A 72,089-nucleotide genomic window follows, 5' to 3' on the forward strand; every position below is an offset into this window, starting at 1 on the left:
TTAATGCTTTGATGTATTGCCATTTTGGCAAGCCCCACCTTGCCTTGCAAGAAGGCATCTTACCTCATGGATGTCTTGTTGTGAGTTGAAGGGGCGGAGTGAGCCCCGCTAATTGTCTCACATCGGCTATATTAGTAGGCTATTTTAAATAAAGGTCATAGTTTTAGTCACCTCTTTACTCGAGACGAGCAAAGGTTCGGTTTGGGGATGTTTGATGTGACTCATATTTGTGCACATTTAGTCCCCAAATTAGCCTCGTTCCCGTTCTTTCTAGCAACTATTAGGGTCATTTCTTATCTTTAGTCCTCTGTTTTGCATATTCTTTGAGGTTTTGTGTCCTTCTTAGGAGAGGATTGCTAGCCTTGCATTTATGGAGCAAAATGGAGAAAAATGGATCGCATCTAATGACCAAGCATCGATAAGGAGACCGATACTAAAGGCCTAAGCAAATAAATCAAGTGAATGAGGCAATGATGAAGATCCCCATGACCCTAAATCAATCCCCACGGATGGTTAGGAAGTCAAGAATAAGAGGAGGAACCCTGTCCCAGGATCCGGGCGTCCCGAGCTCCGGACGAGCGTCCCAAGCCCAGGATCCGGGCGTCCCAAGGCTCAGCTCGCACGGATCTCCTTACAGTCCTGAGCATACTCAAGGCCAGAACGCGCGTGTCCCTGGGGACTAGCTACTCAGGACGCGCGTGTCCCTACATGATTTGCAAATCGTCAAACTTCTCGTAGGGTCTTAATCGTCATTTAAGCCTTTAGTAACCCCAATCCTTGTACTTAATTTTAGTATAAATACCTATTGTACTACCTAGATGAGGAGCATCTTAGAATCAAGTCCTAATCTCCTTCTAAATCTCTTAATTTAGTCTTAATCCAAGTTGTAATACACATTTCAATATTAATCACATCTTAAACTTTCCTTAATCTCTGAATTGTTCTTAGTTTTAGTTGGGTAATTAAAATATTATCTGGGGTTAATTGGAGGATTGAAAACTCTCCATCAATCATCAAGTTTCCTTCTATTATTCTTTGCTTTATTATTTGGATCATCTCAAGTTGGTATAATCCCTGTTACCTTTGCTTAATTATTGTTAATTACATTACTTATTCATCATGTTTTGCTTTGTTAATATGATTGACATCCTTATTAGCATGTTAAACTTGATCATGAGTGCTAGGGTTAATGGGGAATTAGGGAAATCAATCATGGGATTAGATCTTTTCTTAAATTAATATGCTTTCATAATTAAATGCTTGCTTGATGTGATTTAAACTTATGCACATGTTATGTTTGATGAAATGCTAGACTATGAAACCTTGCATTTATACATCTCTTTTCTATTCAATGAGGCTTGTAAGATATAAGCCAACTCAAGCCTTATTAGACCATGCATAGAGTTGAATGGGAAGAGACTAAGTCGACTTGTAGGTGTTGTAAAGTTTTGATCGACTAGGCTCCGGGACCTAAATCTTCCTAGGAATTGTAAGATATACACTAACTTGGTTCCTCTACAACAATAATTGCTTGCATCTATTTGAGAACATGTTTGTATGATCTATTTCCATGATTCCCTTATGAATCCATGACACCCTAGTGCCCTTAATCAATTGTTTACAAACCCCTTTAATTGCTTTACTTTGTTTTCATTCATCTTGTTGATTAGTTTAGACTACATCTCATCTCAACCCAAATTTGTGACACCTTAAGACATAACTACTTGCAATTGAAATCTTAAATCGATACCCGTCCCTTGGGATCCGACCTTTGCTTATCGCTCTACTAAGAGTAGTTTGTAAAGATATAAATTTTGTTTTGGTTGAAAGCTTTAACGAGCAAAAACGACAACACCACTCACGCGCATCATTAAAACACGACTCCCTGTAATATATAAAGACCAACATGGGAGTAAGACCGACACAATTTCTTTCTTCTTTTTTTTTCTTTCTTTCCACCGTTTTTCTTTCTTCTTCTTTTTTCACTTTTTCTTTTCATTTTCATTCAACTTCTTTTTTTTTTCTATTCCCTTCTTCTATTCAAACCCAGCCATAACAAAATAGAATGCCAAGATTGACAAACACACACGTACCCAAAATTATTAGCCGTACTAGCTTGACTAGTGTAGGCTATATAGGAATGTAGTTAACAATTGGGTCAAAAGAAGTCAATTTGGCTAATGTGAGGCTCGAGGGTAAAATAGAAGGAAAAGTGACGCCTCTCCACATGTGACACCGCCACTAACCGAATGCATACAGGTACTAATAGATAAATGTCATGCTTATGCAATTTTGATGTTACATGTCTTATAAGAAGTACTACTCTCATCCTAGAATGAAACTAATCATGAATGTCATCAGTTTATTAAGCTCTATACCTCAGAAATTTTGAGTAGGTTGCCGATATTAAGCCAAGTCTATTCGTTCACTAAATTTAATTAAAAACTCGTAGATTATGCAAAAGATTGTACAAGAAAGGCATTGACAATGCAAGGCTTGGGCGAAAAAATAAAATCACAGACGCGGTTTCATCATTGTTATCTAACCGTTCCGACTCGACCTAATATGCAAAAGAAGACATGTCTTTGTAATTTTTTTGAAATTTTCAATTTTTTTGTGTTTTTTTTTATGTTGAAAAGAAAAGAACAATGTATACGGAAATGTAAGAAACATGCAAACTGAAATGCAATAAAATGCAGATGGATGCAAACAAAGACAGATGCATATATGCATACCCTCCCTAAACCAAATCACACAATGCCCTCATTGTGTTCAGCAAACAATCATCAGCAGCATAAAATATGGGAAAAGGGATATGCGAAACAAGCTGAATACAAATAAAGTACAGCTAGTCTTGCTTGTGACAGGTTAATCCCGCCACAAGCTTGTGACCTCTCACAAAAAGGGAGAGGGGACAAGGTGGGGCACCCCCCATGTGCTTCCCACTCACCTCTCAATGGGCATTTTGTGAGAGAAAACGGTATCCGTCACAAGCTTGTGACGGATATCGCCATCACAAATGATATTTTCTGAATAAAGTAAAGCATAAGAAAGGAAACTTACAAAATTATACAAAGCGGACCTCCCCAAACAAGCAGAAACTAAGGGGAAACGTGGACAGCATGCCACTAATCATAAATCTAAGTTTGAGTAAAAGTACGTAAGCGCTGAAGGCCCTTAAAAGCTTATCATAAATCTGCGCATGTGCTACACAAAAGCATAAGTAGCACCAACGTATATTGTGAGCATATAAAATTGAGGTTAGAGACCGTCTCAGCTTGTTGTAATTTCTTTGACAGCTCTCATAGCAATCCACCAAATTATTCCACCCATCAGCTAAGCATGGAACAACAAAGCCTAAACCATAAGGCACAACTTAAGCATATAACATTAAAACACATAAGTAGAAACAACATGCTTAGACGGGTATTCTATGTGAGGTGGAGGAGTCAAGTGTGCAATAGGAGAAGGTGGGTAGTCATCCCAAATACAAGGGGTGGTAAAGTCAAATGTGTCAATGGGATCTCCCATAATAAGCTCATCTATTATATCGTCATATATATCCCATTTGACCTCAAGAGCTTCCAATGGCACATCCGCACTCTCCTTATCGCAAAACTCGTCACAAAAGGGGTTCTCTAGAGGGTCCATCAAGTATTCCTCATGTGGCTCATATTCTATAAAATTGTCATAGAGGGGTTCTAGATTTCCTCAGAGAAAGGGTTATCAACTGAGCATATGGTCTCATCCTCTATGTTTCGGTCAATATCTTTTTCATTCTTTAAAACGGGTTCTATGGTCTCACCCAATCCCTTATCCATGTCTGACTAAAATGAAAAAGTGGGTTTAATGCATTCAAGAGCAAGTCATTCAAAGAAACAAAGGACATCTTCAATATTCTTACCATCATAATCTCCCTTACCTATGGAGTCAATATAGGCCTGGGTTTGTTTGTTCATACCTCTTATGATGGTAAGACACACATTAAGCAGTGAGAGTTTGCTTTCGTAGTTATGAGAACGAATCCAATCAATCCATCTATGCATGTAATCATGGAAGTTCTCATCTTCACCCTGTGGAAACGGGATAGAAATCATTAGAACGGTCTCAAGGAACTGAAGTTCCCTGAGACAAAAGACAAACTAAATAAAAACAAATAGAAAATAATTGTGTCTCCCGCAACGGCGCCAAAATTTGACAGGCTAAATTTCACACCTATTAAAGATAAACCAACTGGCCTAAACTAATGCAGTAGAGGAAGTCGGGATCGTATCCACAGGGAGATAATTGTGTTTTATTTGCTAAATCTAAGTATGTCTAAGTAACGAATCTGGGGGGTTTGTTTGTTTTTACTAACTAAGTATCACGGAAAGAGAAATAAAGCGTAGAAAACGGAGTTCAATTAATAAGAGAAAAGGCTAGGACATCGGGTCACTACGGTCAACAACGGTCAGAGGTAGGGTCAACGGTCAGCATAAGTATGGTCTGAAGGGTAATGAACAGGTCATCTCGGTCCACTATTCGCCTTGGAATACTAATATAGCTCTCGCTCTAAGTAGGATATTCTATTGTTTATAGCAGGTCTAACTCTCTTCAATCTCTCGATCTAGGTTGGAGTTTACCAAATTAATTAACTAGTTACGTGCACTTAACCAATTAACGTCAATTTTATGCTATAATTAACAACACAGGCCAGGCCTAATAAACTAATTAAGACCGTCTTATAAACATGACTCCCCTAAATCCTAGCAATGGAACTTATTTGCATAATTGAATTAATGAAATCAACAATAAAAGCGATAACTAGATTAAACATAATGAAAATACAAGAATAGCAAATAAACATAAGATAAAAGAAATAAAGAGAACAAGAGAAAAGAGAAATAAAGAGAAAGAATTAAAATTAAGAACAAGGGTTGATTGAATTACCGAATAAAGGAAAGAATTAAGAGTTTTAGATCCAAAAATCCTAAAGCAAAGCAACGTAGAAAAGTTCCTACAGTGTAAGATAACCTAATAATGTTTACTAAGTCCTTCTTAAATCATAATAAGAGTAATGGGCCTAAATTATAAAGAAGATTTCGACCATACTGTAGATAAGTCGATCGACTAAGAAGAACAGTCGATCGACTTTTCTGCGTCGCGCATTTCCTGCAACGCGCACTGAATTTCAAACGGCCGCCATTTCTTCATTACTTAGGAAAATCGAGCATTTTTGGTGGCGTTGGAAAGCTAACAGGACAAGCTTTCATCTCCAATTTGAATCACTTGATTATAATGCGCAGAACTCGAGTTATGGCTCTTCAAATTAGGCACTAGCGGCGTGAAGCTCTTCTTTTGCTCAATAAGCTTCCTTACTTCACTAAGGACTCCAAAGAATGGTTTTCGAGCTTGTTTCTCACCAACATCGAGATTGCAACTCCAAAGACGGGTTTTGTCTTGTTTACGCATACTTTGATCAATAACATTCATGAAATACAATACACGCCCAAAGTAGCCAATACAAGGGAGACAGTAGCTTATGCTACTCAATAATGCATAAAAATGGGTGCAAATAGATGAAATAAGTGTGCACAAAAGGCACGGATCAATAAACAAGCAAGACCTTTACTACTAATTATATATAATTCCCCTGGTAGGACGACAATGATAATCACAAAGGCTCAGTCCTAGTCTAAATTTGACCAGACTCTCGGACAATACAGTTCCCGATTTGATATGCGGCAGGACAGTTTGCATCCAAGACTCGAACGACAGATCGGAAGTGGAGAAACCACAATCGGCAGGACAGTCCAAAAGAGGCGGAAGATATGAGCTAAACCCATACTTGGCAGATCGGCACAAGGAGGGGGTAAAGATAAGTCAAGCAGTAAGGTATAGCATAATGGCATTATCATAAGAATACAACTCCTCACAAGTAATTATTTATAATTAATCTTTCATTCTTGTATTAGGTCAATAAGCATTTCCTTTCATATGAATAAACATGCCAGTTAAATAAAATATAACAAGCGGTAATGAATAATTTATGTTATGTAAAATTACGGGATAAAATGTAACCAATAACAAGTGAGTCATTCATAAGTCCACACTAACATACTGGGTTGGCCCATAAATATGGAGCAGGGTACAAGCCCAACTAATAAAACATAACAAGCCCAACTGACAAAACATAATAAGCCCAATTGAGAAAACATAACAAGCCCAATTGAATAAACATATCAAGTCCAATAATAAACCTAATAAGCCCAATTAAACTAATGCATATCAACACAAAAAGATAACAAAGGGAGATGGGAACATCGTGTATCCATGCCCTCCCCCACCCGAGACCACCTCAAAGGCAGCCAGGCCGTGGCCACACCACCAGCCCACGACCAGCCACAGCCCACGGGCAACCCCACCGTGCCCAACCATTATAAACCGGTCCAACAAATCACAACAAACACTTGCCCAAAATAACAATACATGTAAACCACAAGACAAGTTCATGAGCAGGCTTGAGACGGGAATACACATTGGTTTTACCATTTATATCAACCACCATTTACCCACTAAAATAGCCCGCCTGACCACCCCTCCACGGCTGCCCCAAAAGACCATACACAGCCACAAAAACTGCTCTAAAACAGCCATTACAGCCGCATAAAAGCGAGCCAAAATCAATCCAATTCGAGACAACTTTAAACAGAAGTCTAGAAGTAAAAACAAGACGGAAGTTAATAGCTTACATATACAACAACACCCAACATAACCAAAATTGGCTTCCAAATAGCGTCCAACAACAGCTCACACACAACCGCCATTTCGACTGTCCAAAACAGTCCCGTGGCCATCATGACAAACGTCCCCAAAACAGTCCACAACTAAGACAATTTACCGCCCAAAACAGAGTTCAAACACCCCTTCCACGACTCCCAAAAACTGAGTCATACCCTTCATACCCGAACTTCATAGAGAAACCGAGCTATAAAAACTACTTCAAACAAGTATGTGAAAGACTAAGAAATTTACATATTCAACCACACATATGAGAGGGACATAAAGAACCAAACTTTACGACAAATAAGAGTATAAAACCGAGTAATATGGGCGAAATATCGACGCTTTGTCGAGTAACCTATAGCCGTTACCACGAAAGCTCTCTAATCTTGAAGTAAATGGTGCACAAAGCACGAGTCTTCCTCCGGGTCTTCAAATCCTTTATCAAGGAGCAAGAAAACGGAATATTAAGGCTTAAAACCGAAACTTTCATAAGGTGGGCCATTTCGAAACCACCACAAAAACGGGATTTTCTTACGTAGAAAGTTGAAGGACGGAAAGGGGAAGCTAATGGCACAAAAATCAAAGGAAATAGTTTAGAAATGGAGGAGAAATCTAGGTTTGAAGGTTGGCAAAAAATGGTGTTCATGGCTTTGTTGTATACTGAGTGTTGTGCTGTTGATTTTTGGAAAAGAACGAAAGGAAGACGAAGGTAGGGACGAGAGTGTGTGAGAGAGTGAGTAGACAACAAAAAAAAGATTAATTAAGTGTAAAACATAAAGTGGGTGTGTGTTGTAAAAAACGGGTTGGTCCGAATTAATCTAGGTTCAAAAGTGAATTGTGACGGTCTTTTGATAGACGGGAATACGTCTCAAGTCCACTCTAACTTAAGACGAAAATTATTATTATTATTATTATTATTATTATATTTTTTTTTAATTTTTTTTTTTGCAAGAAAGTTATACCCATCTATTCATCCATGAAGGGGAAAATAAATGAGAAAAATCTTACAAAAGCTAAACACCGTCAAGTAACCAACTAAGGGACCCAAACCAAACTAAGTTACTTGTTTACAAGCCAACTTCTAATATGAAAATTGCTACTAGCAGATAGACGAATTTTTAAGACCCACTGTAGCTCTGTGGCAAGAAGCTCAGGTTTCTTTGTGGTCCCCAGGAATATGCGATTGTTTCTTTCCTCCCAAAGAGTGAGAACAAGACCAGCTAAACAACTAGAGACCAAAGCACTCTTCCAGCTAAGCATCCCATGTTGAGGTAGCAGACGGTATAACCAGTTCTTCAAGGCCAGAGCCGACCATGATCCAGTCAAGCCAAGCCATTATATCATCAGCCTACGAACAGCCTGAGAAAAGGTACACCTAAATAACAGATGTCTATGTGATTCTAAGGCACCCTCACATAGACATCATCTGTTAACCAAATGATAGCCACGAGTACTAATCTTGTCAACAGTGGATAAAACCTGTTGAGCAGCTTGAATGAGGCAAATCTTATGCTTTGGAAGGATCTCAGAATAGGATAGAACTCTAGTCCAACCAAGCTTACTACGTTTAGGCCTAAAAATGTCATACACCTTCCTGATTACAAAACGACCTCTCAATACATAGGAGTCAAGAGCAGCCTGGGCAGCATCCTGATCCCCAGTAATACCCAGCAGGCTGTCCCTAACTTTAATGATTGCACGCCAACTTTCAGCATGATGAGGTTTGCTCTGAACAGTCCAAATTGAAGCACCAAGCATATTATAATCCTTTATCCACTTATCCCAAATTCCATCTCTATTTTGGGAAAGCAACCAGAGCTACTTACAGATAAGGGCTTTGTTCCAACTCAAGAGCTCCTTTATGTTGAAACCACCCTCCTGCCAAGGGGAACAAATGGACTGCCAGCTTTGAAAAATCATCCTATGCTTTCCAGGTTGAATACCCCAGAAATAGTCCTTGCACACCTTGTTGACCAGGTTAGCAACTACCCTAGGCAAAAGCAGAGCAGAACACCAGTAGTTTTCCAGGCCAAACAAGACAAAGTTAATGAGTTGAAGCTTCCCTACATATGAAAGAAGATTACCAGTACAGTGGTGGATAGAGGACTGAATCTTATCAATCATTGCTTTGAACATCCCAAGAGCCAACCTGCCTGGATTTAAAGTGACACCTAAATATCTAAAAGGGAACTTCTCCTCAGAATAGTCAGTAAGATCCCCAATCTGCTTCCTGACATCCTCTACAACTCCTCCATAGTATATGCTAGTTTTAGCTGGGTTAGCATGTAGACCAGACACTGTAGCTAATTCATCAAGGCATTTTGCTACAGCAACAACTGACGGTACATCCCCCCTCATGAATATCATGAGATCATCAGCAAAAACGATGAGAAGATACCTGAGGGAGAAGTTAGAGTCTTCTAAGTTGTCGAGAGAGAATTTTCATACTGAGAACAAAGATATAAGGGGATAGAGGGTCACCCTATCTAACCCCAGATTTCCCAGGGAAGAACCCATAGAGAGTGCCATTAATCTTCAAAGAAAACCAAGGGGAAGTAATGCAGCCCATAGTCCACTTGAAAAACTGAGAAGGAGAGCCTAATCCATGTAGCATTTGTCTAATGAACTCCCACTGAAGAGAATTAAAAGCCTTCCTAATGTCTACTTTAATTAGACATCTAGTTGATATGAGGCTTTGATTATAGCCCTTAATAAGATTCTGAGACATCATAATATTTTCAAAAATACTGCGACCCTTAATAAAAGCAGCTTGCTCATTACCCACCAACTCAGGGAGGACTTTCTGAAGCCTATTAGCAATGATCTTACTAATAGTCTTGTAAACAACAGAACAACAAGTAATGGGCCTGAAGTCCTGAACAGTAAGTGGCACCTCCTTCTTAGGGACAAGAGCTAGAAGAGTAGTATTAACCTTCCTCATCATTCTCCCCTTTCTAAAATACTCCTCAACTGCAAGGCAAAAAGTGTCCCCAACAATATCCCAAGCACTTTTGAAAAATCCTGAGGAAAACCCATCTTGGCCAGGACTTTTGTTAGATGAAATACTAAACAATGCTTTTTTTTATCTCCCCCCTAGTGATAGGAATTATTAGCTGAGCACCAGCCTCAACTGAAACTTTGGGACCAGCTGATAAAACAATGTCACTGAGAGGCTCCACCTTAACTTCCCCTCCAAGTAGCCCAGTATAATACTCAACAAATGCAGAATTGACATGATCAAGCCCATATCTCACTATACCATCCTTATCAGTAATCATACCAATAGTACTATGGTGCTTGCTCAAAGCAATTTTTGAGAAAAAGAAACTGGATGAGCAATCTCCTTTCCTTATTATGCACCTTGGCTCTTTGAAACAACATATCCATTTCCTGTTTGTTTAACTCTGCATATTGAGTAAGCAAATTCTTTTCCTGTTCTATTAACTGAGGAGAAAACAGGTCAGCCTGAAGAGCAGTTTGGCAAGCATCCAGCTGTTTTTTGATGGCCTGAACTTTCCCAGAAATATCAGAAAAGGATTCCTTATGCAGGATCTGTAGGGAGGACCTCACACTTTTCAGCTTATGAAACAGCTGATACATTGGGGAGCCATAGCAGGGAATTTGCCAAGCAGTAGCAATGAGCCTCTTATAATCAGAGTGGTCATGCCAGATATTAAGGAAGCTGAACCTCCGTTTGATGGAGCCAGCAGGAGCCACAGTGACTAGAAGAGGAGAATGGTCAGGAACACCAGGAGGCAGACTGAGAGCAAAAGAAGAAGGAAACCTAAGGAGCCAGTCAGGATTAACAAGGACCCTATCCAGTCGAGCCCAAGTTCTAGTGCCAGTACATTGCTTATTTGACCATGTAAAATCATACCCCATGCTATGCATGTCATCCAAATAACAGTGAGCCAAACAAGCATTAAAATCCAAAATGTCTTGAGTAGAAGGAGGATTAGGCCCAGCTCTTTCACTCAGCTTCCTAACAACATTGAAATCTCCCAACACAACCCAAGCTTGAGTGATAGTGGCAGAGATAGAAGTCAGCTCATCCCATAGACCCACCCTAGCTCTGGGATCATTAAACCCATAAACAAAAGTAACAGCAATAGACTGATTACTGGCCTTGAACTAGACATCACAATGTATCAATTGTTCATGGAAAGAAACCTTATTAATAGTCACAGTGGAAGGATTAAAGAACAGCCAGATCCTACCCTGTGCTTTATTGCTAAAAATACCATAAGTAGGAAAATGAGACATTATTTCATTCTCTTTATGATGCTTGACATGGGTCTCAACCAAGCCAAGAATATCTAGATTATTTTTAGCTAATAACCTACTAACCTGCAACTGTTTAAGGCTATCATTAAGCCCTCTAATGTTCCATACTGCTATCTTCATTCTTATCAGGGGGCATAGGCTCAATGTTATCCACCAATAACTGAGAACTGGTATCCTGCAACTCCACATCATTCCCCTCAATAGGAAGGACAGTATAGGAATTGTGAAGAGTGGCCTCAGATGAGGAGGCAGCAGCATCACAACTATCCTTAGTTGAAGATTCAGTATGCTTTTCCACCACAATGGGCCTTTTACCCCTAGCCTTAGAAGAACCATTCTTGGTAGGACCCACTGGACTAGGCCCACTAGCAGGAACAAGAGGGGGTACAGTAGGAACCTGTACAAGAGCTCTTCTTCCAAACAGTCTGAACTGTTACCCTATCCTTGTTGAGCTTACAAAATTTTTCAGTATGCCCCAGCTTTCCACAACACTTATAATAAAAAGGCTTCCACTCATAGACAATTTCTTGTACTATCTGTCCATGATAGAGAGTGTTAAGTATGACTTGCTCAGGGAGGTCAGTAGCCAAGTCAGCCTCCACCAACACTCTTGCAAAAGACAAACGAGCCTTACAAGTAGTTGTCATGTCAGCATACAATGGCTTTCCAACTTTGCTAGCAATCTTGCTCAACACAACGTCAGACCACGGAACAGGATCAAGTTCAGGAAACAGAATCCAAATTGGTACAACAGAGAGCTTATCCATCTCCATTGAGAAATTAGGAGACCATTTCTTAAGCACTAAGGAATTGCTTCCTAATGACCAAGGACCTCCTTTCAGCACCTCATCCATGTCCTCAGCACTAGTAAAACGAAAGGAAAACCACCCCCGTCTAAAATACTGAACTGCATGCAAGGAGACATGATTCCAGGACTTAGTAACGTAAGCTTGCATTTGGGCAACTGTGGGACGAGCACCCAACACATTACCCATTAAAGTATACTGCCAAAACCTCAGCTTACCCTCCACATCATCTTCTGAAACATCAATCTCCTTAGAGTCTGCACTGTGCTCACAAGTGAAGACTCATCCCAACCTTAGGCTTAACAACCTGATTCCAGGCAGGACCCTCAACAGTAGGGGTAGGAACTGCTGCTGAAGGGACAGGACCTGACTTAGAGCCATTACCCAGGCCGAGTTCTAATGTTGTATCCACAGGAGGAGGATCAATGGTTGGCTCAATTTCCTCCATCAAAGCATCACCAGAAGCACGAAGCGAACTTATAACCGAATTATAAGTTTTAGGACGACTATGACTACGAGAACCAGATTCAACCAAACCACTAACAATAAACGGAGTTCGAATAACATCACCTGAATCAACAATAGTATCCAAATTTGAAACGCCCACCGCCACCTGATGCAACACAGGACGTCCACGAGCTCTTCCACGAGGTCTAGCCATGATCGAAACAAAGAAAGAAAAGAAAAGAAGAAGATTTAGATCAGAAAAGGAGAAGAATCGAAGAAATTAGGGTTTATCGCAAGAATCGAAGAAATTATTATTATTATTATTATTATTATTATTATTATTATTATTATTATTATTATTATTATTATTATTATTATTATTATTATTATTATTATTATTATTATTATTATTATTATTATTATTATTATTATTATTGTTGTTATTGTTGTTATTATTGTTGTTATTGTTGTTATTGTTATTGTTGTTATTGTTATTGTTGTTATTGTTATTGTTGTTATTGTTGTTATTGTTGTTATTGTTATTATTATTATTATTATTATTATTATTATTATTATTATTATTATTATTATTATTATTATTATTATTATTATTATTATTATTATTATTATTATTATTATTATTATTATTATTATTATTATTATTATTATTATTATTATTATTATTATTATTATTATTATTATTATTATTATTATTATTATTATTATTATTATTATTATTATTATTATTATTATTATTATTATTATTATTATTATTATTATTATTATTATTATTATTATTATTATTATTATTATTATTATTATTATTATTATTATTATTATTATTATTATTATTATTATTATTATTATTATTATTATTATTATTATTATTATTATTATTATTATTATTATTATTATTATTATTATTATTATTATTATTATTATGCTAGAGTTCCGGTGAGAACGAGGCTTACCGTGAGAACCGTGAGAACAGCTCTCAACCGTCCATCAAATTATCTGACGGCTGAGATTAGACGCGCGCTTCATTGAAAAGTAGAGTTTCGGGGGAAACAAAAAATAAGACTGTACATGTGAGCAATATCAAACCTACGTAACAAAATCAAACCACACGAAACAAAATCAATCGATTTCATCATTAATCCTTCCTTAATTTGTAAATTTTTGTTTTTCGACATCAAATCTAGTGATCTAAAATCGGTTATTCATCATCAATTGCTGTGTTCGAAGCGCAAATCAGATTCAATTTGTTCAAACTTTTTCATTCATCAGCTATTCAGTTATTTCAAGATCAAAACTTTGTAAGGAAAATCAGAATTGATTTCGTCATTCATCTGGAATTATTGTTTTCTACAGTCAATATTGAGGTATGTTCATTCAATGTTATTTAATTCTTTTCTGAATCGTTGTTGAATTGATTTTATGATGATGTTAAAGTTGAATTTAATCAAATTCAACTTAATTTCGGATTTGATTAAATTTAGTTAACTAGATTTAATGTCCAGAACGACAAAAACATTAATTTTATAATAAAAAGTGTTAAATTAGGGTTTATAGTTTGTTTGTTTGATTTTAGGAGGATGATAAATGCAAATGTACTTTGTGGTGAGAAAAAATGTAAAAATAATGAGAAAGGAAAAGTGTGCAATTTGAAGTAACTGAAAAGTAATTTTGCATGTAATAATAATGTGTTGTGTTGTGCTGTACACGTTTCATAAGGAAATGTCCAATCAGTCTTATTGAAATGTGCATTATATATAATAAGGATGTGCAAGTAATTATTACCTTTTGCAAGTGGTCATGCAACTGTTCACAATAAGTCACAATAAGTCAAATGACGGTTTGTAACTTGCTTATGTGGTGAAAAGACACAACTATTCACATTAATTTGAATATTACTTCTAAATGTAGATTATATTAATTATAAAAAAACGTGTTCCATCAAATAAATTGTCCACTATCTATATTCATAATTTGAATTTTCTGATAATTAGGTGCAACTAAAATATCATTAAGCACTGTTTGGAAAATGTACATTATATTATATTTAAAGGTACATTAAATTATTTAAAAAAGAACATGAAACATTATTTGGAAAATAAATGTGCTTTCAGTTTGATTCAAATGTCCATTACGTATTTTCATAATGTGCATATACTGTTTTATGCAAGAGATTTAAAAGCAGACCTTAAATGTACATTATATTATTTTTTAAGGTACATTTTATTATTTAGACAGGAATTTTTTAAGTAACATAGATAACTTCAACCAATTTATTAATTACCATGATTATGTTTGTGACAGTTGAAAAGACACAACTGTTCACAAAATTTAATCTCTTATACTCACTTAATCCACTATATAAACCCAAGAGTACACCATCACTTTTCCATCCTATCTTCATTTCTAAAACCTTTTCCAATAACCAAAACCTTTAATCTCTCCAAAAAACTACTTAATTTTCTTTAAAAAAAAAACAATGTCTTACTCTAAATGCAAAATAACCCAATACAAGAATGATGCTCACAAACAAAATTTCGTGGAAAATTATAGGCAATGGAAAGTAAGCCAGTTTTCTACAAACTGGATTGATGGAAGAGATATTCCTGTGGAGATGGATGTACCATCACACAGTCGTCCTTTACATCATTTCCTTACTACTCATGCATTGCTCCGGATTTTTTTTGACCGACTTGGGAGGCAAGAAAAGAAAAACATGGCCGAGGTGTGCAAGGCCTGGTCAAGTTGGTTCATTATAGGGAACGACCCAAAGGTAATTGATAGGGATTATTACCGAAACCCGGTTCGGGGAAATGAAAATGGAATCATCACTGTCACAAAGAATAATCGGGTCCTTGAAAGATACTGCCTTTGCAAGTATATATCTAGTCGTGAAGAAATAATTAGACATCATAAACGACAAGCACGACAATATAAAAAACACAGACAAGAATATGAAATTGAGGAGCAGTCTGGTGATGAGGGTTATTATGACTCCGACTGTTAGATTAGTTTAGAAATATATTAAGTTAGTTTTCTAGTTTATTGTTATTTTGTATTATCTTGTGTTTTTTTTTTCCAGTATAAGCCTTAGTAGGCTTTATGCTTTTGAAAGCCTTAAATGGCTTTTGTAAATATTTTTCTAATATATTAATGAAATAGTATTTTGTCTATTTGTTTGTTTACTGTCATTAGCATTCAATACATTTTATATATGCTATATCAAAATGGACAACAATATTTCCTATGAACATTAGCAGTAAAATAAATGTTCCTTTAAAGGCATGATAATGGACATTGGCAGGAATACATTATATATGAACCTTTATTTGTACGAAATAAATTACCAATCTTTGTAGAGCATATTAGAATTGGATTACTGCATTATTGATGCAATAATATTCAATATACTTACTTACTTAACTACTGTTGAAGCAGACAATGAGTATAAGTGATTCAACTACGTCTTCTTCTACAAATAACAGCTTTAAAACACCAAGAACAATAATTGAAACATTAAATGCACTCCAGTACATTCCATTCTGTTCAGAGGAAAAGAAACTTAAAGTAGGACAAGTATTCGAAACACTAGAGTCAGCAGAGTTATTCCACAAAGAATACTGTACAATCTGTGGGTTTACGCCAAGACTTGAAACAACAAAAAGGATTAAAGGCAATGAGTTACCAAACAGTTTTGCATTAAGGAATGTTGTCTACAATAGGCAAGGTGTAAAGGAAAGTAGGAAAAGGAAGAGGACTGATATCGACGATCATCGATCTGCGACAATGATGCACAATCGATGTGATGATGATATAAGCCGTGTGAGGCCGATTACAAGAATTGACTGTCGTGCATTAGTGCAGTACAAATACCAAGAAAATGGAACTTATATTGTTACCAGATTTGATGAAGCCCATAACCATCCACTTGCTTCGCCTGAATCTACAATATTCATGAAAGGAAACCGAAAAATGACAGAGGTACAGAAACAATTTGTCACAAAGGTAAAGGTGCTAAAACTAGGTGGTGTGAAAGCCTATAGAGGTTGGAAGGAGCCGTGTGGAGGTACGACAACATTGGTGCTACTGAGGTTGATTTCAAAAATTTTGTCAGGGACATAAAAACCTACATTGGTAATTTTGATGCACAAATGTTTGTTGAGAATCTTATTGGGAAAAAAGACACATGCAGTTCATTTTACTTTGATTTTATAGTAGATGAAAACAAGTGCTTGGCTGGAGTGTTTTGGGCAGATCCGATCTGCATAAAGAACTACATGCTGTTCGGTGAGGTGTTATCAGTAGATGCTACATATGGAACAAATAAGTACGATATGGTGTTTGTGCCTTTCACAGGAGTTGATCACCACAAAAGGTGCATAACCTTTGGAGCTGGGTTGATAGGTGATGAAAGTATTGAGTGTTACATATGGCTGTTCAAGACATTTTTGGAAGCAATGGGCGGGTGCCATCCAAGAATTATAATTACTGATCAGGACAAATCAATGAAGTCGGTAGTCCCAGAAGTGTTTAAGGAGTCAACACACAGACTGTGGATGTGGCACATAATGAAGAAACTAAGAGAAAAAGTCAGTTATCAACTGTTTCAAGATGAGGATTTTAAGACCAGGCTCAATAGGTGTGTTTGGAACAACCAACTTGAGCCTGATGAATTCGAAGAACAATGGGGGAAGATAATTACCGATTATCAACTTGTAGAACACGCGTGATTTTCATATTTGTACGATATCAGGGAACAGTAGATCCCTGCCTATTTTAAAGATGTTTCCATGTCTGGCTTGATGAGGGTTACTTCTAGGTCTGAGAGTGAAAACAGTTTCTTTGACAGGTTCCTCACACCTCATTTGACCCTTGTTGAGTTTTGGGTGTGCTATGAGAGTACCTTGGAAGCACAAAGACACAAGCAGTCCAAGTTGAACAGTGACAACAAACACTCTAAAATCCCACGGAAAACAAACTCAAACCTTGAAGTCCATGCTTCTGAAATATACTCGCACAACATTTTTAAAGACTTCCAAACAGAATTGGTTGCAGCTTTGTCTGATTGCCGTTTTAAAGATGTGGAGAAGATTGATGAGACAAAAATATATATTCTAACAGACTTGCAGATGCCAAATAAGTCATGGAACGTAGCATATTCACCAGATAACATGGAGATTACTTGTTCTGTTCTATGTTTGAGAGAATGGGCTTGTTGTGCAAAAATCGCTTTTGGATTCTACACAACCAAGATTTTGAGAAAATACGAGAATAGTACATAATGCAAAGATGGACAAAAGCTGCAATGAGTAAGCCTGTCTTTGATAAAGATGGCAAAGCGATAGATGTCTCTCAAAAGTTTTCGACCGGAAAAGTTTGAGTCGAGCTGTGGCAAGAGGTTTATTCTTGTGTCGGCGTAGTGAGTGTGATGATAACGACATGAAGCTTTTGATTGAAAAACTGAGAGATATTAGATTGGGTATGATTAGTAACAGAAGTGTTCCAGCAAAGAAGAAAGACAAGATGAAAGAAATAGAAAAGTACGTGGGCTGCAAAATACCTCAGAAGTTGGTGATTCATGTTCCTAAAAAATCTAAAAACAAGTGTAGGACCAAGGGCAAGAGAATTGAATCACAAATGTTAAAAGCCCTAAAGAAGAGAGGAAAAGAGAAGAGGTACTGCAAAACATGTGGCCGCCAAGGACACAACTCTAGGACTTGCAAAGAAACAAACCATCTGACAGGTATGTATAATTTGGTTTCTTGTTAAAGCATATTACATTAATGTTAAATAATTATTAATTATACAAGTATAGCGCATAGTGTTTACCTTCCAAAATCATCACTCTTATATGAAGGCACATAAGCTCTTTGTGCAATGAACATTATGGTTGTTCTGAAGGCACAGATGAGAATTTCAGCAATGTATATTTGGTTAACATTAAATGTATATCAATTTAGTTGTTCATTTTGGCCATTTTCTCGTTATAAAATCTAATATTTAATTTATATTTTGTTACATATTCACCAAATACCACCATGAAGATGACGACGATGAAGGAGATGAATCTGATAATGTGGAGGACGACGATGAAGAAGATGAATCTGATAACGAAGTGGAAGGTGCAAATTTTTGATTCAAGGATAGACATCCATAATATACACTACGAGAACATTCTTAAAGGCTTGTATGTACAATTCGATTTTACTGCCAAAGTACATTACTCTTATAGACAAAGTATATTACATTTGTATTAAAGGATCATTATTGTTGTTCTGCAAGGAACATTCTTAAAGGCTTGTATGTACAATTCGGTTTTACTGCCAAAGTACATTACTCTTATAGCCAAAGTATATTGCATTTGTATTAAAGGATCATTATTGTTGTTCTGCAAGGAACATTCTTAAAGGCTTGTATATACAATTCGATTTCACTGCCAAAGTACATTACTCTTATAGCCAAAGTATATTACATTTGTATTAAAGGATCATTATTGTTGTTCTGCAGGGACATCATCAACTTGATTGGAATTGTTTTCCCAGAGTACAATAATTTTAAGGCGTTTTGCACAATAAACATTATTGTTGTTCTGCAAGAACATAATAAACTTTATTAAAATTTGTTTCCGGAATATAACACTCTCTTGAATTAAATTTTTTTCAAACTTCAGGTTGTTCGAGTCGTAGCTTCCTCAATATATGTTACATTACTCACACACATGTCACAAACGAAACTAAAAAAGTTTTTACGGCTTAAATTCAGCATCTTCCTCATCTTCATCGTCGTATTCTTCCCATGGCAGTGGGTTTGAACGGAAATCCATTGCCTTCTTTAGTACAACATCAAAACATACATTGCCTTCAGTTGAAATCATATATGAAATGTATTTCTTCCGCAAAATCAGTAGGGGAGCATCCTAGGAAAGTAAAGAAAACAAGGGGTTAGAACATGTACAAATGTGTACTAAATTATGCATTAATAATAATTGTATTACTTCTGAAACTCACATCGCCTTTTTTAAGCCCACAGGTCCAATTTAGATTACCCGTAAATGTCTCCATATGTCTCATAACGTAAACACCACAATCAGTCTTGTTAGTGTTGTTCCTCCACTTCATCTTTGCAAGAATAGGCTGCAGTTTTTTTATGCGATCAACTTTTACCTTTGAAACACCGATGTCTTTCAAGTATTCTGCTAGAACATTATCTTTGGCGGAGGGGGGGGAACATTAGGACACTAATAATTATGAGCTACAATATCACAAAAATAAGAAAATTAAGACATACCATATTTTTGGGGAAGGTACACTCTATGTAAAGTCATTATACATTCATAATAATGAATAGGAACAGCATGTAGTGCTGTTAAGCAAAAGAGAGCATAAAATCTTACAAAAGATAGTGGTCTATCGTGGAAAAATTCTTCTGGTTTTCCGTCACGGTGCACATTATCAATGATGATGAACTTATACTTGTTGCTGTCAATGACTAGTAAATGGTAATGCCTTTTATATATAACTAGGAAGAAGAACTGTAGATTTTAAAAGATTTATTAGGCAACAAGCAAATTAAATATAACATGCAGAAAGAGTTTATATTGTCGATGCTAACCAAATCAATTCTATCTGGGTTAACCGAAAATTTGGTAAACTCTTCTTTCATTATATCCTTAATCACCATAAAATTTTCAACAGTGTCTAGTTCTCCTTGAAGCATCATCTGTATGCAAGACAAGTAAAGTTTTTGATGTTAATCAAGGGAAACAACATTACAAAATTTACTTGTTGAAATAAGTTTATATAAATATTTGACTTACACACACAGCTGTGGTGAAAAAAAATCGATATGGCTCTGAAGAGTTTCTTCTAGATTCCTTGGCATTCAAAATTTTTGCCCAACAATCGATCACATTACTCGTTAAATACTTAGACTGTCGTAGCGTTGCCATTTCAATACGCCGAAGAGAAATGTCACCCACATGCACAAGAGGTTCCCTGGTTCAGGACTACCAGTGTTAACTCAAAACAGGATACAGAACATTTTAAATTTAAATATTGTACATTACTAGAGATATATATATACCTGGCTAAATCGGTATGTTTTCCTCTACTATACGACACATAATGAGCAATACAATTCTGAAAGTCAATAAGAGGAGTAATAATGCATGTATCTGTGCTTAGTAAATTACGATTTGCAAGGATGCTTAGAGACTCTGGTTGACTTGTTTCATGTTCATGAACATTTTGATTGTTGATGATTTTGCCTTTGGTAGTGTCAGCACTGTCAAGCACATTATGCTCATTTGTACTCTTGTCTTTTATCCTAGCTATGTCGTTTGTATTACTCACATCTGTCGTGCTGTCATTGTTCTCACAAACATCATTACCATCTGGTATATTCCCTTCTGTACAACCTACCTCCATTGTTCTCTTCTTAACCCTAACAGTCTCATTGTTGTCAGGGACACCAATATCATCGATACTCTTCTCTTTCTTTCCAACTACCTCCTCTCCTATCTTCTCATCCCCAATAGTCTCATCACCCTCGTAGAATTCTTCATCAGACGAATCCAGTTTCTTTGGGAAGGCTTCTCTTGATACTGCTTCACCTTTGTTAAAACGTCATCACAAACAATGTTGCACTTGGATGAAACCAAAGTGCAAAGATATTTGATTCTCAATATTCGAAGTCCATCCATCTACAAAAGTTAGAATATCTTGAGGATAGGTAACTTATAAACAAGAATGTGCTTTTAATACTTTAAGAAAGATCATTTAATTAAACCAAAAGTACATTTACAATTATGGGATATAAATTGTTTAGAAACTTACGTTGTTTTTTGTCAACCCACAAGTCCAATACTGACCCCCCTTGTACGTTTCCATGTGTTTCATTGTGTAAATACCACAGTCAACAACATTTTGATGGTTTCTCCAAGGCCTTTTTAATACAGCAGGCTCCATTGCTCTTACTCTTTCCTTCAAATCACCAATGTCATTGAAATATTCTGCCAAAGCATTACGCTGCATGGAAAAATTCAGATCAAACTGTCTAGAGAGACCGTGCAAAAAATATGACATTGTAAAAGAAAAAATAACCAATGAAAGGCAACTGAACAATTACCATATTCCAAGGTTTGTTACCGTAACGAGTTTTTGGGGTTTCATCATGCTGTTGATTATCAAGAATGATAAACTTGTTCTTCTCCATATTGAATACGAATAGGTAAAAATGCTTGTCGGATATTATTGGGAAAAAAAACTGTTTTATATAAGAAAAGATTAGAAGATACAACAGACATAAAATTTGTTACGAGAGTAAATTAGCAGCAGATAACACTGTGTATTGACTATATATATTATTTGAGCTAACCATATCAACTTTTGTCACATCAATAATCCCAGCATGATTTAACTCATTTCTAAGATGCTTCTTGAATACTTCCAATTGTCTTTCAAATTTGAATTCTTTCCTTTGCCCTTGAAATGCTTGCTGCACACACAGAACATAATATTCTTCTATTAATATACACTTGTATAACATAAAATTATTGTAATATAGAATGAAATAAAATTTTACTTACAAATACGAGGGTTGAAGCAAAGAATCGACGTGGTGCTGAAGATTTTCTTTCAAGTTCATTGAAATTCAAGTAAGCTGACCAACAATCAACCACAGCATCTGTTCTATACCGAGGTGGTTTTAGAGATGCAAAAAGATATCGGGTACCCACGACATTCTTAAACTCAAAGAGCTTTTCACTGGTTCAGACGTTACACAAAACAAGTCAGTTAATTACACATATGTACATTATCTTTATTAATAATGCACATAATACCCAACCGAAATGTACAGAATTATTAAATAAAAGAAACATAATGAGTAGAATAAAATATACCTAGCAAGAACAGCGCCTTTTCCCTTAGTGTCGTAGACGTAGTCAGCAATACAGTGCTGAAACTCAGATGGCTCTGTACATGGGTCAGTGTCTCCTCTTAGTAAATCAAGTTCTTTACTAATATCTAAGCTTGAGTTGGGATTGGTTACCTTGGGTTCTTCACTATAATCTTCAGATAACATGCTACATACAAGGGTATTTATAAGATTATCCGTATTGGCTTCTTGCTCATTCTCCCCGTCACTATCAACATAAAGATGGTTCGAATCATTTTGTACATCCTTGTCATCATCAGACATTTTGTTTTTGTCACACTCCCCTTCTGACACCTCTTCCTTGTTGTCTTCATTCCCATTTTCAACTGTTTAAACTTTGTTTTCATCAAACTCCCCTTCCGACACGTCTTCCTTGTTATCTTCATTCCCATTTTCAACTGATTCAACTTTGTTTTCCTCTGACTCCCCTTTTGACATATCTTCCTTCTTGTGTTCATTTCCATTTTCAACTGTTTCAACTTTGTTTTCCTCTGACTCTCCTTTTGACACCTCTTTTTTGTTATCTTCATTCACATTGTCAACTAATTCACCTTCTTTTCTCAATGCACAAGGCTTCTGGAATAGTTGAATGTATCAAATTAAAGAACAATACACTTAAGCACCAAGTTAACATAATATAACAAAAAATATGATCAACATATTTACCTTTTTGTATGTATAAAAAATCGGCCTCTTCAATGACATGCTTTCAACCTGAATACTATTTTTTAAAGTTATGTTTACATTATTCAAAGCTTCAAGAACCAAAGGATGATTACTAACATCATTCTCAGCAGCAGGAACAACATCTGGAATATCAGCAACATTAGTACCAAAAGAACTTTCACTATCAGCGGAGCTGTGCCCATTTGACAAATTGAGTAAACTAAATGCATGATCACAGAACTTCTTAGCAGTCTTGTTCTCCTTAATTATTGTTGCTCCTTTTTATAACTTAGCCTTAACAGATGATATGTTCTGAGCTAAACTAGTTATACATTTAGCAAGATCAAGAATATACTCCTCGGTGTAGTCCTTTGTTTCATAGACAGATTCGACACCTGTATTGTCAACCACCTCCTTCATTGGTGCTTCAAACTTACCATTTCCAAACATACCACTTTTCATCTCATCCTTCTCTCTGGATGATAACAAACTACTAGTCTAACCTACCAACGTATAATAATCTCTTTCAACTTTTCGTTCCACATGAACAACGCGATCAACATAGATGAGCTGCAAAAAAAAAAAAAAAAAAAAAAAAAAAAAAAAAAAACTTAATTAGAAGAGAATGAAAACGTACCTTGCAATGTTAAATTAATTTATGAACTTCAAATATATTTTTTAAGACTTCTTACCTCCAAAAACAACAGTGTCCCGCCGAAGTAAGTCTCCTTTTCCACCCACTCAATCTTGCTTTCTTGGAGACTTTTTAACAAAAAGGAACACCAATTGTAATCTTTGATTTCATCAACATTCATCAACGATTTCAAAACATGATGATTAACCAAAGGCTTTTGGGTGTTTCTCATTAGCAAAAGAAACAGCAAACACAACAAAGTTAACCATGAATTCATCACCACCGTGATCATGATTTATCAACCAATTCTCAAGCGTTATGAGTGGAACTTGTCCATCTTTTATACCAAATTGTTGTTTCCATTTGCCATAAAACTCTTGAAACTCTTCTGATTCAGTATGAGTTTTGGATAATTCAACTGTTTTAGGGCCTATTGGAAATCCAAATGTTGATCTTACATCATAAATCTTCAAGAACAACTTCTCACCATCAAGAAGATCAATAAAGTTTTGGTATGGGTTATACTGCTTAATTAACCAGTACCCAAGCTTTAAAGGAATGGAACGAACTCTTAACCAAAACAGCCCACTAAATCCAATCTCTTCTAGCGCGCACCACTGTCCGTATGACAAACGTTCAACTACCTCAACTACTCCTGTAGGAGACATTCTCGTATATGCACTTTTAAACGAAGAGAAATCAAACTTCTGCTTACACTTTGAACCTAATACCATCTTATTACTTACTTTACCCTTTTGAGGACTTTGTTTCTTTGCAGTAACAATTTGTTTATTAACAGAAACAATTTGTTTCTTAACTGCAAGATCATCGTCACTTTCTTCATTTATCTTCTTTGCGAAAGATTGTATACACTTAGATTTACTGTTAATAGTAGCTGATTTACGCTTTCTTGTAAATGGAGCACACTCATTTTTACCATCAGTGCAACTTTCAGCTGGTGGAAAAATAAAAGTAACTTTTCTTCGCTTTTGAGATTTTTTATCTTCCTGCTCCATAGTCTGTAATTATAAAATGAAATTACAAAACAAGTAGAGATAATCAGCAGTTACCTAATTTTAGGAAATGTACATTAATCACAAATATAATATTATTTTAGATGATTCAGAACAGTTTCTATATTAAAAACAAACGGCACATTAATTAAGCTGAATGTACATTATATTATTACCTTCAATTAAAAATCCAAAAATTAACAAGTAGAGATAATCAGCAGTTACCTAATTTTAGGAAATGTACATTAATCACAAATATAATGTTCTTTTAGATGATTCAGAACAGTTTCTATATTAAAAACAAACGGCACATTAATTTAAGCTGAATGTATTATATTATTACGTTCAATTGAAAATACAAAATTGACAAGTAGAGATAATCACCAGTTACCTAATTTTAGGAAATGTACATTAGTCACAAAGATAATGTACTTTTAGATGATTCAGAACAATTTCTATACGGATAATTCACGCGGTACCCCTGAAATTGGCCACTTTGCACAAAATACCCAAATTTTTTATTCGAAAAATTTAAAGAGGTCATAACTCGTGTTTACGAACTCAGAAAGTGAAGAATTTTTTTTCGAATCGATCATCTGTACGAGTAATTAATACGATTTGAAAAAAAAGTTTGAAGAGTTTGGAACTCGTGACTATGAGATATGCTCACTCAAAGTTTGTTCGGTCGAAAAAACTTTGACGCACAATAACTCCTAGTAGCGGAATCCAAATGCGACAATTTTTTTTTTTTTCAAATTTTAGTTCTCGGAAAGATGAGCGATTTGGAAAAAAAATTCGTCACTTTTGGAACTCGTAAACACGAGTTATGACCTCTTTAAGATTTCCGGGTCAAAAATTTGGGTATTTTGTGCAAAGTGGCAAACCTTAGGGATACCGCGTAAATTATCTGATTTCTATATTTAAATCAAACGGCACATTAATTTAAGCTGAATGTATTATATTATTACGTTCAATTGAAAATACAAAATTGACAAGTAGAGATAATCACCAGTTACCTAGTTTTAGGAAATGTACATTAGTCACAAAGATAATGTACTTTTAGATGATTTAGAACAATTTCTATATTAAAAACAATAGGCACATTAATTTAAAGCTGTATGAATAATATATTATTAGCTTCAATTAAAAATCCAAAATTAACAAAAACTAGAAAGTAAATGTTGAAAGAATACTTCAGAGATCTAAAATTGGGGAAGAACAATGCGAATGTATTTCTAAATGTAGAAAAAATAATTCATGCACATTAATCAGAATGAATTTTTAACAGTAAAGTAGTATTAATATCTGAAATCAAAACATCAAAATTATACTGATGTTGAACAATTAAGTGATCCAAATTAAACATTATATTAGAATTATGATAAAGAAGAAACGAAATTGAAAAGAAAATACCTTAGTATAACGGACGAAATTGGGCGTAACTTCAAAATTATACTGCTGTTGAACAATTCTCCTATGAAAACGTCTATATTGGTAATGTAAAACGACTGAGCTAAAAACTGGTTACTACTTTTATTTTTTTACTCCATTTCTTTTTTCTTGAAGGTAGTTAGTAGTAGTTACTAGTGTACTGTACCTGTTAAAAAATAAGAGAAATGATAAATATATTTAATACCCTTCCATATTTGGCATTAGTTTAGAAATTAGAGAATAAATTACACATAAATCAATACAATTAATGCATATATTAACTATTTATTTCCTCTTTTAGTTGTTACTTGCTTTTTAATGTTTGTTTTCGTTTTTTTTTTAAGTCTTAAATGGCTTTGTAAATATTTGTAATATTGATTAAATGAAGTATGTTGCTAAATCAGGGTTAAAACTACGAGGTCGGGTATCCTAAAATGGGATGGGATTAAAACTACGAGGTCGACAAGACAAAAAGACAACCTAGACAGGCCGAGTATTTTTTTTTTTTTTTTTTTTTTTTTTTTTTGGGGGGGGGGGGGGGTATCCTAAAACGGGACGGGAAAGGGTTTAGGGTTTTATTAGGCAGACCGCTACCGCGGATCCGCCTAATCCAACCCTAAACCTTTTCCCTTGCTTCTCATTTGAAGGCGGCAAGACAAAAAGACACCCTAGAGGGGCCGAGTGAACCCTTTTTGGGGGGGCCGGGTATCCTAAAACGGGACGGGAAAGGGTTTAGGGTTTGATTAGGGGGACCGCTACAGCGGATCCGCCTAATCCAACCCTAAACCCTTTTCCTTGCTTCTCATTTGAAGGTGGCAAGACAAAAAGACACCCTAGAGGGGCCGAGTGAACCCTTTTGTGGGGGTGGGGGGGGGGGGGGGGGTATCCTAAAACGGGACTGAAAAGGGTTTAGGGTTTGATTAGGCGGACCGCTACCGCGGATCCGCCTAATCCAACCCTAAACCCCTTCCCTTGCTTCTCATTTGAAGGCGGCAAGACAAAAAGACACCCTAGAGGGGCCGAGTGAACCCTTTTTGGGAGGGCCCGGTTATCCTAAAACGGGGACGGAAAGGGTTTAGGGTTTGATTAGACGGACCGCTACCGCGGATCCGCCTAATCCAACCCTAAACCCTTTCCCTTGCTTCTCATTTGAAGGCGGCAAGACAAAAAGACACCCTAGAGGGGCCGAGTGAACCCTTTGGGGGGGGGGGTATCCTAAAACGGGACGGGAAAGGGTTTAGGGTTTGATTAAACGGACCGTTACCGCGGATCCGCCTAATCCAACCCTAAACCGTTTCCCTTGCTTCTCATTTAAAGGCGGCAAGACAAAAAGACACCCTAGAGGGGCCGAGTGAACCCTTTTGGGGGGGGGGAGGGTATCCTAAAACGGGACGGGAAAGGGTTTAGGGTTTGATTAGGCGGACCGCTACCGCGGATCCGCCTAATCCAACCCTAAACCCTTTCCCTTGCTTCTCATTTGAAGGCGGCAAGACAAAAAGACACCCTAGATGGGCCGAGTGAACCCTTTTTGGGGGGCCGGGTATCCTAAAACGGGACGGGAAAGGGTTTAGGGTTTGATTAGGCGGACCGCTACCGCGGATCCGACTAATCCAACCCTAAACCCTTTCCTTTTCTTCTCATTTTAAGGCGGCAAGACAAAAAAACACCCTAGAGGGGCCGTGTGAACCCTTTTTTTTGGGGGGGGGGGGGGGGCGGGTATCCTAAAACGGGACGGGAAAGGGTTTAGGGTTTGATTAGGCAGACCGCTACCGCGGATCTGCCTAATCGAACCCTAAACCCTTTCCGTTGCTTCTCATTCGAAGGTGGCAAGATAAAAAGACACCCTAGAGGGGCCGAGTGAACCCTTTTTGGGGACGGGATTAAAACTAGGGGGCTGAATTTTCTAAAACGGGACGGGAAAGGATTTATGGTTGGATTAGGCTGACCGCGGTCTGCCTAATCCATCCTTAAACCAATTCCCTTATTTTAAGAGGATAATCTTTGAAACAAATGCGGGTTTAATGTTTTGGTACATCGTTACATAATAATATGGACATTTGTAAATTGTTGAAGGTACATTATAGTTGATCACTCTTGTAACTTGCTTTAAATTAGAAAGGGTCAATTCTAAACAGTTAAAGCTTAGGTACATGATAATAATTTAGATTCAAATAAACATTCATAATAAACTGCAAATATGTTCTGACAATAATAGTTAATGAAAACGCATATGTTTCTAAACTTAACTGCAGATTATAATTATACATAAATTAACATCAAAGTTCTTAACCCTTTCCGGGTTTACTGCAAACAGAAGCATGAACACTGCTCTCACCCTCCAGCAAGTCCTCCCTTAGATGTTTCTTATAACCGTCCATTAATTCCATAGCCTTCACGACTGCTGGCCAAGGTATAGTATTTTCACGATCAAGAAGAGCATGTGATTCTCGTACAGCTGTGACACCGGTGAGAAACTGACGGTCCATGGCAGCCTCTGTGTACTGTTTTGTCTATTAGCTTCAAGTTGTCGGGCTATGCTGTCTCTTTCAGCCGTGATAAACTTCATCTGCGCTTCAGCAATGTCCAGCCTCTGTTGTAGTGACTTTGCATTCACTTCAGCTATGTCCAGTTTCTCGTATAGCCCTTTCTGATGTTCTTCTAATACTTCATTTTTACCAAGCACCTCAATAAGATATTGATCCAGTGAATCTCTTTCGCGTTTCATTTCAGCGAGATCATACTCAACGCCAGCGAGTTTTTGCTCGATATCCAAATTGGTAACGGAACTCATATTCTGGTTCAGGCAAAAAATAAACGTATTTTAAAACGAGTGACAATAAACTTAAGGCATTATGGGAAGTACCAACTTCAACCATATTTAAGGCCATACTATATGGTAAAACAAATTAACGTGGGCTTTGACATTGTCTAATCATGCAAAGAGCAAACAATGTTATTGTGAAAATAGATTACAGCAAAAGGTAAAATAATCTTCTCCTGCAAATATTAAGCACGTTGCCATATTGAAATATCTACTATACTTAATTTTGGCAAAACGTTCCAGCCACAAATGCAGTTTGATTTTCAGACCTGAAGCAACTTTTAATTCGTCTGGGGACTAAAGTATATATTTCTTTTCGCAAGATAAAAAAACATACTGATTAATCAAATAATACTTATAAATGAAATAATCTGAATGTTATATAGGCTACTATTTACATAAAGATATGCATTTCTTTTGCAGGGAAAAAATAATAAGAACAAAAAAAAACCAGAAACCAGAGCACCTTTTCAAGGGAGTGAAGACGTTTTCTATATGATTATTCCATAGATTTTGTAATTAGCACACTAGTTTAGACAAGTATTTATAGTGAGTTTTATATTTAAACTGATTATGAAACAGTCTTGAATGGCTTTTGTAAGTATTTCTAATATTAATTAAATAGTATTATGTCGTTTACTGTCATTAACATTCAATACATTTTATATATGCTATATCAAAATGGACAACAATATTTCCTATGAACATTATCAATAAAATAAATGTTCCTTTAAGGGCATGACAATGGACATTGGCAGGAATACATTATATATGAACCTTTATTTGTATGAAATAAATTACCAGAGCATATTAGAATTCCATTACTGCATTATTCTTGCAATAATATTCAATATACTTATTTACATAAAGATATGCATTTCTTTTTGCGAGAGAAAAATAATAAGAACAAAAAAAACAGAAATTAGAGTACCTTTTTAAGGGAGTGAAGACGGTTTGTATGATTATTCCTTAGATTTTGTAATTAGCACACTAGTTTAGATAAGTATTTATAGTGAGTTTTATATATAAACTGTTTTGAATAAGAATAGGAGAAGTTACAATTTATGAGTGTAGTATTATTTGTCTTTTCACATGCATTAGTTTACAACTGTCATTTGACACATGTCTCATTTAATCAAATAATCATGAATAGTTGTGTCTTTTCACCTGAATTATTTTACAACTTGCATGTGAGAGTGTAATTATTAGATGCATTAATTTATATTATTTAATTTAAATGGTACATTGTTAATGCACGTAATGGACATTGTAAATACAGTGATGGGACAATTCTTTTCATGATGTATCGAAAATCCAAAAATTAGAAGAGGTACTACATCAATATAGTGAAATATCATTAACAAATAAGAGAATGTAGTTATATTCTTATATTCTGAATGTACATTGAAAATCAACAGTAGGTACAAGGGGTATGAGGTAAATATAAAACTTATACTCAAATGTAACTCAGCTGTTTATATATATTACTCGATTTGATTTATGAGAATAAAAGCAAGTTCAACCGCTGGTCGGGAAATTGATGTCGGGATAGAGTCAAAATCTTCTTCTTCACTGTCTACAACAACAAGGTTTCCTAACTCATGTGCCAAATGATATTGAAACAGGTGCAATGTTCTCCTTGTTAAGAGATTGTCTGTCAAGTAACAAAGACACCTTCGGAAAACCACTACATTATCCCTGGTAATCGTTCTAACCCCAAATGAAATGCTTGTCTGTAATCTCCTTTCATATTCCTCTCTTAAACGGGCTTCCTTATTATGTAAGATAAACATCTTATCCCAACACTTGCATACTGCTTCCATGTTATGTTTGTCAGCTTGATTAACTTTTTGAAAGATTTGTAGCATGTAAGTTTCATCTTGTAGTACTGTGTTTTTTGCATAGTTGTCCTCCACCCTTGCAATTATGGCGTCCTTCCCATTAAATAGCCATCCTAGCATTGTCTTCTTTGCGTCAAGATGATGTTCAATGAATTGTTTTCTGTCTTCCTCCTCAGAATTTGTTACCAATCCCAAGCAAAATAATGACATGATTTCCTCTGTAGACAGATTAAGAATGGTTATTCCAAAATGTTCATTGAACGATAGCATTTAGAACATCATACTGTAAACTTTAAAAACACTAATAATTGAATGATGAACACTATGAGCAATATTCGAAATTGAGTAAATTTGTACAATTAGTATTTTAATATACCTATTACTCCTATTTCATATGTTGTACACAATTTTCCTACTTGCCCTAATTACCCCAACACACGTAAATCTCACACAATTGTAAGCAATTAATAACAAATATAAACGACATCCCATTAAACTTGACATGAAAATCCCATTAAACTGAAAATGACGAAAATGTAACCAACAAAAGAGACAGGATTTTCAGGTGATTTTGTCAATGATTTAAATCAACCAAGTATAATTACCTAAGAAATACACCAAAACAATGGACGAAATTCAGAACAAGTTAGTAAATGAACGTGATTACCTGGCAATGAAGAAGTATTGAAAACGAAGGTGGAGTATAATCAAAATTTATGGAGAAGTTACCTAATACTCCGTAGTTGAAAGAAGTATTTTCTTTGCAAAGATGGTTTGAAAGAAGTATTCCTTTTATCTATTTTAGATTTACACCTAATTGTGTGTTTTGTAATTGAACATAAATTGGCTATACTTCCATAATAGGTATTATTAGGTCCACCCTAGATTTACGTGTGTTGGGGTTATTTGGGCAAGTAGGAAAATTGTGTGCAACATATGATATAGAAGTAATAGTTAAATTAAAATACTAATTGTACATATTTACTCAATTTCGAATATTGCTATTTCCCTTCTCTTTTCTGCCCTCTTCTCATATGATTTGTTTAAATATTAGTGTATACGGAGTATATTTTTTTTGTTTTCCTTAAAATGAACATTCTCGTATTAAAATGACCACGCACGATATAAATTAATTGTATCAATTGTGAGATCCTAAAGCAAGAAAGTTACACAGGATGTAAATTTGTTTTCCTTAAAATGAACATTCTCGTATTAAAGCAAGAACATCATTGATTTCGGTGAACATTTGTTTTCCTTAAAATGGACAATTGATCATTATAGAATGTACATTATAACAAGTAGCTTGGGATGAATGCACATCCAGTACAACTTTGGTGTACATACGCCAAAGATAAAAAGTACATTATCAATACATCAACCCAATAGACATCAACTAACGCCAGATATGTCGACAGCACAAAAGAAAACTAATAAATCATATTCAGGAACTATTTGTGAGTGTCGTGACACGCTAATGCATGTCTAATAATGCTGTTACGATGTTTGGTGTGCTCAAATGTTAGTAGCGTGCATAGGTACTTGAATCTCAGCATTATCAACGATCTCATCTGCAAAAAAAAAAACATGAAATTAGAATTTAATAACCAACAAGATAACATTGATTTGGTCTAAATAAGTTACAATTTAAATGTAAAACTCACATCAATTTTGGACAGTCCACAGTCCCAAGTGGCTATTCCCTTAAATGTTTCCATGTGCCTCATGGTGTAAATACCACAATCAAAAATATTTCTGTTATTTCTCCATGGAAGCATTGCTATTGTAGGATCCATGCCCAATACTATATTACTTTTCTCCATAGTTGATTGATTTTCACCCAAAAACCGTGCAAAAGCATCACCCTGTAACACAATAATAAAAATTAGACGAGATGAACCATAATGTACATGAATTTACCAATGCAAGTGAACGATAACAATTCATATTTGAGGAGAATGTAAATTTACCAGCTCAAGTACACTATCACCATACTCTTCTAAGACACTCCCCCTTCTAATGCGATTGTCAAGAATCATGAGACATTTCCTTGGCAGGTTGAAAACGTACAACACAAAATGATTCTCAAGTGCAATAGGAAAGAAGAACTAGCATCAAGGAAAGAAACAATTGTAAGGTCACTGACAGGTAAAGGTTAATTTCATGTTAAGTAATAGCACATTTTAAAAACTTTGAGAGTACATTCACTGACTTCTATTCAAATAGACTACTACAGTAATACTGAATTTAAATTCAATTACCAAATGAAGTGAGGGACTGACTAGTTCAATGGATGGTAGATCAATCCACTCAAACTCATTTAATTCTACTTCAATGCGACGCTTGAAAGGTTTGTAACGATGATCATCAATAGAAGCACATGTGTTCTTCACTAATAACAACTGCACAATGAAGATAAAATTTTAGTAATGTGAAAATGTTGGAAATAGTAAACTGAAATACATGAAAACAATGACCAAACTTACATATGTAAGTGTACTAAAAAAGAATCGTGTGGGATTGGTTGGATTCCCATCCTTTTCTTTGTAGTTTAGATATGCCGACCAAGAATCTATGACAAAGCTTGAGATATAGTGATACGGTTTTAATGACAACAGTTGATCCCAACCAAGGACATTATTTTTGAACTCAAATAACGTATTCGCACACAAACAAAGATAATAGCATTATGATTAGCGCGCAGATATGTAAAGATGAACTATGTAAATGAATATAAAATATTAAATCTTCTGTATGTAATTACCAAGTGTTATCCGCAGAGCCCTGGCCAGTGAACACATAATTTGAAATCTGATATTGCATTGATGTCAAAGGTATGAAGGGATTCGTGTCGTCAATAGCATCAAGGAGAGGTTTACATGAAGGACTCCTATTAAAATGATATTGATTCCCTGTTTTCGGATATAAAGGTGGACGATCAGCAGACAGTTTCTTTCTTTTTTTACCCCGCTCTGGTGCTGCATAAACAGAAGAGTCCTCATCTTCCGAGAAGACACCTAAACTGAATGACACAACAGCGTTTGTAGGCGCATCCTTATTCCTCTCAGCAATCAATTTTCTCATTTTATGAAGAGTCGCTTTGTGTTTGCTAGCAGAAGTGGGTTGTTTGTTGAAAACCTGGTCTGTGTGATATGATGTTTGAATAGGTGTTTCAGTTAAATGAGCAAGAATTTCTATCGGTGGCACTTCTGTACAGCTTGTTACTAAGGTGGCCCTAACAATGTCATGTTTGTCCCTCACAATCTGTTTAATGCGTGGCCAATTACAAGGTGGGTCAACAATCCCATCTTCAATAGGGCTGTCAGGAACATCAATCAACAAAGGATAAGAGGAGTTTTTTAAGATGCTACACGAAGTGCGGCGAACTCTAGGACAATTAACAATCTCTTCTATTGTAGGGCTGTCGGGAACATCAATTATCGCAACAGAAGAAGAGTTTTTGTCAACTGTATGTAAAGTATGACAAATGCTAGGATGATGTACTACTCCTATTGTAGGATTGTCAGAAACTTCAATTATCACAGCAGAAGAAGAGTCTTTGGTGAATCTCGATGGAGGTTGACAAACAATAGGTGAATCAGGACTGTTTTGCACAACCATAGTGACATCTGTGTCTTCAGTTTTAAGCGCTTTAAAAAAAAACATATAAGACAGAAACATAAAGCCATTAAAAATACAGATATACAGAAAGTACATGCTAAACATTAAGAAAGTAAATGAAGAAAATACATCCTAAATATTAAGCCATAGCAAAGAACATCAAAATTATTAGGAAACAATGCGTACAAATTTATGTATATTCCTAAACATTAACAAACTACATCAAAATCATTAGCAAACAATGCATATAAATTTCAACATATTGATATGAAGGACACGTATCCAGAAAGTAAATGCTAAACATTAAAAAAGTACGTGAAGAAAATACATCCTAAACATTAAAAAATATTAAGCCATAGCAAAGTACATCAAAATCATTAGGAAACAATGCGTATAAATTCCGACATATTGATGCACCTGAGAAATAATATTAGGACTGATTTATAATGAACATCTTCGAACATTAATAGCTAAGGAAACTATGTAAAATTCGAAGCAGATGAAAAGTAAACACAGTTGTTTTTAGCAAATAATTAAAGGCAAAGAGTATAACCTTTATTCCGATAGAGAGCGATAAAGAGTAAGTGAACGATCTGAGAATGAGAAAACGTGCAGCTACAATTTAATTGACAGGTTTATCAAAAAGTAGTAAGATGTTAAAGAGAAGAAGTTTAAAGTGGCGGTATTTTTTTAAAAAATTGGGTCATACTATCATGCCATAAGTCCATTCTTTTTTTTTTTTTTGGTTATTCAAACTGCTTGAACCGTTTGAACCTCTACTTTTATATACCCATTTTATACTTAAAAACTTCAGATTAGGTCAAATTAGGATATATGGCCATTTAACACAATGTTAATGTTTAATTTGTCAATGTATTTTCTAAAAGTTCTAAATGTACTTTTTCGACATTCATAATGTACAAATTAGCTCAAGTTGTTGGATTATGAACGGCCACAAGATCGAAAGACACTCTAGAGGGGGTGAGTGAACCCTTTTTGCGGACGTGATTAAAACTAGGGGGCAAGTATCGTAAAACGGCACGGGAAAGGGTTTAGGGTTGGATAATGAACGGCCGCAAGACCAAAAGACACCCTAGAGGGGGCGATTGAACCCTTTTTGGGGACGTGATTAAAACTAGGGGTCGGGTATCCTAAAACGGGACGGGAAAGGGTTTAGGGTTGGATTAGGCAGACCGCTACCGCGAATCCGCCTAATCCAACCCTAAACTCTTTCCCTTATGTGTGGTTTGTACGGCCGCAAGACCAAAAGACACCCAACAAGGGGCGAGTGAACCCTTTTTTTGGGAAGGGATTAAAAATAGATCTTTGACAGTTTATTAAACAGGTTTTCCTATTTACACTGAAGTATATATTATGTAATGTATGTAAACAGTTTAATTAAAATGTTCATTATCTATATTCATAATGTGCATGTTCTGATAATTAGGTGCAACTAAAATATCATTAAGCACTGTTTGGAAAATGTACATTATATTATATTTAAAGGTACATTAAACTATTTTAAAAAGAACATGAAACGTTAATTAAATTGTAATGCATGTGATCGTTTAATAACATAGAAACTTCAAAAGTTCATTCATATACTTAGATTATGATGTCGCTATAGATAGATCTTTGACGTGATTTTAGACCTATTTTCCTGTTTTCAATGTATAATAGAAATAAATGTGCTTTCAATTTAATTCAAATGTCCATTATGTATGTTCATAATGTGCATGTACTGTTTTACAAAAGAGATTTAAAAGCAAACCTGAAATGTACATTATATTATTTTGCTATTCAGTATATCATAAGTCGCTATTCAAGGAGATAATAACGTTCAAGTAAATAACACGCTAAAAATAGACAAAGAAGTACTTTAATTAGGTGCAACTAAACATTGGTTCACAAATTGAACATTTTGCTTATGCAATTGCAAATTATTACACATACTAACGTACACTAAAATTTAAAACATCATACTACATGAACAAGGGTGTCATCAGACAAATTCTAACGTACTGCGTAGATAATATTTGAACATTAAATGTAATCACTAGCTTTAGAGAAATGACCCTTCTTCGCATGATCAGCGACAGTTTCACGACAATCGTTGTGGTCGAACATTAGTAATGTGCATAGATATTTGTATCGTAACACTTTAAGCACGCTCCGCTGCAAAACAGAAGCCAACAATTAACGAGATAGGCAAAACACAATGAACATGAATTTCTTTAAAATAAGAACCAACACTCACATCATTTTTCATCAGGCCATATTTCCAAGAGATTAATCCCATAAATGTTTCCATGTGTCTCATTGTGTATATACCACAGTCATCAACATTGTAGTTATTTCTCCAACTAAGCTTTGCAGCAATAGGATCCATAGCCAACACAACGTTGCTAGAGTCAGAAGTTTTTGGGTTCTCACCCAAAAACCTTCCAAAAGCATCAATCTATGACAAAACATTTTAAACTAGTGTTAAGCGCGACTAATAGTCCCAATTAAATAGAACAACAAGAATGTGTCAAATTCAAACATACTGTTAACAGTGGAGATACACCATATTTCTTGATGGCGTCTTCATCTGAGAGTGAGTTGTCAAGAATGACGAAACGCTTCCTCACCAGGTCAACCACGTATAAGAACAAGTGTTTCTCGTGTACAATTGGGAAAAAAACTGAAATTACAAAACAAATGACGTACAACCATAAGTACTGATACCGTCGTCAGGTACCAAAAATAAAATACCTAGTTACGTTAACAGAAGCTAGCAGTAAGTAGGGTCGATCTCCACAGGGAGGCGGTCACTATCTACTTGTCAAATTCGGTCTGTCTATGGTCACAGTGGGGGTTTTGAATTATTTTGACTAAACTAACAAGATTAAGGCAAGAGAAAAAGAGATAAGAGAAATTAAGTAGAGGGAAAGAAAACTAGGATGTCGGTTCATCAATGAACGTCAATTAATTGCAGTTAAGGTCACAGATTAGTCGATGTGTCGGTCTAAGGGGCAATGAATATCTCCTTCCGGTCTCAATTCGCCCAAAAATACTATTAGCTTAGTTTCCGCCCTCACTAAAGCATTCTATCGTTAACTGCGGGTCTCACCCCTTCCAACCTTCCGGTCTAGGTCAAGGCTTACCAAAATTAAAAAGGCTAATTGCATCGATTCAATCAGTAAGATACAATTAAAGCAGTGATTAACAACATAGACAAAAACAACAACAATCTGCAAACTAATTAGCAATTAACATTCATTCATCGAATCCCCTAATCCTAGCAGAGAGAAATTAGCTAGACATGATAAAAGAAAGAACAAAAGCAAAGGGAAAAGAAATAAACATTTAATAAAGAGAAAAGGAAAAAGAGAGAATTACAGTAGATCCAGAAAAAGAAAGGAACAAAGAACAGTAGAAAACAGAAGAAAAGTAGTGTATGTAGTAGTGTGTGATATCATACAAGTCACGTCTGATCCTTCCTATTTATAAGAAATAGGATTTTTATTTGACCTAATAGCGAAATAAGACTAAAAAGCCCGAGCCTAATAGCAAACCACTCGATCGAGTAAAATTAAGCTCAAACCACTCGATCGAGTAAAATAAATACTCGATCGAGTAAACCCTAAAATGCAACTACTCGATCGAGTAGAAAAAGGAGTCGATCGAGTATAATTGTACTCGATCGAGTACTTTCCAGCGCACAATTCTTGCTTCGCGCACTGAACTTCAAACGGCTGTCATTTCTTCGCTACGTGGGAAAACAGGGCGATTCCGGTGGAGTTGGAAAGCTAAGAGGACAAGCTTTCATCTCCAATTAGAATCACCTGAAAATCTATTGTAGAACTCGAGATATGGCTCTTCAAAGTAGGCACTAGCAATTTGAAGTTCTTCCTTTGCTCGCCTAGCTATTTTACTTCTTTGCGCATCTCAAAATAGCTACATTCCCGCTCCAAATTCACTCTTCCTCCAAATGCATGCTAAACGGACGGTAAAAGGCTCGATTTCACTACTTTCTGGTCCATTTATGCAAATAGAACAAAACAAACCAAAGTAGTATATTCGGAGTATTTCGTAGCATAAAACTACGATAATAGCATAGAAATACGTGCATAAAAAGGCCAAAAAGGACTATATAAAATGCACGTATCAAATCTCCCCAAACCAAACATTTACTCGTCCTCGAGTAAACTAAATGCAAACTAATGGAACGGAAAAGATAACTCTGAGCTGTAGATACCTCATTTCTGCACCTCCCGCAAACCATCCGGTGATGATTGGGCCGCATGTTTGGTGCGCGGAACGATTTGTGACAGTTCGTAAGTTTATCGTCAAGTGATTGCTCAAACACTTATGTCTACCTCTTAGTTGTCATCTACGTGCCGATACAGTCGTTTTGACAGTAATTAGAGTACATTTGGAGTCCGGGCCTAAAACCGTCTTCATTTTCTGATAACCGTTAAATCCCGAGTCGACTGTCATTTCGGAATGTTCCGGATATTTCTATTCCATATTTTATAAATATTTCACAATCTTTTAATCTTTGGTAAACAATTTCCCGTAATATTCATACAAAATATTAAGGAAAATAAGATTATCCCGTTATTCCATAATTTAAACACGGAAATCTTTCTTCCGCAGGAGGAAACCACCTGGGAACAGACGCGGCAGCAGTCTGCGCCTCTTCCAAGAGACGCAGTGACTGATGCGCCTCTTCCCAGGTCCTTTTCTGCGTATTTTTCGTATCTTTTTCATATCTTTTCGAGATTCACTTCCAAAGTCTCTCCGAAAACCCTATTTCTTCACGTGATTAGTATAAATAGGAGCCTTCGATCCTCATATTTCTCACGCGAGTGTCCGCCCTTCTCTTCTCCCTTTGCATTCTAGACCACGTTCTTTCTTTTTGGCGTCTACGTGCTTGAACATTCGACCACGTAAGCTCGGATCCTTCTGAGTACCAGCCTCGTTTGCATGACCGACCAATTTGACCAACTCCGCATTTAATCAACTTAATTAATCTTAATCGTTTTCCTCTTACGAGGGCACTTTCGTTACATTCGAGTCGAGCATCACTAATCGATAACTTAGTTCATCTCGTTTCGTCAAACATGTAAGTCTGAGGGTGTAAATCCTTCTTTATTTATTGTTATTTACTTTTTGTATCACTAATGTAAGATTTATGTCGAAAATACTTATTAAAACCGATTTATAAAACCTCGTTTAAAACCCTTTTTTTCGGATTACCAGAAGACAAACCGTCGAGAAAGGACGCAGCAACTGCTGCGCCTCTTCGAAGGAGTGCAGTACCTGCTGCGCCTCTTCGTGAGGCTGCCGCAGTTCATGCTTCCTTTCTTCTTCCTTCGTCCTCTGTAAATTCGTTCGTTTTATTTATTTTCGTTTGTTTTTGTCAATTCTTTGGTATAATAGCCCAATCATCTCACATGTATATTATTTATCATTCATCAACGCATGTAATTAATCATTAATTCGACTTAAATCCATTATAATCCAATATTAGCGGGTTTTCGTCATTAAAGTCAATCCGAGTTGTAGAAATTCGATTTGTTCATATTGAGTTTCTGGAATTCGATCTTTGATATATTTCCATCTGTCTATTGTCATATTCATCATTCATTCGTCATTAATTCTTCATTAATTCGTCATGTTTAACCTATTTAGTTCACCTATGTCACTAATCAATCTTTCATCCATGTAATTAATTTGTTTGCATCCGTCTCATCTATGTTTTATTGCTTTTATGACTCATTCATATGTATGTAATCCATTAAATCACTTCTATCCGAGTTAAATATCATAATCAATCCTTAAAATCACCAATTAACATTAACGATTTGCATTTCCGGCTTCACAGCCAGAACTCACCCTTGGAACAGACGCAGCAACTGCTGCGCCTCTTCCAAAGGGCGCAGTCCTGTTGCGCCTGTTCCAGGTTGATTTATGTCTCTGAACTCCGTTGTTGCTTTGACCTAGTTTATTAATTACGTTTAATTAACTATTATCCGTATTATCACCTTAATTTCTGTTCGTTAATTTATTTGTTTATTCTTTCTCAAATTATCCGTTTTGAAAGTATTTTCGACATAAATCGCTAAACCCGATGTAATTATTGTAATATTATTATTGTAATTTTCCTTCATTGTATTTATCATTGTATTTTGTATCATTTGTATGTTTTCACATGTAATTGAACCTTAATCCCTACTTCGACCTAATTGCATGTTAAATTAATTGTTCACCGACTTAGTTAATTCTCACATGTTAGGATTAAAACTTGGAGGTTGCATTGCATGCATATAATCGACAATATATCAAGTATAGATAACTTCCCTAATCATTAGTAGAGGCCGCTATCGAGGCGGGCGGGATTAGGTGTTCCATCAAAAGAGCTTCCTAATACGTACCCTCAGCCCTTACTCCAGATCTCTGTGAACATCCGTGTTCATTGGCATCCACGAGAGTCATTCTAGACATAGAATGCTAAGGGTAACGAGTTCTTGGTGTTCATGTCACTACTTTGTATCTTGACATGACACGAGGTATTCGAACGGTTTCCAATTTTCCACAATAAATTGGTGGCGACTCCACAAATGCAAACGCTTGTTCTCAAGTGCCCCCTGTGGCCCATTGTCCACAGTTTGGCGACTCTGCTGGGGAATAATACACTTACGTGTAGCCATAAGGGTGAAAATTGAACAAGGTTAGGGAATAGTTTGTACAAGACAATTGTCGGTTTTCATAACTCGGTCTTCCTAGATCGTTTTAAATCGGCCTTCCTAGGCCCAACCCAACCCATTCGACCAATCGGCCCGTCTAAACGGTCCTAATTCTTATTTGGGCCTAAGGATGGATAGCGATTGACGTCATCCATACCATGATGCTTACTCTTGTTTGTATCAAGGACCTTCACTACTTGAGGAAATAGACTAGGAATCGGCCTTAGTCTTGTTTGGTACGAGCCTCTCCACAGACTTCGGGTTTGATTTTTCGGTATGGCAACCCACCCTTTAAACCAAAACCCTTTTAAATGCACTCAGCATCCCGTTATAATGCTTGTATAAATGTTTGTATCTTACGTGATCACCATTTCTAAAAAACCATGACGATTTTTGTAAAATCAAAACCCCTTTTAAAGTGTAGATTTTGAAGAAAGGCCCATCATTAGCGCAAAACCAAGTCGAAACTCTGTCCATTTGTCGAGTCAAATTTCGGGCCCAAGCCCATTTCAAAAACCTCACTTCGAGTCCACTCCTACAACTACACTATAGTTGACTAGGACACACATTTTCAAACTTTGTCATTTCTTCAAAGCTCACTGACACAAGTGGCACACACCCACTTCACGAGTCAAAACATATCTTTCTTAGTAAGTGTGCTAGAATGGTCGATCGTGTTTTGATTCGTCGTCGATCTCTTATCCAGTTTCCAAGATGCCTGAAACAAGCGACGCGAACTTCAATCAACTCCAAGATAGTAATGATCGAATCCTAGCCGCACTGGCTCAAATCCAAGTTACTCAAGACCAAGTGCATGATCGCCTTGACACCATCGAGGGCCGGATCTATACCGTAGAAACAAGGATTCCTCCTCGAGAAAGTGAAGTCGTTGATGACTTCGTGAATGACTTGAGGGACGACAGCCCTCCCATGGGTGTGACTGCAGCTGAAAAAAGACTCCAATACTTAGAGGAGCAATTGATGTATCTTAAAGGGGATGACATTTATAGGAAGAATAATCGCAAGTATGAGGCCATAAATTCCAAGTTGCCAACCAACTTCAACATGACGGATATCCCTAAATTCAAGGGCATGAGAGCCCTTTGAACCATATCCGTGCCTTCAAGGATTACATGTCTATCAAAGGCATCAAACCCGAGATGTTCTTAAGGATCTTTCCTTCATCTCTTGACACCATCCCAAAGCAATGGTTCTACTCTCTAGAACACAAGAAGATCGCTACTTGGGAAGATGCCGCGATCGAGTTTGCTAAGCAATATGCGGATAATGCTGAGATCCAAGTTAACATGCGCACTCTAGAGGTTCTTACCCAAAATGACAAAGAAGATTTCACCGACTTCCTAAGTAGGTGGAGGAAGACTAGTACCCAACTAGTTGAATGCCCGGATGAGGCTACCCTTGTGGAGAAATTCGTGGACAACTTAAAACCCATCTATGCCAATCATTTGAGGTACCAAAACATTAAAACTTTCAAGGACTTAACCGTACTAGGAACAAGGAGCGAAGATGACATCCGTAAAGGGCTCTTGTCCAAAACGGTAGGTCGAGGATATCAAGGCTCAACAAGTCGTTCTTACGGCTCCACTAGCAAGACCGATGAAGTTAACCTCCTCGAGCCATCCAAGAAGAGTGCCCCACCAAGGAAATTTACAAATCTTGGGGACACTTACTCCAATGCTCTAAAAAGGCTAATGAAACAAGGCAAACTCCAACCCATAGGACCTACGCCCGAACCTGAAAAGAAATCCAAGTTCTGGGACAAGAACTCGTACTGCGAATATCATAGGGGTAAGGGGCATGACACAGAAAAATGTTACAAATTGAAAAATGTGCTTCAAGACATGATAGAGGATGGTCGACTACCAATACCGCCGGGAGGTAAGCCCAACAACACTCAGAATCCTCTTGGAATTCTAGTGATCACAAGTGAAGAATCTACCTTAGATTGTTCACATCTCATTTCTCCAGTTGAAAATGAAATCCACGCAATCAAGAATGAAGGGTTCTACTCTACCATTTCCCCTACCATCGCCGACTTCATCGCATGGGTAAGGAGCGTGGATAGGCATGTTTGGGAATTGGAAAATGTAGTGACAACTTTACATAACCCCAATGCGACACCTATAGAACATGCGCCACTAGTCTTTTCTCAAAATGCTACTATGCAAGAAATAGTCGCCGTGGTTAATAAACCAGTCGACCAAATCACACAATTAGAATACGAGATCATGAGAATGAAGGAACTAGCTACAATCAATGGGGTTTGGGCCGATGATGATGAAGACGAGTATCTCATTGAACACTCCCTAGTCAAGGAAATAGTCCAAAATAGTGAAGACCAAGATGTGGACCACCTAACTCGTTCGGGGCGTCCATATCAAAATACTACTCTAAATGGTCCAACCAACGTTGTCACACCAAACGATAACGAAGATGACTCCACTGATCATTTGCTCAAGCAATTACAGAAGACAAAGGCTGACCTTTCAGTCTGGCAATTAGTCGCAAGCTCATTCCCACATCGCCAAGCTTTACTGCAAGCCTTGGCCAAAATAAGTGTAGCGCATAACTCCACACCCGACGATGTAGTCAACTTGGTCTTCTAAGAATCACCGAAGTTAAGTAATCCTATTACTTTCTCAGACGAAGATTTGCCACCCTTTGGCGCTAGTCATAACTTGGCTCTCTACATCACCGTCATTTGCTTGAAGAAGAATGTGCCAATGACCTTGGTAGATGATGGCTCCGCAGTCAACGTCATATCCCTGAAAACGGCATACAAATTAGGCATGAAAGAGTCGGGTTGGACCCCTACCGATCAACGTGTTCGTGCATATGATGGTACACGACGAAAGGTCGTAGGACTCGTTAACCTAACCATAGCCACGAGGCCAATTGAGCGAAGGGTTAACTTCCAAATAGTGGACATTGAAGCTTCCTTCAACATACTTCTGGGAAGACCTTGGATTCACGCTTCCAAAGCGGTAACATCCACCCTTCACCAAAAGATCAAAATTCCACTAAATGGCAAAGTGGTGACGATCACTTCGTCCCCCATCAAGGCTATAATCTAAAAGAAGTCAAATAATCAAGTCCTTGCGGATCCAGTACATGAACTTGGGGGCTTTCAAAGCATAAGTGTCATAGAAAGCGAATTGGCACCCCTATACTACAATCCCTACTCCAACTTGGTGGTCAATCACATACTCAAATCCCAGGGATACTTCCCTGGAATGCCTTTGAACCCTATCCGAAGAAACACCTTCGGACCCTACAAGGAAGGCAACTAAAAAAGAATAGCACTTGGACTAGGGTACAAACCCACTAAAGAGGAAGTTCTCGAGATGCTTGCTCAAGTTCAAAACCGCAAGTACGTAGGAGTCCAAATGCGACCCTATCTCCCTATCCTAAATGGATACTTTGTTAAGGAAGGAAGTCTATAACTCTTTCACGGATTTCCCAAACCTTGGCACTATCTCGAAAGGAAGCTAGCCGGAATCGAGATCTTTCATGATTGCTACTTCATTCCTCCAGAAACGGTTCCTACCGTCAAAGCCCGTCAAGCACCTCGCTTAGACGAACAAGCTGTTAGTCTACTATTTGGAGAAGATCGATTTGTTAGAGCCGCGCAGGATGAGATCATTACTATGATACTTCAAGACGACCACTTCAACCCTACCGCGTTAATCACAGAAACAAACGCGAATCAGCAGAAAGGATGGAGAAAATCAATCAAGTGGACCAACAATCAAGGAAGACTCTTCAAGATCACCACTGGAGAAGGAGAGATGTTGAAAGGAGAACCAGAAGACGATGAATTCGAGTCAGAGTCAGAGTCGGAGTCAGAGTCAGAGTCTAGAGAAGTCACTAAGGAGTCTCCTCATATCGTCACCCCCGTTCCCTTCGTTTCTCCTAGCTTAGCCTCAAATAGTAACAGTAGTTCGGGAAATGTCCCAACAACTGTCCCTTTACCGCCACTGACCACAGATCAGATGGCTTCTTTGTTTCAACTTTTCTCAAACTTTAATATGAATAAATCAGGTTCTGCTTACTCTTTGTGTTATCTTGAGGGCAATTCTGTTTACGATGATACTGAGGATGACCCAAACCCAGACTCAATTGAGATACCTCCCTACATAGCCAAAGAAATACTACAAGAGGGGGAAGGGGGGTCAGTAATAGAGAACACTGAACCCATCAATGTAGGAACCGAACTAGAACCCCAAGAACTTAGGATAGGGACTAGCCTGAGCCCCACCGAAAGGGCCAGTTTCATAGACCTCCTACACGAGTTCAAAGACGTTTTCGCTTGGTCCTACAAAGACATGCCAGGGATCGACAGAGATATCACCGAACATAGAATCCCAATTAAGCCAGGTTTGAAGCCTGTGAAACAGAAGCTTCGTCGAATGAGAACAGAATGGGCTCTCAAGATTAAGGAAGAAGTCGATAAGCAATTCAAAGCCGGGTTCATCAAAGTTTCCGAGTACTCTGACTGGGTAGCCAACATAGTACTTGTACCCAAAAAGGATGGGAGAATCCGTGTTTGTGTTTATTTTAGGGACTTAAACAAAGCAAGTCCTAAAGATGACTTTCCTCTACCACACATCGACATATTGGTGGACAATACCGCAGACCACGCATTACTATCCTTCATGGATGGGTATGCGGGTTATAACTAAATCAAGATGGCCATGGAAGACATGCATAAGACCGCCTTCGTCACTCAATGGGGAACCTATTGTTATACGGTCATGTCGTTTGGGTTAATCAACGCCGGCGCTACATATCAACGCACCACAACTACACTCTTACATGACATGATGCACAAAGAAGTTGAGGTATACGTAGACGACATGATTGTCAAATCCAAGGATAGAGAAGGACATATTGTGAACCTTCGCAAATTTTTCGCAAGGTACGAAAGTACAACATGAGACTCAATACTCAGAAGTGCGCATTCGGAGTAACATCTGGCAAACTCTTGGGATATGTTGTTAGCCAACGAGGTATAGAAATAGACATTTCCAAGATCAAGGCTCTGATCGAAATGCCGCAACCTCAAACAGAAAAAGAAGTCAGAGGATTCCTGGGAAAAAGTACAATATATAAGTCAATTCATATCGAAACTCACTATGATTTGTGAACCTATCTTCAAGAAGCTCAAGAAAACAGACCACACCATGTGGGATGATGATTGTCAGAAGGCATTTGACCGAATCAAGGAGATATTAGCTAAACCACCCGTGGTCATGCCACCTCAACGAGATCAACCTCTTGGTTTATATCTCACAGTAACCGAAACAGCCATGGGCGCCATGCTAGCTCAAACCGTAGGAAAGGAAGAAAGGGCTATTTACTACCTTTGTAAGATGTTCCTGGAGTACGAGTGCAAATATTCACAACTCGAAAAGACATGCCTCGCTCTTGTGTGGGCAACGAAGAAGCTACGTCATTACATGCTTAGCTACTCCGTCAAGATATACTCAAAAATGGATCCAGTCAAATACCTCTTCGAGAAACCGGTCCTCAACGGACGCCTAGCGAGATGGACTTTGATGCCCTCAGAGTTCGATCTCAAGTACGTGCCTCTAAAAGTTATAAAAGGGCGCGCCGTTGCCGAATTCTTCGCAGAAAATCCCATCAACGATGCACAAACAATAGATACTTGGTCATTTCCAGACGAGGATATACTCCAAACCGATGTAGACTCCTGGGACCTTTACTTTGATGGAGCATCAAACTTAAGAGGATTTGGAATAGGAGTGTTGCTCATTTCTTCTGAAGGTGAGCATACACCAATCTCTGTCAAACTCGACTTCGAGGTGACAAACAATGCTGCAGAATACGAAGCTTGTCTCATTGGACTACAGGCGGCAGTGAGTTTAGGCATTAAAAACCTCCGAGTGCATGGGGATTCATCCCTGATAATCAATCAAGTTACGGAATCTTGGAAAATCCGAAGCGAAAGCTTAGCACCTTATCAAGCCAGAATAGACCAAGTTGCCCAATTCTTTGATCACGTGACCTATCTACACCTACCTCGGGAGGAAAATAAATTTGCAGATGCTCTTGTAAAACTTGCATCTTTGATTAATATGCCAGATGACATGGTGGAAATGCCTTTATGTATCGAACGACGTTCAGAGCCGGCTTATGTCCATCAAATCACCGACGAAGAGGAAATCACACAGGAACCCTGGTTCCAAGCAATCCTAAATTTCAAGCTCAACGGTACCTATCCACCAGATATGGACAAAAGGGGACAACGTGCTATACGCCTACTAGCTTCCCAATACGTTCTCATGCAAGGAGAACTATACAAAAGAACACCTCTTGGTGTAATCCTACGTTGCCTTGATCATTCACAGGCACGGAAAGTGATGGAAGAAGTCCACGATGGAGAATGCGGTCCTCACATGAGTGGGCCCATGATGGCAAAGAAAATCACACGTTTGGGGTATTATTGGACCACAATGGAATCCGATTGCATCAAATATGTAAGACATTGCCACAACTGCCAAATCTTCGGGAATGTACAGCATGTCCCTCCTTCATTACTTTATACAATGACATCTCCTTGGCCATTTTCTGCCTGGGGAATTGATATAATCGGGAAGATAACCCCAGCTGGAACAGGAGGTCACTGTTTCATCCTAGTGGCAATCGACTATTTCACCAAATGGGTAGAAGCGGCTTCCTACACTAGTCTCACGGCTAAAAATGTGGCAAAATTCATACAAAACAACATCATCTGTCGATACGGTTGCCCACATGAGATCATTAGTGATAATGGATCGCATTTCCAAGCTGAGACTGAGCAATTGCTAGCCAAGTACAAAATTAGGCATCACCACTCCTCGCCATATACACCACAGACTAATGGCGCGGTAGATGCAGCAAACAAGAACGTTGTCACAATTCTCAAGAAAATGATTGACAACTATCGAGATTGGCCAAGCAAGATACCTTTTGCTTTGTGGGGATATCGCACATCTGTTAGGATGCCCACTGGGGCCACCCCTTTCTATTTGACCTACGGCATGGAAGCTGTACAACCAGTCGAGTTAGAAATACCATCGTTGCGTATCTTACTCGAAAGTCAAATCCCGGAAGCTGATTGGAAGAGGGATAGATATGAAGAACTCATCCTCCTGGATGAACGAAGATTGCGCGCATTGCATAATGTGCAAACATATCAAGCACGTATCAAACGAACCTTCAACAAAAGGGTCAAGCCAAGGAACATCAAGGAAGGAGACTTAGTACTCAAGTCAGTTAGAGCTCTTTTACCTGTCGATTCACGGGGAAAATTCAAACCTAATTGGGCCGGACCATTTCTAGTCAAGTCCATACTTCCAGGGGGTACGGTTAGAATCACAGACCTAGATGGGAATGAATTTGCCAACCCGACAAACCTCGACCAACTAAAACGGTATTATGCCTAGAATAGGAACAAAAACGCGCCTCGCGTAACCTCACGTGTCGCTCTTGTGACACTAATTAAATGGCCCTGGCCAAGCTAAGATAAGCTAATGTCACTCTGCTCTTGCATTTTGACAAACTTGTCATCCTCATATCATCAAATAAACTAAATTTGCACCTTCAGAGTAAGTAAAAAGCACATGCTTATTTTCTAAGTTCATTACAAGCTCTTGCTTAGAACAATTATTCTTTTACATTTACTCGGACTACGCGCATGGGTTTGATTTCATTTTTTAAATGAATATGTAGGCAATCCTTCACAGGATACAACCCATTAATTTCAAAATGTAAATAGGAGGACATTTGCAACTGCATTTGGAATTCGACAAGAATAATAAATAGAAAATCACAACGGTTTCATAACCAATTAACCTTTTTTATTTCATTCATTTTCTAATAATAATAATAATACGCTACATAATAAGAATAAAAATAGGCTAGGATTCTAAAAACCCCACCTTCTTATTACAATAATAATAATAATAAATAATAATAATAAAGACTTGGGCTATTCTTCCATCTTCCCTTTGCCCTTGTCATTCTTGTCATATTTCCTATCACGACCTCGAGCCGGACGCTCTTGCGCCACTTCAGACCTAATCACCAACGGTCTTTCTCGAGGCTTAGCCTTCCCATTCTTGTCAATCAATTTGTCCACGTCAGGAGAGGTCTTCGGTTTCTTCGAAGGACGAACAACTCGAAACCCGGCTTCCTCCTCTTCCTCAGTCAGATGCTTCTCTTTCTCTTTTTCCACCTCGCGCACCTTGTAGTCAACAGGCTCGCGCTTCCTCAATCTCTAGCGCTCTTCCGGAGTAGTAGCTTTCCTCCATCGCAGATAAGAGTCTGACACCCATAAAGCATTAGCAGAAGCGTTCAAGAACCATACGTTTCTTTGAGCCCATTTAATGGCCCACTCCCTTCGGCTCTCAGTAGTAAGCGCCACAGCAGTCTGCGGGACAGTGTCAAGCTTCGGGATTGTTTGCTTCAGTCCAACCTGTCTCATCAGCCTCTTCGGGAAGATGCACACCATGAATTCCAAGCCAGGAATGCGCACAGATCGGGTAGGATCCAAGGAAGATGCTCCAGTGACAGATTTGAGGTGCCACCACGATACAACCCACCTAATCAAGGGGCCATCATCACTCTTCAATTTATTCTCCCAATAATTGCAAACTCGAGTGAAGTCCACCATGTAAAGCCTGGTCCTCATTGCAATCGAACGAGCATGATAAGAAGGAACATGAACTGGGGGCTCGATCAATCGAAGACGCTCCATAAGCCACACCTACCAAAAGAGGGTATTAGAACGAAACACAAAAGAAAAAAAAAACGAAAAAAAAAAAAAGAAAGAGAAAAGTGTTCTTTTACCTGCAGAATAATGGGACTTCCCAAGTACGGCAGGTCGCGATTGGCTTTCCTATTATCCAAGCCCAATAGGATCTCTCCTAAGCATAAACGAGCTGGGCTCCTGCGCAGCTCCATTTGCTCAACTAGGCCCAGGAGACGGGGATCACCTCTCAAGTCTTCATCAACATGCCCTTGAAGGACATATACATGCAACAAGCAAAATCCAAATGCCCTTCGCCTAGCAACATAAGAAATGGTGGGGTCGGCCATGTTAATGAATCGGTCAATGAAGTCCAACATTCGCACTCCTTTTGAGGTCACTAAACGGTCCACCTCAAGTCTTGTCAACCCAAGCAAGTCTCTAAATTTGTTTTTATACCCTTGTGAAGTAGAGGGAATAGCAGGCAAGTGTTCTGGGTCCCACCCACCAATCGCAGCAATTTCTTCAGGAAATGGGCAAATGTCGCCTCCGGGGAACGCAAAAACATGATAATTCGGGTCCCAATAATCAAGACAAGCATCTAGGAATGGTTTGACAACCTTGATAAGCTTCAAACTCAACAATGATCCAAGATTATAAGCACCCATATCGTGTTTCTCCATGTTGGAAAACTCGTTGGTCCACTCTTTTAGACGAATCTCCAAAGTATTCATGATGAGTGATTATATTGAGAATTTTATGTAATAAGACGAAGAAGAGACGGAGGAATTATGTGAATAAAAGCTCCATCGACGTCTCTATTTATACTAAAATTTGTTTCCAAAAATCTTCCAGAACAGACACACCAGGGAACAAGCGCAGCACCTTCTGCGCCTCTTCAAAGGGATGAAGCTCATGCTGCGCCTCTTCCTCAGCAAGGTTTCTGTGATTTTCCGCGTTGGATCTTTCCTAAATTCCTTGGCGAATAATTTCCTATTCCTACGGGTTATTATTTTGGTAAATACGTAAAAATTGCCATATTTCGTGTTTCCTAAATCCGCGGGCACGCATTTCAAGGCAATATCAGCATTTTCGTCATTTTCGCACACTTGTATATTTTCATTTTAGGAAATAATTTTCATTTTAACGTAATTTATTTCAAAACATATATATATTTCCTTTATATTTATTTATTTCTTTTAATCATTTTCATTTCTAACTTATAGGTTTATATTTTTTCATTTTTTTGGGGGTAACCCTCCCTACCGTCCGGTCATTTCCGGCAAATTTTTTGCATTTTTGGCACTTTCTTTTGCATTTTTGCATTCTTTTGAGTCATTCGTTTTGCGCTAATTTAAGCCGTATATACAAATGTATGTCCTGCGTGATTTCTATGTAAATTTCGGCAGCATGATGGCATAAACCGTCACCTACCAAACCTGTTCAAAGCTAACCTGCAGGTACAAGCAACGCAACCCAGCAGCGAAGGCACTCAGGCCATCATATATACAACCAAAAAAGGGAAATGTACAACAAGCTGGGGGCTCGAGCCCCAAGCAAAATCCAAAATGTCCAAAATGTAGGTCCAAAATGTACAAATGTGCAAAACAAACAACAACAAAGCAAAACTACTGCCGGTCGCCCTCTAGCTCCGCAACTCTCGCCTCGAGAGCAGCGACCTCAGCGTCGCGAACCTCGAGCTCCCTCAACAAGCGAGCTGTCTCCTCCCGAGACTGGGCCAACTTTCGCTCCAGCTCACGATCCCCCTGCAAGCAACAAAATTGGCTCATGTCAATCATTTCAAGCAATTACAAGAAAAGTTGGAAAATCAAAGTTCAAAAATGAAATAAAGAAAGGTTCATACATGACGACCTCTACCGCCGATAAGTGCCTCGACGGCAGTAGCTCGCAGTCGGTTGGTCACCCTCCATAACGCCACAAACCGAGACGGCACGACCTGCATTTTCAAAAAAAAAAAAGAAGTTCTCAATAATTGGATAAGTCCAATCAAATGTGTTCTTACACAAACATCGTGCAAATTAGAGGCTCACTCTCCTAATCAGATGCTGCCAATCATCCAGGCCAGCATCCGTCACAGCCACGTCAAAGTCACGCAGCTCGGAGATCGTCGTCCTCCCGGTCGCGTCAGTGTACTCGAGGGTCTCGGGGTACTCTGGGGGCTCGATGCCCGCCGCCTCAACCTCCTGCAATTCCCAATGTTTCTCATTAATCGATGATCTTTCATCGTATTCTCAAAATCAGCAAAATAAAGAAGAGTAAAGATGCTCACCACAACCGGCCAGTACGCCAACCTCCCGTAGAGGAACGCCGAGTAGTCCTCACCAGGAAGAAGGAGGGCGTCGCCACCAACGCCAGCCAAGTCAGCCTCCCTCTCAGCCTCAGAAGGCTCCCTGAACATCGTCCTAGGAGGATCGATGGGAACCGTCAAAACATCCCGAGAGCACTGACGAGCCAAGCGCTTGCCCAAGTACCACACAGGACCCATCGACATCCTCAACAGCAGCCGGCTCGAGCTCCTAGGTCGGAGGACCTCAGCCACAAAAAGAGGCGCGCCAGCGTACTCTGCCAAAGGCCTGGGCACCCACTGGGGACAAGGAAAACAAGGGATCATTCTCATGATCGGTTAAAAAGCAATGAAGAAGCAAAACGAATACAAGTGAGATGCTCACGCTGTCCAGCTGAAGAGCGTTAACGTCCCACCGGTAGACACCGTGAGAGGATCCCTTGCTCCTCGTCCGACACATCACCCAATTCATCACGACGGGATAGGCCTTCTCCAGCGGCTCCGTCCTCTTGGGCGAGAGGCTCGGAAAGTAGGAGTACACCCACGCCTGTGAAGCAAGATGGTCAATAATGATCTTTCGTAATTTGATAAGGAAAAGAATTGATTTTAGTCTAAATGAAGGTTCATACCTCCAACAGTAGTCCAGGACCGACAGCACCAGGAGAAGTCCCCTTCTCCATCAACTCCGGATGAACCATGGCCCTCATAAAGCGGATGAGGACGACAAAACCAGCAGTGACCCAGTCCCAACGTCCTAGGGAGCTCAGGTCAGAAAGGAAGGGAAGAAGCTTCATCGACAGCCTCTCTCCCTTGTCTCCAAGGTAGATCAAAGCCACAAACGGGCCCTCTGCTCAGCTGTACAGGGAGGAGGAGTCGTCTCTCTCCTGTCAATCACCACCAGCGCCGGGGTCTTCCCCGCAAAGTAGTCTCAGACGTAAGAACTAGGCACCAAACCAGGCACTATAACAGCCTTCGGCGACAAGTTCCAGCCGATCAACCTCCTAGCCTCGGCCGAGTCCACCCTCATGGCAGTCTCCGGCCACTCCACCACCTCAGTCCCACACGGCAGACCAGAAATCATGCCGTAGTCCTCCAACGTGACTCCCACCTCACCAAAAGGCATGTGAAAAGTGGAAGTCGTGTCCCAGAATCGGTCCAAGAAAGCGCGAACCAGGCTAAGGTTAGCCCGTAGCTTCCTCTTCGCGATATCCCTCCAAGCCTGCACCAGGGCACCAAACGCTCCACGCTCGATCATGGCGCGCTCCTCCGCAGACAGCCTCTCGTAGCACTCCATCGCCGTCGTGTAGCCCGAGAACGACCTCATGTTCCCGGCCTCCTATTGTGATTTGAAATAAAAGCTATCTTTAGTTTGAATGAAAATTGGAAAGGATATGAGCAAACGAAAGGAAAGAAGATGAGTGATGAGTAATGAATTCAAGATTACCAACCTTTTCACCGTCCTGTAGGACAAGTGTCCCTCCGCAGCCCAAAGCAAGTGCCTGCTGTCCCAGGTCTCAGCCCACGTGGGTGCTCCCCTCAGCTGACGACCGCCTCGCCCAATGTTGGCCCGCCTCGGGGCCTCCTCCTCCTCAGCAGCCTCCTCCTCCTGGACCTCGTCACCAGCAGCCATCATCGCGGCGGTGAAAGCCTCCTCCAAAGCCTCCTCGATAGCACGAGAAGGGTCAACAGCAGTGTCTATGTCCATGGGAGATCTCCCAGAAGTATAAGCCTCATCACCTGCAACGTTAAAGTAATTTTAGGCCGCGTCATGCGACGACAAGCCTTGGTTAAGAGATTTTCGAGCTTTCAGAAGCCTTGAAATCGCTCTTTTCTCGCCATCTTTGGCCGTATTCCCACAAACCCGATTGCTCATGTGGTAATTTGGATCAAGGCAAGTCTAAGTTGAAGCCTAGTCAGGGGTTCGAGTCGAAATTTCGGCAGCATTTCGTTATAACGGCGATTATGCCCTAGAAAAGTGTCCTGAAAAAGCCGTCACAAACCAAAATTCCGAGATGGTAGGAAGTTTACCCATCATCCAAGGATCCCAAATATCAAGTTTCATCGCAAATGGGCAATCCTAATGCCATTTTCGAAGCAATTTACGGTCTAGCTGTGAAACCGTCTCAATTTCACTCAAATGCTCAAAATTCAACGAAAATTCGAAACAAATACATGGTTATGATCCTTATACTACCAATTAGCCATTTACATGGTCAATTTTGCAAGGCAAAATCATTTGGGGGAAAAGCCCCAAATTTTCGACATTTTAGGGTTGGGAACCCTAAATTTTGTCGATCAAATTCATCCATTATAGAAGATTAATGCAAGAATGATATACATACCTCGATTAGTCATGGTGAATGCAAGCTTTTGGTTCAAATTTTGGCGGAAATGGTTATGATTTGAGAGAGAAATTGATAATTTGTGTTTCGAATAAATGAATTGAAATCCCTCTATTTATCGCGTTTTTACGAAGAAAAGACACACTCAGGAACAGACGCAGCAGGCGCTGCGCCTCTTCCCAAGGTTCCCTCCATACGAGTTTTCAAAAATTCGTTATGAGTTCGTTATTTATGGGCCCATCTTTGGTGCGCCTCTTCCCCAATGCCATTTTATCTTTTTGGTCCGTTTGACGATCCTTCTTCGCTCAGACCCGCATTTCCAAGCCAACCGCAGGCTGTTATACGTTATTTATCGCTTCCAAGACTTTGCTTGTCACAACGAGCAAGTATTCCTTCACAGGTGTTTCGACACGCCTTCATTATATTTCCCCAGCGAGAGTAAGCGGATCGACAATCTCTCTCGAGACATGGAGATAAGTTCCCGATTATGTTCCCAGCGAGAGTAAGTGGATCGACAATCCCTCTCGAGACATGGAGATACATTCCTGATAAGAATTTCCCAACACGAGAGTTCATGACATACAATCGTCCCTCTTAAGTCCCTCCGAAGTTCGTTTGAAGACGACCCAAGCAGATTTCTCCCAGCAGCTCCCGCATGTCTCCTGCTACTCACAATATTTCTTGTTTCCCCGCGGAGTTCGATAAAGGTGTCGTTCTCCAGAAGTTCCCAAACCAGTAGAGTTCCTACACTCGAGCCTTAGTTACCCCTTAGTTTGAAATTATATTCAGGCCTCCTTCCCATTGATGCTTTCCTTTAGGGTCCCACACCCTAGCACAGTCCTACGCTTACCTTTTAGCTCCTACGCTTATCCCTTAGCTCCTATGCACCTCCAGAAGCATCTCGAGAAAGAAGTCTCAGGTATGGTCTCTTCTTATGGCTGGCGAGCTTCTTTACGTAGTCTAATGGACTTTAAATGACCCTCCCCGATAGTCGACAGACTCTAAAATGTTCCCGACGACAGGTCCTTGGTTCAGACCCCTTGAACCGCCTCGCGTCGCCATAGTCGTCAGGTTGTAATCTTTGATTGACCTGATGGCCATACTTTGACTTTCGCCTTGTCCAAGCCTTAGTCAAAGTGGGGGCTCTGTAGATACCTCATTTCTGCACCTCCCGCAAACCACCCGGTGATGATTGGGCCGCATGTTTGGTGCGCGGAACGATTTGTGACAGTTCGTAAGTTTATCATCAAGTGATTGCTCAAACACTGATGTCTACCTCTTAGTTGTCATCTACGTGCCGATACGGTCGTTTTGACAGTAATTAGAGTACATTTGGAGTCCGGGCCTAAAACCGTCTTCATTTTCTGATAACCGTTAAATCCCGAGTCAGAATGTTCTGGAATGTTCCGGATATTTCTATTCCATATTTTATAAATATTTCACAATCTTTTAATCCTTGGTAAACAATTTCCCGTAATATTCATACAAAATATTAAGGAAAATAAGATTATCCCGTTATTCCATAATTTAAACACGGAAATCTTTCTTCCGCAGGAGGAAAACACCTGGGAACAGACGCAGCAGGTGCTGCGCCTCTTCCAAGAGACGCAGTGACTGCTGCGCCTCTTCCCAGTCCTTTCTCGCGTATTTTTCGTATCTTTTTCATATCTTTTCGAGATTCACTTCCAAAGTCTCTCCGAAAACCCTATTTCTTCACGTGATTAGTATAAATAGGAGCCTTCGCTCCTCATATTTCTCACGCGAGTGTCCGCCCTTCTCTTCTCCCTTTGCATTATAGACCACGTTCTTACTTTTTGGCGTCTACGTGCTTGAACATTCGACCACGTAAGCTCGGATCCTTCTGAGTACCAACCTCGTTTGCATGACCGACCAATTTGACCAACTCCACAACTAATCAACTTAATTAATCTTAATCGTTTTCCTCTTACGAGGGCACTTTCGTTACATTCGAGTCGAGCATCACTAATCGATAACTTAGTTCATCTCGTTTCGTCAAATATGTAAGTCTGAGGGTGTAAATCCTTCTTTATTTATTGTTATTTACTTTTTGTATCACTAATGTAAGATTTATGTCGAAAATACTTATTAAAACCGATTTATAAAACCTCGTTTAAAACCCTTTTTTTCGGATTACCAGAAGACAAACAGTCGAGAAAGGACGCAACAACTGCTGCGCCTCTTCGAAGGAGCGCAGTACTTGTTGCGCCTCTTCGTGAGGCTGCCGCAGTTCCTGCTTCCTTTCTTCTTCCTTCGTCCTCTGTAAATTCGTTCGTTTTATTTGTTTTCGTTTGTTTTTGTCAATTCTTTGGTATAATAGCCTAATCATCTCACATGTATATTATTTATCATTCATCAACGCATGTAATTAATCATTAATTCGACTTAAATCCCTTATAATCCAATATTAGCGGGTTTTCGTCATTAAAGTCAATCCGGGTTGTAGAAATTTGATTTGTTCATATTGAGTTTCTGGAATTAGATCTTTGATATATTTCCATCTGTCTATTGTCATATTCATCGTTCATTCGTCATTAATTCTTCATTAATTCGTCATGTTTAACCTATTTAGTTCACCTATGTCACTAATCAATCTTTCATCCATGTAATTAATTCGTTTGCATCCGTCTCATCTATGTTTTATTGCTTTTATGACTCATTCATATGTATGTAATCCATTAAATCACTTCTATCCGAGTTAAATATCATAATCAATCCTTAAAATCACCAATTAACATTAACGATTTGCAGTTCCGGCTTCACAGCCAGAACTCACCCTTGGAACAGACGCAGCAACTGCTGCGCCTCTTCCAAAGGGCGCAGTCCTGCTGCGCCTGTTCCAGGTTGATTTCTGTCTCTGAACTCCGTTGTTGCTTTGACCTAGTTTATTAATTACGTTTAATTAACTATTATCCGTATTATCACCTTAATTTCTGTTCGTTAATTTATTTGTTTATTCTTTCTCAAATTATCCGTTTTGAAAGTATTTTCGACATAAATCGCTAAACCCGATGTAATTATTGTAATATTATTATTGTAATTTTCCTTCATTGTATTTTGTATCATTTGTATGTTTTCACATGTAATTGAACCTTAATCCCTACTTCGACCTAATTGCATGTTAAATTAATTGTTCACCGACTTAGTTAATTCTCACATGTTAGGATTAAAACTTGGATGTTGCATTGCATGCATATAATCGACAATATATCAAGTATAGATAACTTCCCTAATCATTAGTAGAGGCCGCTATCGAGGCGGGCGGGATTAGGTGTTCGATCAAAAGAGCTTCCTAATACGTACCCTCAGCCCTTACTCCAGATCTCTGTGAACATCCGTGTTCATTGGCATCCACGAGAGTCATTCTAGACATAGAATGCTAAGGGTAACGATTTCTTGGTGTTCATGTCACTATTTTGTGTCTTGACATGACACGAGGTATTCGAACGGTTTCCAATTTTCCACAATAAATTGGTGGCGACTCCACAAATGCAAACGCTTGTTCCCAAGCGCACCCGTGGCCCATTGTCCACAGTTTGGCGACGAATGCCCACTTAAACCAATTTAATGCAAGCAAACTAACACTTATAGAAAACAGTCAAATGCAAAGAGTTATAGGATGTTCATAATAAAGCTGAACCGTCGACCTTGCAAGACCTTTAAAATTGGACTCTCACGGGTCACTCTTCTCTCATGAAGCAAAGGGTGAACATATATATGTAAGAGAGAAAGAAAAATAGTCGCTCACCTAGACTACGACCCACATAAACATGCATGCAACCAATATGATAGACAATTCTAGCTACCGTACACACATTCCAACCAAACAAGGTCCGTCACAGCCGAGGGCTTACAAAAATATGGTAAAGTGAGGCAATGGGTAAGAAAAGGCAAAACATTTATGGGAATGTGGAGGTATAGGCGGCCAAGCTAGTACCTAAACAAAACCATATAACAACATCCATTTCCAACTCAATTATAGAATTAAGCACAATGCCCTTCATTTGGCACAAAACTCACCAAACCGAACTGAAAATACTCCTCAATAAATGTAAATAAAGCATAGGAGTGAAACCGTCTCATCAAACAACATCTTTTTCTTTCTTTTTTCTTTTCTTTTCGGTTTCTTTTTTTTTTCTTTTTCTATTTTTTTTTTCTTTTTTCTTTTTCACGATTTTTTTTTCTCTTCATAGATTACCAACTCCAAATCAGTGGATACAAGCCAAACTCGGCACAATAAAATATATACCGCAAAAACATACACTAAACTAGCTTGACAAGGCAGGCTAAATTTGGAATGTAGCTAAGGGTCAACAGGCAAATTTGGCTAATGTGGAGTTAAATGGGTAAAAAAGAAAGAAAGGGAAATTGTAAGCACCTCCCTGCATGTGACACCAACCACTAACCCGAATGTATGTAGGCAAAAAGCACTTGAATTTCATATATGTGCAAATTGATGAACATGCTATGCAAGGAGTAACTACTCACAATCCTACATGAAACTGGTCACAAATGACACCAGTTTATACGGCTCTAAATCTTAGAAATTATAAGTAGCTTGCCAAAATTTCAGGTCAAGTCTATTCGTTCAGCTAAATTTCAACATAAACTCATAGATATGCAAAAGGCAAAGCTAAAAGAATATATAGTTCAATGCAAGGCTTAAGCAAAAAGACAAATGCAGTGCAATTTCATCATTGAATTCTACCGTTCTGACTCAACCTATATGCTAAAATAAACGTGAAAATTTTTAAATTTATCGAATTTTTTCTATTTTTAAATTTATCGATTTTTTTCTATTTTTATGATATTTTTGAATTTTTATTAAAAATAAACAACAATGCGTACAGAAATTAAACGTGACAACAGAAGTGCAATAAAAACAACATGCAGACACAGATATGGATGCATAACCTCCCCAAACCAAACCGTACAATGCCCTCATTGTATCAAAACATGGAAAGGAAATGCAAACTAAAAGAGAAAGAGAGTAAATACGGAAAGCTCACAATATTGTGCGAAGTAGGGACCTCCCTAAACCAGCCAGCAACGTGGGAGGTCACAAACAGCTGCAGGACATCGTCACAGGAAGCGAATCCAAGTCAAAACCACTCGATTGAAAGGGAATAATGATCGATCGAGTGGAATGGGCATCAAAAACAGCTCGATCGAGAGGAAATTACACTCGATCGAGTGGTCATCTCTGTGGCAGGTACTCGATCGAGTAAAATTTGTGCTTGATCGAGTAAAAACAGCAGCAATAGTTCTCGATCGAGTACAAAAAGTACTCGATCGAGTCATCCTCAGTATATTCCTGCAAGACGCAATAAAAACAGCCCGCAAAACAAACAAAGCAAGCATACTGATATAGTCTATCGTACGAAGACCAATTATTACAGCTAAAATGAAATGAAATGCAAAGCTTGAAAAACAACTAAAGATAAAAATCTCCGGGTTACCTCCCGGTAGCGCTAGTTTCAGTCAGGTCCCAGCTCGACCTTCTTTTATTCAACGAGCCTCTCTAATTTAGCCTGGTCAAAACAGCTCAAAGCGCGCAGCAACCAATCAAACAGCTGCGCATGTGCTACACAAAACTATAAGTAGCACCACAGTAGAATAGAAGCATAGGAAAATAAAATGTATAAACGTTTAAGCCTAACAAATTTCCTATGACAGCTCCTAAATTTATCAACCAAATAAAGGAGCTCTGGAGCAATTAATAATAACATAGGGTACCGTTCCAGATTAACAAAATTAAGATGATAAGAACGGTGAAGAACTGTTAAATTAATTGACCAACTGGGAGGGGGTATGGCATTAAAAGAAAAAGCACGAGTCATACGAGGTAGCGTACTATTAATATTAACAACAATAAAATTATCGCTTACTACCTCAGGTGGGTTGCTCTCAATGTCGGAATCATTGACAAAAGAATATATTACCTCATCCGTGCTAGGAGCAATTACCGACTCAGCTGTCTTCTCGTCACCCTCCTCTGTGGATATCGTCCCGTAAATCGCAGCCTCAAGCGCATCCAGCTCGGCCTTGAAAAGGGGAGATTCACCGTAACCATTATCATCATCAAAATCATCACCCAAAACGGACCCAAATGACGTTTCATTGCTCTCTCTGGCTAAACTACTCGATCGAGCAGCTATGGAACTCGATCGAGAGGCTTCTTCACACAAACCATTCGATCGAGCGCTTAAATCTACTCGATCGACTTCCTCATCATAGAATTTACTCGATCGAGCATTGTGGACTGTTCGATCGAGTGGGTTAGGTTGGACCGTGGTGAAGTGCTTGAGAAAAGCTTCATCTTCGTTATCACCTTCAATTTTCGAGTCATAAATGTCTTCATCATCACTAGACAACTCGGGTCTTTCATGGGAAAGACTACTGACAGGAAATACATCATATTCTGTCTCTGAGTCGCTAGAATCCAACTCGGCAACTAATTGAGCTACTTGAGATTCAAGTAGCTTAAGGTGAGCTTCCCTAGATTTATCGCTTTCTTGCATTTGAAGCATAAGTGCTTTTACCATAGACTTCAATTCGGCAGCCCCTTCATTCTCTTCAACGGGAGGAAGGGTTTGTTGTTGCAGTGGCCACACAAAAGGAGGCTTGTGATAGCCTCGTTGATAAGGTAGATGTGGCGGCAAAACTACAGCGGAATGGCTAGCTTGTCTACGGTGCTTGAACGTGTAGACCTCGTCGTTCTCTGCCATGCAAAAGGCTGCATTGTGCTCAGCAGCACCACATCTCCCACAATAAATCACCTGCTGCGCCATATAACGGAACATAGGTGACGGGTCAAAGGTACTCAAGCCTTCCCTTTGACGATATTTTACCTAGAACTGTCTAGGTAGGACCTGTAGGGCCTATCTAAACAGCACTAAAGGAAAAGGTTAGAACGGCCTCAAGGGAAAAAGTCCCTTGAGGCTAAAAACAGACAAAAATAAACAAGCAAATAAGTAGTTGCCTCCCCGGCAACGGCGCCAAAATTTGATACCGTCGTCAGGTACCAAAAATAAAATACCTAGTTACACTAACAGAAGCTAGCAGTAAGTAGGGTCGATCTCCACAGGGAGGCGGTCACTATCTACTTGTCAAATTCGGTCTGTCTATGGTCACAGTGGGGGTTTTGAATTATTTTGACTAAACTAACAAGATTAAGGCAAGAGAAAAAAGGATATGAGAAATGAAGTAGAGGGAAGGAAAACTAGGATGTCGGTTCATCAATGAACGTCAATTAATTGCAGTTAAGGTCACAGATTAGTCGATGTGTCGGTCTAAGGGGCAATGAATATCTCCTTCCGGTCTCAATTCGCCCTAAAATACTATTAGCTTAGCTTCCGCCCTCACTAAAGCATTCTATCGTTCACTGCGGGTCTCACCCCTTCCAACCTTCCGGTCTAGGTCAAGGCTTACCAAAATTAAAAAGGATAATTGCATCGATTCAATCAGCAAGATACAATTAAAGCAGTGATTAACAACATAGACAAAAACAACAACAGCAATCTGCAAACTAATTAGCAATTAACATTCATTCATCGAATCCCCTAATCCTAGCAGAGAGAAATTAGCTAGACATGATAAAAGAAAGAACAAAAGCAAAGGGAAAAGAAATAAACATTAAATAAAGAGAAAAGGAAAAAGAGAGAAATACAGTAGATCCGGAAAAAGAAAGGAACAGAGAACAGTAGAAAACAGAAGAAAAGTAGTGTATGTAGTAGTGTGTGATATCATACAAGTCACGTCTGATCCTTCCTATTTATAAGAAATAGGATTTTTATTTGACCTAATAGCGAAATAAGACTAAAAAGCCCGAGCCCAATAGCAAACCACTCGATCGAGTGATTTTAAACCACTCGATCGAGTAAAATTAAGCTCAAACCACTCGATCGAGTATAATAAATACTCAATCGAGTAAACCCTAAAATGCAACTACTCGATCGAGTAGAAAAAGGAGTCGATCGAGTATAATTGTACTTGATCGAGTACTTTCCAGCGCACAATTCCTGCTTCGCGCACTGAACTTCAAACGGCTGCAATTTCTTCGTTACGTGGGAAAACAAGGCGATTCCGGTGGCGTTGGAAAACTAAGAGGAAAGCTTTCATCTCCAATTAGAATCACCTGAAAATATGTTGTAGAACTCGAGATATGGCTCTTCAAAGTAGGTACTAGCAATTTGAAGTTCTTCCTTTGCTCGCCTAGCTATTTTACTTCTTTGCGCATCTCAAAATAGCTACATTCCGGCTCCAAATTCACTCTTCCTCCAAATACATGCTCAACAGACGGTAAAAGGCTCGATTTCACTACTTTCTGGTCCATTTCTGCAAATAAAACAAAACAAACCAAAGTTGCATATTCGGGGTATTTCGTAGCATAAAACTACGATAATAGCATAGAAATACGTGCATAAAAAGGCCAAAAAGGACTATATAAAATGGGTATATACAAGTTGAGGTTCAAATGGGTTTAGTAGTTGGAATTAAACAAAAAAAGAAAGGACTTATGGGATAATAGTATGACTCAATTTTTTAAAAATGCAATACAACAATGGCAAAGAAAATTGGAAAGTATTTCAAGCGAACAATAACAACTTACGAGTGCGACTGGAGTTATGTCTATTCCCGGGAAAAGCTGCAACTCCATTTTTACACGAGCCTCGAATAATTCATAAATATTTTCATCACTTAATCCTGGGCTGGGTTTCGCTAATACAGACTGCATGGGAAAGTAAAGAAAGAGGGAAGTACAATATTTCAAAATACATATTACACACAACATTTAAGAGTGTATTAAATTTACTTACATGCACAAGCGTGGAAAAAAAGAACAGCTTCGGAGTACCAATATTATTTTCTTCCTCTTTACAATTCAAATATGATGACCAGCAATCAATTACAATACTCGAAACATGTTCAGACGGCTTTAATGACCACAAATGCATTCGCATTGCAAAATAAGTCTTGTACGAATATAAGTGCTCACTAGAGCAAAAAATATATCAAATTACTTGTCAGGTGTGAAACAGTGAAAATGACATTCACAAAATGGTAATTTAACAAGTACACATTTTAGATTACCTGGAACGAAGATTGTTAGTGCCCCGGTCACTGAAAACATATTCACCACTTGAAGGTGCACATGAGAAGAGGTGTTAACACATTGGTGTCATCTTGGATAGCAGAAAATAGCGGATCAGAACGAGATGACTGTTGCTTGTTGCTGGATAGAGGTATATAGGAAGGACTTGCCATGAAATGAACCCTTTTGGCAGGTGAAGAAGATTCACCAGTGAGAGGGCGGTCCCGTTTAACCCCTTTAGCTGCGGCTAACCTTGCCTCACTCTCAGCAAAGTCTTTCTCCAACCCTAAATCGAACGAAAATTCGCCAGTGACAGGTACGGATGAATTTCTCCACTTAGCACATTGTTCTCTGTGTTTAGCACGAGCAAGTTTCAATTTGTACGCTTTCTCGACTGCATTTGCTACAACAATAAACTGTTCATCCTCATCCAGTGTTCTGGATTCCCACGGCGGTGCACACGACACATCTTCGGTACCACCACCATATATCAAATATATAAATTCAGTTGCTGAATGGGCCTGTTTGACACACTCTTCACCTGGGAAACATTGCAAACCAACCGCGTATTTCTCATCTAACACAACCATATCTTCCATGACTCTCTTTGCTGAAGCAGTGTAGTCATCTGCAAACTCCTGGACAAGGGACAGTATGAAGGTACATCTTTAGTACTATGAAGGTACGTTTGGGATAATAATCGAAAAGGTGTGTATGTAAACAACCACATCTAACAAAGAAAATATTTCAAAGTAAATCTTGAAAAGGAATAGTGAATACTTCGAGAATCAATGGATATACCTCCGGAGACGAGTACGAAATTGGAGATTTTGTATAAGTACTAACATCACTCGACACTCTCCGCACTTTTTCAACCACTTGTCTACATGGATGAGAAAATCTAATTCTTTCCATCGAACGACCTTTTACACGACCAAGACCAAACTGACCAGCTTCCATCTCCTGCTTTTCCCTTGAGAAAAGTGCAGCAGATGTCCAATTCAAAAGAGTAAGTAATCTCTTTCTACGAATCATTTTTCATGGACAACACGGTCAACATAAACAAGCTGCAAGTAAAAACAGGATTATGACTGGAAAATGACAAGTTTTAAAATCATAATAACTAACAATAGATGTAACTCAGAAGATTTGTACCATTAGAAACAGGAGAGGTCCACCAAAGTGATTCTTCTTCCCCTTCTTGACCCAATCCTTTGTGTTAGACCGCAAACTCTCAATGACAAATTGACACCAATCAAGCTGACCAATGGCAGACACATTCCTCAGCGATTTTAGTACATGGTGATTGACGAACGGCTTCTGATTGTTGCGCATTAACAAAGAGACAGCAAGCACCATAAAATTAATCTTAAATTGATCACTGTAATCATCATGACAAATAATATGCTCTGCAAGGGTCTTGATATCCACTTGACCATCAACATGAAATTGAGCTTTCCAATGCGCATAAAACGCATCACATTCTGCATCTTCGTCACTACAGCATGAAAGTAAAACTGGTTTTCCTCCAATTGGGAGGCCAACAGCATCATGAATACAAGAAGCAGAAACACGAAAGCGCTGTTTATCAGGTAGAATGATGAAATCCGAATACGGGTTGTAGTTCTCAATTAACCAATAACCAAGGCGTAAAGGAAGCCTTGTAACCCTTAGCCAGAACAATGAAGAAAAACCGATCTCTTCCAGAGCACACCATTGATTGTAATCAAGGTGTCGAATGACATCAACAAAACTTTTAGGTGACATCCGGGTGGTAATACGGGAGAACATTGGAGTAGGATCATCAACAGTAGGACTGAGGTTGTTCAACCTTGGAGAACTACGGCGTGTAACAGTTCCAGGATCGCCTTTGCGCTTCAATAACTGAAAGTAGTTTTGCATGTAATATTAATGAGTTGTGTTGTGTTTTACACGTTTCACGAAGAAATGTCCTATCACTTTTATTGAAATGTGCATGATCTACAACAATAATGTGCACGCAATTATGACCTTTTGCATGTGGTTTTAAATTGATGCTACTTACGTTAAAAGTACTTAAAATTCAACAAAAATCCAAAAAAGCACAAATTAGATCAAACTAAAAAACAACAAACAAATCGAAATGTATAGGCAAGTTACGAAATCAACAAACAATGCGACAAATACAAATTATGATAGCATGCAAATGAAAACGCAAATTTCGATTTTAACAACTATACTGAACTCAAAATTCATCAATAAATGAATAATCCGGCAAAATGAACATAAGAAACATTAATTTAGGTTACAGTAGAGTTACATAAAACGGACTAAATAAATTAAGGATGAAATCGAAAAAAGCTTGAAGCTAAACTGTATATACCTTCATGACGAAATAGGTAAGAGAAAATCCAACAGAAAGACGAAAATGCAACTCTACAGAGAATAAGGAGAGAGAAATAGTTGAAAGCTTAACAAAGAAGGTCGGAATCCATGGTTGAAAGCTTAACGAAGAAGCGCGAGGTAAATTTCAGGAAAAAAGAAAGACAAAGCCCTCAAGTTTCGGTAAAGGAGCGCGCGTTATAGGCCCTTAGATTAGCCGCGTCAGACAAGATCCAACGACTGACGCGCGTTCTCACCGTTCTCACGCTTGTGCCATTCTCATATGATCCAAAATCTTATTATTATTATTATTATTGTTGTTGTTGTTGTTGTTGTTGTTGTTGTTGTTGTTGTTGTTGTTGTTGTTGTTGTTGTTGTTGTTGTTGTTGTTGTTGTTGTTGTTGTTGTTGTTGTTGTTGTTGTTGTTGTTGTTGTTGTTGTTGTTGTTGTTGTTGTTGTTGTTGTTGTTGTTGTTGTTATAGTAGTTGTTGTTGTTGTTGTTGTTGTTGTTGTTGTTGTTGTTGTTGTTGTTGTTGTTGTTGTTGTTGTTGTTGTTGTTGTTGTTGTTGTTGTTGTTGTTGTTGTTGTTGTTGTTCTTATTATTATTATTATTATTATTATTATTATTATTATTATTATTATTATTATTATTATTATTATTATGCGCGCAGCTTTCAATAAAAGAGAAATAAAAGTTCACATGAAATTGGTGGGGAGTCGAGAGACAATCTGGGCTCCCACACCCTTAGCAACAGCAAAGCTAAGTCTAGTAAAAATGTAAGCGGCCACCCGAGCCCCCGCATCCTGAGATATCGAGAATTTCTGGATCCGCTTGAGCAAGGCAACAGCATCCGAACGCAGCTTCCCAAGTGAAGAGAAAGAGAAGGGAAGGAAACCATAACCCGCTGCCGCGCACAAATCCCCGTACTTAGCACACTTACGCTGAGCAGCATCAGCGACAACCCGGCCAGGCACAAAATCCGTCATCCCACTCTGAGTCAAAGGAGAAGACCCTGTCAAGTCAACGCACACATCACGCCCTCTGTCCCAAGAATAAAGCAGCAAATCCGCAGGACGAAGAGAGCCACCATGCCCGTCAACCAAACCGATATCAATCTCCTTTCCTGCAGAAATACCAGATCTATAGCAGATGTCGAATAGAGTGTCACGGACGAGGTTATGCCGATGTTTAACGCCAACAATACCAGTACAAGAAACAGCTTGGTCCCCAAAAACATCATCAGCAAAAACCCGAGAGCAAGCAGGACATGGCCTAGATACAGTGAATAACGGAACACCCAGACGATACCCAAGCACACTACGGTAAGTCCTCCCGTTCATAGTCTGACCCAACCCCGAGATAGGAACCACACGCAACCAATCAGAGGAGTGGGAACCCTGCTGAGACTGCCACAAAGCAAGCTGGCGTGGTGTCAAAGAGAAAACAGACTCTGAGGCAGCAGCAACCGTCGCGAAATAAATGTCTGTCAATTTCTTCATAAGTTTGGGGGCAGCAATTTCACTAGGGTTACCTAAGATACCAGAGCATGTAGTCGCAGTAAACACCCGCGCGGCATCGTCAAAAGCAGGGCCAGCAGCTACAATATCAGAAGGTCCGAGGAGCTTAGCCTGCAAATCAGCAGACTGCAAACGGGACGCAATAAAAGCATAGTGTAAAACATTTCCCGCCGCATAGACACCAAGACCACCAAGATGAAAAGGGAATGTAGCAAGGCGCCACTGCCAATCCCCAAAACCCGGGCCAGACGCGGTGACAATACGTTCCACGTTGGAATGAAGAGCAGCATCAAAAGGAAGATGGACCGACCCGAAAACACTGGGGGAGCAAGTACGAAGGGATAAATATAGCTTAGAAATACCAGTACAAGCTCGAAGTAGAAGCAACTCACATTGCAGGTCCTCAATCCTCGCAACCAAATCCATTAGCTCAATGGTCTTAGTTACTCTCTTCGCCACAATCTCACTGCCATAACCAGGACAAGTACTGACAGGTCCACCCAAAACTGTAACACCACGCATGGGCAGAGCAATAGAGGAGGGGGGGGGGAACCCCAGGAAGCCGACTATGAGGATCCTCAACAGGCCAAAAGACCTCCGTCTTGGAGACATTAAGATGCAGTCCAAAACGAGGGCCATCCGCCATAATCAAATCCAAGACCTTCCCCACCTCCAATGTATCCCCCACGATGGTCCCATCATCCAAGTACCACGCCTGCATAGTGAGGTCAAAAGTGTCCCGGATTTTGCATACTAAGGGATGCAAAACCAAAGCGAAAAGCAAAGGGCCCAAAGGATCTCCCTGCTGGACACCCTGACAAGACCACAAGCAATGCTCCTCATTAAAAAGACGGGCATGGCTGGAATAACAAAACTCCACCCAACGGGAAAGAACCGGGCAACGACGGCGGACTTCCTGAAGCATGGTCGCACGATCAACAAGGTTGAAAGCATTCTGGAAATCAACCAGCAACATAGAAAGTCCCACCTCAGCACCCCAAGCCTCAATGAGCCGATTCAAGGCATGCAAGATAGCCTCTTCTCCGCCGGACACACCTACCCCAAACTAAAGACCAGCAAAGTAAGAAGACAAGGAAGGACCAACCAGAAAAGCACCAACCTTAGAGACAAGCCGTCTCCAAACAGTGCCAACAGCAATCGGACGAACACCACTACCTGGTTTAACAAACGGCGTGAGAGGGGCGCTGACAATATACTCACCCAGAGCAAGACGACGCCTGCCCTCAAGAAAAATATTAACCACTTTAGTGATAGAAGTGATCAAATCATCAGAGATAGCCACAGCTGTGCCACTCAAGCAGTCCATCAGGTGTTGGGCGCGAAAACCATCCCTCCCACAAGAAGTACCGTGTGGGAAGCTCCGAATCATATCCAAAACCACTGACGAAGAGGCAACCAGAGGATGATGATCCCCAGACAAAGGAGGCAATGTAGAAGGCAGGGCAACATGATGCTTCTCACGCAAGGCCACAAGAGTGGCATCGGAGTAGGGGGCGACCCCAGAGGAAGAGAGCACCCGAACAGCAGCAGTATAGTGACCATCACAAATCTTCCTCCGACATTGACTGAGGTTAAGCTCACTCAAATCCAGATCCTCCTCTACAGTAAATAAAGAAGGACCCTCATCCAAACACTCATGCAACAGCTGCAAACCCCCCCAGGTACCCCCCCAAGCAAGGATAGCCCTGGCAATACTCTCCTCCTGACGCTGGCGCCGAATAACAGTCCTACACTCAAGATTACTCCGAGGAGCGAAAGTCTTAAGCAGACAAAGTGGTAAAACAAGCAAACGAATCCAGCGGGAGAGATCACTATTATTATTATTATTATTATTATTATTATTATTATTATTATTATTATTATTATTATTATTATTATTATTATTATTATTATTATTATTATTATTATTATTATCACTATTATTACTATCCGACTAAATATATACATTTTTATAAACTAAAATTTAAACATATAATCTTTATAAAGAAGTCTACACTCAAAGGACAAAAAGGGAACTAAATAAAATTTTCCATTTTCAAACTTTTAAAATAGGTAAAGTTTTGTAAAAATAACATAAAATTTTAACGAACTAAAAATGGTAGCTTGAATTGTTTAGAAATTGTACAAATTGAAAAGAAACTTAGACATCATAAATACAAAGTACGCATAGAGAGTCCAAACTTAATCAACAAAAGAACTATGATGAACTTCCTAGGGGTAAGAGTCCAAGACAGGTCAACAAGGATGTCAAAGATAGGGTTTTATAGATTACCAGTATCAAACTTAAAGGAGGAGCGCGATGAAGCGAAGAAGAGAGGTATGAACGATAACGCTTAGGGTCAAAGAAAAAGGGAAATTAGACAACAAGGAAACGCCAGATACTCAAACCTCAAATAACAACATCATCCTAAACGGTTCCTAAAACTTCCTAATAAAATCAATCTCACAACCACATTACCTCCAAGGATTCCTCAAGATAACTTACGCCACTTTACATCTAAGCTACTCCATGAAACAAAGTACTTCACTACACTTATGATTCAACAACTCCCAATCATTGAACATCCACAACGACTTCCACAAAACAAGATCAAAACTACTAACCTAGACATACTCATACCCAACAACGTCAAAAGGTAACACCAATCTATGTATGATTATCAACATCCTAAAAGTATCTCTTTCCAAACTCACATCATAAACTTCACCACATGTTTACTCCTAAAGTAACAACGCTCAACCTACTAAGCTTTCAAATCCTAAACATAAACAACAAAGTCAAGTTCTATAACCTTAGTAACATAGGCAACTCACACTTAACACACAGAATTCCACTGATCAATTATACTCACTTTATATCAAGAAACTAGGTATAAGAATCACCAAGGTATGTCTCACCACAATACCCAAGTCTTTCTAAAAGCATAAACTCTCAAAGCAAGGGTTCGGAGTCAACCACAAACAAACTCCACAAGTCAAATTTTTCAACTAGGGTTAACATTCCATAAGACAAGGAAGAAGGTGTCCATGAGAGGTCTTATAAGGATAAAAGGTACAAAGGCGACTTCCAAGATATGAGAGAAGAGTTGCGAAAGGTAAAGAAGCACAAAGGTAAAGGGATAAGACAAGGTACACTAAGAGAGGAAGGAATCTTCGGGAAGGTAGAAACATTCTTCAAGAGAAAGGGATCCATATACAAGGTGTTATAGAAGGAGAAACAATAAACGAAGGATAGGTCGGGTGGGAGCCAAACTAGTTTCCAAGGTAAAGCAAAAGAGAGTTTAGAAGATAAATAACATCAAAAGTAAAAGAACAAGGCAAGGTACACAAGAACGAGGAATGTCTTCGAGGAAGTAGAAGCATTGTTCAAAAGGTCGAATAAGTCTTCAATTCCCGGCAATAGGCACCCAGTCGTGATCGCCACATAGGTAAGCTCACGGTTATTGATCCAGGGGTACAAAAATCATTAATCGGCAACCAACAAACATGTTAGAACCTACCACAAAGCATACACAAAGAGACTGCCAACTTAGGTCCTTAATTCTACCCATCTCTCATTTATTATTTAAGGTCAAGTTCAAATTTAAATTTGGGGTACACGTGTGTGCGTCGGGAGCAACATAGGCTCTGATACCAACTGTGAACTCCCGCAATAAAGCAAAGAAAATACAATAAGAAAATGCGGAATTTTAGGAAATTTTAAAACTTTTTAAAATTTAAAGCGCGGTGATACGGTCGTTCTGTACCAAAAATAAATACCTAAGTTACTACTAACAGAAGTCAGCGGTAAGTAGGGTCGATCTCCACAGGGAGGCTAAGTTGCTATCTATCTGTTTAATTCGGTCCGTCAGGGTGTCACAGAAATGGGGGTTTTGAATTGATTGTGAACTAACTAAACTACTGAAACTAAAGGCAAGAGAAGGGAATAAAGGAAATTAAAAATAAGAGAAAGGAAGTATGCTAGGAGTCGGTCTACCGTGGCAGCTATCAGATCTTATACTATCGAGAATACTAAGGCGATTAGACTATTGATAAGAAGAGCTATGGTCGTCACCTTTCGGTCCTTAAACCGCCCTAGAGCGTAAAAACGACTTAACTTTCGCCCTCACCGCAATACCCTATTGTAATTAAGCAAGCCTTCCCTTCCAATCTTTCGATCTAGGTCGGGGTTAACTAAATTTATGGTCTCCTGCATGCATTCATTCGACCGGATAACAATTAAATTGCCTAATACAATTCCTATCGCAAGACTAATCTATATAAGTCAATTAAAACATCGCTACCCCGGCTTCCCTAATCCTAACATACTAGGGGAATTAGCTATGTATGGTTAAGGGAGAACAAGAAATAAAGAAAGAACAGATAATAAACATTAAATTAAATTAAAGAGAGAAAAGGGAAGAAAGGATTACTGAAATAAATGATCCGGAAATGAAAGAACAAAAGTAACAGTAGCAGTGACCGAAGAAAAGGTAATTAGAGAGGTCAAGAGGGAGGGCGGAGTAACGTCCTCCTCTTAGATTTATTTTATAGCCTAAAAGCATAAACCTAATCTAAGCTTAACGTAAATTGAGGCCCAATAGCTTGTAATTGCTCGATCGAACAGTTAAGTCACTCGATCGAACAGTTCCTGCGTCTGTTTACTC

At 38.7% G+C, this 72,089-nt stretch overlaps 4 protein-coding genes across 4 annotated transcripts; 2 read left to right on the forward strand and 2 right to left on the reverse strand.

The window, feature by feature from the left end:
• Positions 1 to 9,247: 9,247 nt before the first annotated feature.
• LOC141613701 (uncharacterized) lies at positions 9,248 to 12,044 on the reverse strand. The gene is made up of 6 exons (XM_074432444.1): positions 11,583 to 12,044; positions 11,158 to 11,446; positions 10,983 to 10,996; positions 10,126 to 10,896; positions 9,887 to 10,028; positions 9,248 to 9,786 (listed from the first exon to the last, which is right to left on the reverse strand). The coding sequence occupies exons 1-6, from the start codon at positions 12,042 to 12,044 to the stop codon at positions 9,248 to 9,250; spliced, it is 2,217 nt and encodes a 738-aa protein (XP_074288545.1).
• Positions 12,045 to 15,758: 3,714 nt separating this feature from the next.
• Positions 15,759 to 17,047, forward strand: LOC141613702 (protein FAR1-RELATED SEQUENCE 5-like). The gene is made up of 2 exons (XM_074432446.1): positions 15,759 to 16,375; positions 16,432 to 17,047. Exons 1-2 carry the CDS (start codon positions 15,759 to 15,761, stop codon positions 17,045 to 17,047), a joined length of 1,233 nt encoding a protein of 410 aa, XP_074288547.1.
• A 60-nt stretch (positions 17,048 to 17,107) lies between these two features.
• LOC141613703 (protein FAR1-RELATED SEQUENCE 5-like) lies at positions 17,108 to 17,599 on the forward strand. Its single transcript, XM_074432447.1, has one exon. It carries the CDS (start codon positions 17,108 to 17,110, stop codon positions 17,597 to 17,599), a length of 492 nt encoding a protein of 163 aa, XP_074288548.1.
• Positions 17,600 to 64,554: 46,955 nt separating this feature from the next.
• LOC141613704 (uncharacterized) lies at positions 64,555 to 65,445 on the reverse strand. The gene is made up of 2 exons (XM_074432448.1): positions 64,699 to 65,445; positions 64,555 to 64,610 (listed from the first exon to the last, which is right to left on the reverse strand). The coding sequence occupies exons 1-2, from the start codon at positions 65,443 to 65,445 to the stop codon at positions 64,575 to 64,577; spliced, it is 783 nt and encodes a 260-aa protein (XP_074288549.1). The 3' UTR covers positions 64,555 to 64,574.
• Positions 65,446 to 72,089: the final 6,644 nt, after the last annotated feature.

The sequence above is a fragment of the Silene latifolia genome, chromosome 11 (assembly GCF_048544455.1).
Source record: "Silene latifolia isolate original U9 population chromosome 11, ASM4854445v1, whole genome shotgun sequence".
Classification (NCBI taxonomy): Eukaryota; Viridiplantae; Streptophyta; class Magnoliopsida; order Caryophyllales; family Caryophyllaceae; genus Silene; species Silene latifolia.

Excerpts from the sequence above, each read along its gene's own strand:
- LOC141613701 (XM_074432444.1), bottom strand. The coding sequence starts at position 12,044 with ATGGGTAATGTGTTGGGTGCTCGTCCCACAGTTGCCCAAATGCAAGCT. Across the intron at positions 10,029-10,125 it reads TGTTGTTTCAAAGAGCCAAG|GATGGTATAGTGAGATATGG; the intron begins GTGCATAATAAG and ends ATTACTGATAAG. Across the intron at positions 9,787-9,886 it reads CAAAGTTTCAGTTGAGGCTG|GATTTTTCAAAAGTGCTTGG; the intron begins GTGCTCAGCTAA and ends GGTTTTCCTCAG.
- LOC141613703 (XM_074432447.1), top strand. The coding sequence starts at position 17,108 with ATGTCTGGCTTGATGAGGGTTACTTCTAGGTCTGAGAGTGAAAACAGT.
- LOC141613702 (XM_074432446.1), top strand. The coding sequence starts at position 15,759 with ATGAGTATAAGTGATTCAACTACGTCTTCTTCTACAAATAACAGCTTT. Across the intron at positions 16,376-16,431 it reads TATAGAGGTTGGAAGGAGCC|GGACATAAAAACCTACATTG; the intron begins GTGTGGAGGTAC and ends AAATTTTGTCAG.
- LOC141613704 (XM_074432448.1), bottom strand. The coding sequence starts at position 65,445 with ATGCAAAACTACTTTCAGTTATTGAAGCGCAAAGGCGATCCTGGAACT. Across the intron at positions 64,611-64,698 it reads GACCTCTCCTGTTTCTAATG|CTTGTTTATGTTGACCGTGT; the intron begins GTACAAATCTTC and ends TTTTACTTGCAG.